General features: G+C 33.8%; 1 protein-coding gene across 1 annotated transcript; it reads left to right on the top strand.

The window, feature by feature from the left end:
* Positions 1–18,896: 18,896 nt before the first annotated feature.
* LOC129232398 (calmodulin-like protein 4) lies at positions 18,897–44,059 on the top strand. The gene is made up of 5 exons (XM_054866543.1): positions 18,897–18,961; positions 19,267–19,297; positions 31,213–31,344; positions 34,336–34,518; positions 43,790–44,059. Exons 1-5 carry the CDS (start codon positions 18,959–18,961, stop codon positions 43,888–43,890), a joined length of 450 nt encoding a protein of 149 aa, XP_054722518.1. The 5' UTR covers positions 18,897–18,958; the 3' UTR covers positions 43,891–44,059.
* The last annotated feature ends 28,030 nt before the right edge of the window (positions 44,060–72,089 follow it).

The raw sequence follows: 72,089 nt of genomic DNA, 5'->3' as shown, positions 1-72,089 counted from the left end.
GTTTTGCATATCCAAGCACTGGTACACACTTTGAATTATCTTTTTTTAACATTAAAGTGGTGCATCTTATGGCCCTGAAACAGATATTAATATTTTCAAAAGACTTTTAAATACCTCAATTTGTCGCCTTTAAAATTAAACTGAATTTCTTGTTAAATTCCGAACTACGTTTTGCATACCCAAGCACTGGTACACACTAGGGCTGGGCAATATACCGATATATCGTCATATATCAGTGGCGGCTTGTGGGAGGGCTATATATATATATATATATATATATATATATATATATATATATATATATATATATATATATATATATATATATATATATATATATATATATATATATATATATATATATATATATATATATATATATATATATATATATATATATATGAAAATCTTCTGTGCGGACGTTTGTCACCATAAGGCTTTTAAACGGCTGGACCAATTTTGATCAAATTTTTTGTGTGTAATTAAGTTGTGGCAAGCATGGTTTTGAAGCGCGATGGATCGAATCGGAACGTTTTTGTTAATTAATTAATTAATTTGAACATTGGATAGCTATATCTCCCAAATGGTTAATATTTATTTTAATCAATTGTTGAGCGAGAACTGAAATAAATATTTAACCCTTTGCCAAAGGACAATAAAAAAGCCAGCTCTGCTTTTTGTAATGAAATTTCCTACTGTTGATATGTCAATTGAGAATAGATAAAACGTAGAGAGAGTGAAGCTTGCATTTCTCTTGAAAACAACGATTTTAGGTCCTGTGATACAATTTAAAGTAAAGTAGTGGAAGGTTTACGCAAAACGTGTGTTCTGTCGTCGTAGTTGAACCATGTGACCGGATTGGTGCTTCAGGTTTTCCTAACCAAATGATCAAAAAGTACCGTACCTAGCAACATTTGTTTCTTGGCTGAAATCCATCTGAGTTTTGGCACCAATGTCAAGAATGCTTTAAGGATTATCTAACTAATCAATACATTATTAAAGAAAAATATGATGGAATTTAAAGACGAAACAAAATTTATTTTCGTCCAGATAAATTACAAAAGGGTAGTTCTGTACACAAAAGATCAGTGCAGTGGAAGATCTTTATCTTTGGTGGAAAGAACAAATTTGGCAATATATGAAGTTTTAAAAGTTTTCTTTCAAAAGATCGGACCGCTAATCGATCGGAAGTTGCTTCGCTCACTGATCGGCTGGATCACAGTAACGTGGTGGCTTGGCGACTTTGGCTCTAAACAATAGAGTTGCGTGATTATTTGTTTACATTTTAAAGCTATTGTTAATGTAATTTATTGTATTTTTTGTTTATTTATCGAATTATTTCAAATTGAAAAGAATCCTTTTCGTTTTTAAAGAGTTTTTAGTCATTTTAGTTGAAGAATGTGCTTATTTTACATCGGGAGAACGGGGGGGGGGAGGAATGAGTGATTTTTGCTTATTCAGAGAATTGTTCTAACCTTTATCATTTTTTTTAAACGACATCCTTTTGATTGTTTTATTCTTTTTCATATGGGAGATGTTGCAGCGGGATTTCCCGTTTGTTCTAGATGGGTAGTTAGCTTTTTACACTTAATCTCTGAGGACGCTTTTTATCCTTTGCGTATACAGAACAACGTATATATATATATATATATATATATATATATATATATATATATATATATATATATAATATTTGAATGAAAATTTCAAAAAATTCTAACATACTTAAAAAAAAAACATATTTTTTGAAGTAAACAATTTTTTTTTTTAATTTGCCGAATAAAAATTCAAGTAAGCTGTTTGAATAACATATGCTTAAAATTTCATTACTTTATCTTTATCAGTTCTTGACTTATAAGAGTTTGAATGCAAAAAAATCGGCAAAAATTGCATCAAGGAAAAAAACGCATTTGAAGTTTTTAAGTTGAAATGAATATAAGTTAAATGCAAGCAACAACAATAATTAAATCTTCCGTTTTAGTTAAGATAGAAACAAGATTCAAACGGCATTTTAAGCAGAAAAAAACGTAACATTTTTTTAAATGATAAAAAAAAAAAAAAAAGACGATTTTTGTATCCCGGACCCCTTAATGAGTGTTTTAAGAGGTCAAAATCAGAGTTCGCCGATATGTATCAGTCGTTATATACCACGATATATATATCCTATATTTATTTTGAAAATATCACGATATTTTGATATTTTCGATATTTATTTTTTCAACTACTGTATTTTCAATATAAAAAGTAGATTAATCATAGTAAAATTTTTCATTCAATATTAAAAATAACCAAAAAGTTATGTACTATGTATATTTGTATGATGTATCAATACATTATTAATGTAATAAAGTAATATAATACTCCTATTTTACTTGTATTTTATATTCATAAAATTATTATGTAATGCAACAATTTTAATTCATATTAAAAAAACCTAGTTAAATTTTAAACATTGCTCAGAAAAAAAAGAAAATGTCTCATGACTTTGCACCGACTAATGTATATATTGTTACAAATTCTGTAACTAGTAATAATTTTTGTGATTAATTTGTCGTAATTTCACTAAATTTGGCGTTTATTAAATTATCTTTCACCTAAAATTATTGTAGTAACGTAACCTGTAAATAGTTTCTTGTCATGAATATACGGCCCCCGTACATTCGGCTGAAATATAAGATCCCCTCATTTCTGAATGATAAAATTTGTGAATGAAAAGAAAATAAGAGAAGCATTTGGAATAGCGTGGAAACTTTTCGATGTCTATAAATAGCCGTGCCGCATGATAAAAAGTTTGGTTTCGATTGAGAATTTGTGCTGAGAGTGTATTAGCTCTGTTTATTGCGGGGCATTTCGCTGTGTTGTTTTACGTATTGGGATGTAAATACGTGTGTAACCGTTGAGTTCACGGTGTGGATTGATATTTGCTTAATTGCTGATGATTAATTTAGCAGTTGTTGACGATCTTTCCTGTACATAGTGTAAATAAATCTCCTGTGTTTTTCTCAAGAAGTGTGTCGTCCTTTCAAGAAAGTTGGAAGTCGCAAAGGATCCGTAACAATATTTTATTTCTGAATCATATAACTGTAAAAGTAGCTAACAGAAGAAAAATGAATAAAACAGCTAATGCTAAATAACTCCATTAAAATTGATACAAATTTAAAATGAAATATTAGACATAAATAATGAAAGAAGCCTTAATTTTAAGTATACATACTGTAAATATAATGTAAGAAAATAAAAAGTGATTTGAGGATGTGTATTTACTATTTGGAAGTGTTTAGTTTGTGCTAATTGAAAATATCAGGTAGATATCAAAATATCCGATATATATCAAAGTATCGAATATTTTCGAAAATATCCGATACATTGATATATATATATATCGATCATGATGATTTCGATATTTTCGAAAATATCATGATATTTTTGAACCCTGGTCAAAATACAATCACAGAATTGGTTGAAACTCCCCTTTTTACTGCAATACGCTTCTCTCTGTAAATGATGCTTCCTTCTCGAAACATAACTTTTACAGTGAAGCTTCCTTTACACATTTCATCTCAAAGCATGGATTCCTCTGAAAGTTTTTGAACATTGATACAATTTTTGGGGAATATTTTAATTCGAACTGCTCATTTCATTCAAGGACGGATGCAAGGGAGGGACCACATGGGGGGGGGGGGGTAGCGCCCCCTTTGAGGTACCCTAAGCTATTTTTCCCCATTATTGAACAGTATTTGAAGTACTATTTGACTTTGTCCCTGGCAGTGAAATCCTAGTTGGTACTAACGTTCAAACACTAAACAATAAAATTTAAGCGTCAAACGTTACAAATTAAGGGGTCACAGTACCTTTCAAACATTTTTTTTAAATTTAAGTAAATTTTATATTTTTTTGAAACCATAACATGCATACTTATTTCGTAATCAATAATTTATTTTCAAAAATTAAAAATATTGCCTACTTTTTTTGAAAATTCAAAAAAATGAGGAAAATTTCATTTTTCTGAAATCTTTAAGGCTTTTTTATTTTTGCACTAATTATTTTTTTTTTTTTTTTTTTGCTAAACGATCACTATAATCATCTCTAAAAATCTGCGCATTCATTTGCTTATGAGTTTATTAGAAAAGTTTCTGTGATTAATTATGTAAAAAATCAAAGTTTTTTTTTAAAAAAAATTGGTTTTTAAAGGTTTAACATGCTCTAAACATTTGAGTAATTTATGAAATGCTTATCCAATGCACAGTTTTGTCAAATAGGTTATCCCAATTGCAAAAAGTATTACTTTAAAGCTGTATCTTTGATAGAAAAAAATCCTCAGGGATTCTAATGACATGAAAACACAAAAATACCATCATCGAGAAAAAGCAGTTTCAAGTTTTTCTTTTGCATAAGAACACATAGCGAGCATGGCCTAAAACCACTCATAACTTTATAAATATTTGAACTAAAGCAATGAAACTTTTTCCCTGTGTTCAGAATAGGTTTTAGTTTTGAAATAAGCAATAATTTTTTTTTTTGATCATTTCAACATTTTTGAGATACTGTAACCCCTTAAACATTAAACATTACAGTTTAAACATTAAATATTTCAGTTGAAGCAATAAAATTTAAAGTTGAAACACTATTAAGTTTCCAACAACTAAAATTTAAACATTGGAAAGTTTGCAACAATTGAAGTTGAAACATTATTAAGTTTGCAGCAACAGTTAAAGCTTGCAGCGACGAAAATTTTCAACAATTAATGTTTGAAACAGTTAGATTTCAAAATAATTAACGTTTACCACAATCAAAGTTTGCAACAAACCATTAATCAAACACCAAAGTTAACAGGAAAATTTAAGTGATCATTTCCAATGAAATATTACCTTAAAACTGCGGCCTTTAAAACTAATTCTAAATAAAGAGTAGGGGTGCGACATCGATGTCGATGTTTTGGAAACATCGATGTTTTTGGACCATCGATGTTTTGGTTTCGATGTTGATTTTTTGCATTTTAATTGAAAATTATCATAAAATTTGCTCCAATTTTCTCGGTGGGTAATTAAGTTTACTTATGGAGTTGCCAAAAAAAAAAAAAATTTGCACCCATTTTATAAGATCAATTTTTCTGTGTAGAGGATGATTTTTGGGAAGATCATTACAAGATAGTAGATTAACTAGAGAGTGAGGAAGAGGTCAAAGCTATTGGAAGAACCTGACATTAGTAGTCTGGTGCCAGAACTTGCAGTCTATTTCAAGGCTCCATTTCTTAAACTAAAGGAAAAACCTATACGTTACTACAGTGAAAATTATAACTTTAAAAATTTAGAGCTGGTAAAAGTTGCTTTAAAGTATTTGATAGTGATGGCAACTTCTGTTTCATCAAAAAGAGATGTTGTGGGGTTCCTCAGGGATCAGTTTTAGGGCCTCTTTTATTTATTATATTTATGAATGACATCAATGAAAATATTTCTGGAAGCATGAATTGTTTTGCTGACGATGTAAAAGTTATGGGGATTGTCGAAAATGAAGAACAAGTAAAACAGCTGCAAGAGGATTTAGATCATATTACTGAGTGGGCAGATAAATGGGGTATGGCAGTTAATGTAGGGAAATGTCAAGTGCTACACTTAGGTCATGGAAATAAGCGTATGAGATATCGTTTACAGGGTTCAGTCATAAATCAGGCAGAAAATGTTATGGATCTGGGTGTCTTTATAAATCAGGACTTCAAGTTTAGTCAACAGTGCAGTATTGCTAGTAACAAAATGCTTGGGTTCATCAATAGATCTATTTCAAACAAATCTAAGAAAGTTCTTCTGCCTTTATATAGGAGTTTAGTAAGACCTCATTTGGAGTATGCTGTTCAGTTTTGGTCGCCTTATCTGAAGAAAGATATTTTTGTATTGGAAAGGGTTCAAAGAAGGGTAACTAAATTAGTAAGGGGACTCTCAGATTTAGATTATGATACCAGACTTAATAGGCTTAACATGTATAGCCTGGAGCAAAGGAGAGTCAGAGGGGACATGATTCAGTTATTTAAATTTATCAAAATGAAAGATGTAAATGGATTAAATTTTTGCGGGGAAAGCAGGACAAGGGGTCATTGTTTTAAGCTATTTAAATCTCAGGCTAACTTGGAAATCAGGAAAAACTACTACTTTAGCAGGGTCGTGGGCACTTGGAATAGCTTACCGGAAGAGGCGGTAATGAGCAAGGGAGTGGATAGCTTTAAGAGCGCCATTGATCTTCATTGGGGACTAATTAATTGACTAGGACCAGCCTAGCTGGGCCCAGAGCCTGTTGCTGGTCGTCACATTTGTATTTGTATTTGTATTTGTTTCTCTGACTGGTGGGATGGTCTGCGAAAAGAGAAACGTGCTTCTGGGGGGACAAAGTAAACAAATTTCTTTTTCTCCAAACTGTCAACACCAACAAAGTCGTCCCTCTATTACTTACAATTTGTGTTTAAGTATTAACTAACAGTACAACATATATTTCTTGCTCTTAAAAATAATTGCTAGAACTAATTTTGTATTTTTGAAATAATTAGCACAACTTTTTCTCATCATTCAACTGACGGTAAGTGCTATGATACATTTTTCTTAGATTCTTTTTTGATGCAAATTTACTTTTAGTTTAATTCAGTTTGAAAATTATTCTTTATTGCTATAACTAGTTGTATTAATCGGTGTTTGTCTTATTCACAATTTTTGCCCTACTATAAAACCAAGATATTGCGAAATTGTTCTTAATAAATTATATTCATGATTTGAAGTTCAGTATTTTCAATATATTTGTCGGATACCTATTCTTTTGTATTGGTTAAATTAGTGCAGTATATTCAAAAATGTATGTTATACATTGACAAAAAGATCGATGTTTTAAAACATCGATGTTTTTTGGTCGATGTATCAATACCATCGATGTTTTAATTTCTAACATCGATGTTTTGAAACATCGATGTTTTTCCATCGATGTCGCACCTCTAATACAGAGTGACAAGAAATAACTTAGACACATATGATACATTATAATTTTAATATTAATGAAAATATTACAACCAAACTTCAACATAAATATAAATACATTTTCTTCGCCTAATATATTTACAAATTTTCAAAGTAGCTACCATTAGCCTTAATACAGAGATTTAAACGTGTCACAAAATCTTCGGCTTTGGACCGCAATTCACGTACTGATATTTTATCCCATTCCTTGCATAAGGATTTGGGGATGCCAACGTTTAATGAGGTTTAGCACACACCCTAGTCTCTAAGATGGACCAAACAGAATGAAAATAAAAAAGAAAAAGGGGGGGGGGACTCTGAATAAGAGAAAGCGTAAAGATTAAGTAAAATATACTCTTTCGGTATATACTGTTGTAGTACGCAAAATAGACTTATTTGTTTTCTAGTTCGCAGTTTTGATTTTTTCTCTCCCCCTCCCCTTTTTTTTTCCTTTTCTTTTCTTTCCCCCGTTTTTTTCTTCTTTTCCTCCTTTTCTTTTCTTCTTTTTTTTCTTTTTTGGGGGCGGGAAGGGCCCGGTGACAAGGGGCCAGCCTTGGCTCTCTGCGGCCCTGAAGGTGCCCTACGCTTAGTGCGCAGAAATCGCCTGCGATTGGCTAGACAGGCTTTGTTGTTACACATCGGTTTACGTTTCAGCATGAACGAATTTCCACCTTGAATGGCTCTGTTTCGAAAGTACAAATGGAGTTTTCAGCAGGAAGCGTTAGGATTGACATATAGCACAAGAGAGGTTGTGCCCTTCTTTCCCATACCATCCTCGCCTAAATAAAAGATTGCAGCCCGAAACACTGATCACCTGGCTCAGGCGCTCAGGACAATATACAGTGCAGAACCTTTTATCCGGGAACCAAAAAAACAGGGAAACCAGGAAACCGGCAACCTTTTGCCGATTTTCCCGCCATTTCTTAAAAATACGCATTTTCGGCAATTTTTGAAAAACTAAGCATTTTTTTTTTTTTTTTGAAATACCTAAAAGAAAGTAAGCGGTTTCTTTATAAATACCATATTACTCATCTATAACTCGGGAAAACGTTTATAAAAATGAACTTCAAAAGGTTATCTTTAACGCAGGGGAAAAATTTCCGGAATATTTTCTTGAACTAAAAAGTACACACGTAAGTCTGAAAATTTTCTGTTTAGTTCCAACTGAAAACTAAAGAAATGAATATTGTCACATTATGATGCAATATTTTATTGAATGGCCTGTAATTAAAACTAAGGCCCCTATATATACGAGCCGACGCATCAGTTAATTAAAACGAACACAAAACACACAGAGCATTTTTTAAATAAAAGCAGTTTTGTTTGCTAAAGAAGTACTAATACTGGAGTCAAAAGCCCAGAGTGGCAGAATACATTTAACTCGCTTGTTTCGAATTCAAGGGAACGCAATATCGCGATTCGTTCATTAATTCTTCTTTGATGGAATCAATAATTAACATTATTCAAAAAATGTGTAGGCGTACCTAAAAAGAGTTATTTTGATTCAGGAAGCTATTTGCTAAATAATCGATTTAATTTTCAGCTTATAAAAAATGCAAAATGAAAGAAATCATATAGTAGTTTCTTGGGAAAACCATGATATTAATGGGGACGGCATGTAATATCACACTATGTTATCTCAACTGCATCATGGCTTCAAGAACAAATCAGCAACTGCTCAGAAATTCACACAGAAATAGTCCTGAATGCTGCAATAAAATCTATACGTTTAACAGCTATGACTTTCTTAATTAAATCATATTTTATAGCTACAATATATAATAATTTATAAAAACTCAAATGAAATATGGGTATGTGGATTTATTGAATAACCTTGCTTTCGTGTTGTTATCATTATGACAATGTTCCTAATTAAAACCACTCACTGTATAGCATATCGGTGACATTATATTGGTTTAGTACTTAATTGACTAGAAACGTTAAAAATATTTTACGTCCACATTCAAAGTATAGATCACTAGCCTTAAGGGATCCTGAAAAAAAAGAAAGAGAAAAAAAAATTTTTTAAAATAAAGTACCGAAAACTTCGTTATGAAACATCAAATGTGGCGGGGGGGGGGGGTATTCAATTTCCCGGGCTCCCTTCAAAAGATCCGCCCCTGGTTGTGCCCTTCATTTCCATACTATCCTCGCCTAAATGAAAGATTGCAGCCCTAACCACTGATCACCTGCGGCTCAGGCGTTCAGGACACTTCAATTAGGAAATTTTTTGAAATTGAAATTCCAAAGATGCAGTTTTAAACAATATTTGTTCTTTGAAAATGTTAGGAGAAGGAGGGCTCGACAAGGTTTGCTCGGAAGGTTTCCGAAATTGAAGTTCTAAAACTGTAAAGGAAAGGATTAGAGGGGAATCCCTTTCTATCTTCTCCTTGGTTACCGACCAAGAAAAGGCTCCTAATTGGCCACAAAACGTTGCTCATTAATTTCATGAGCAATGAAAAGAAATTGTTTTTTCAAATACTTACTTTTGAAAATAATTACTGAATTGAAAATATTGCTGAAAATGTTCACATTTTATTCATGAAGTGCTTAACACAATGTGGACGCATAATACTTTCGAAGGTTGAGGCTTTAGGGGGGAGTCATGACCCCCCCTTGTATCCGCCACTAGTTTAGATCCTAGGTAGGCTTTCATTGAAAAGTTTTCTAAATCATGCTATACAGCAGCACCCACTACAGCTACTTGTACCATCGCTTGTCCTAAAACAGAGAAGAGGTTGATCTACTATTTGTACTGGTTATCTCCAAATTTTTAATTTTGCCACTTACCATCCCTTGTTTCTCACTGCTTCATATGATGTCATTTGACCAGTAGTGTCGCTATGGGCTGTCTACCCCAGGTGACATACCCATCTGAGGGGGGGGGGGCACCCAAAATGGATTAAGATTTTGCATTACATTTAACCTATCAATCATTACATATTTTATTTTTAGTAAGTTGACCATGCAAAAAGTCTAGAATTTATATGTTTTTTAATGCATATTAGATACTAAAATTTTCAATACACCACACATAAATAAAATGAGTTGTTTTCAGGGCCTGGGCCCCCATCTTCCTAAGGAACCCCAAATTACTTAAAGAATTATGCATAGCATTATAACCAGGGCTGTGGAGTCGGAGTCGAAGTCGGACTGATTTTGGGGTAAAGGAGTTGGAGTCGGAGTCGTTAGAAAACATGCCGACTCCGACTCCGGGCTTCTTTTTTTCTTTCCTTTTCATTGACTCTCCTTGCATTTTTTAAAAACTGACTACCAATTGGTTCGATTACATGTACTAATGAGAAAATAACTGCCATTATGGCAATCAGCTAGCTTGAGTGCTTACCGAACTTTCTGCAGCCGTCCCCTAGTTTGCTTGCTTTTGAACTTAACTAATAGCAACTGTCAGCAAACGGTTTTGTTGCCTAACATTTTCAAGTAATCACTTTCAAATAAAAATAGAAATATAGTCTTTTGTTCGATCTCAGTTATAAAATAGTAAAAGAAGCGTAACAAAATAGTAAGTCGAAGCCCGTAGCTAAGGTTGAAACTTTAAGAGTGATCGGCAAATTCAAAAAAGTTCTGGCGCGAAAGCAGGAATCCAAAAGATTCGATGAAATAATCTAATGTTTTTTTCTTTATTAAGACTATTTCTATAAGCTTGGTTCTCATTAAAAAGTATGGAACAAAATAAGTGTAAATGATTTCTTGAATACAACACACAATAACTGCAGTTAATCATAAAATCTTCATATTAAGGTTAATCCTAAAGTAGCCAATAAAATTTAAATTAAAAATGTAGCGAAGAAGAAATATAGGTATAGTAAAAGCAATTCGTACAAATTTGTATACCGCCGCATTTTGTGTAAAATTAGCTCCTGATGTATATGTGCCCTATTTTCGTTGAACTTTGATTGATGAAATATAATTTAAAATATATTTGAGAAAATTTTCAGAATTAAAGTATTTATATTTTTTATAAACTCTGAAATTAACTTTGGGTGTCATCTACCAGATGGGTGTCACCCGGGGCAAACCACCCCCTCTCAAGAACTTGTATTTAGAAAAAAAGCTTTTTTTCTCTCAAGTTACAGCTTTCAAAAATTGAAAGCACACGATTTCATCAATATCTATTTGTTAAACATTAAAGGGGGGCAAGTTACAGATAATCCTTTTTAAATTTTTTAAGAGGGATTTTTAAGTCATCTCACTATTTAACTCGTAACTATTGGAAAATTTGATTTTCAAATTGAATTTCTAACGTTGTATGCGTCTTGGGTTTACAATAAAAAACAAAATGCGAAATTTTCAAAAGGAATTAATATTTCAATCTCTGTTTAGAGGTTTTCCCCCTTCCCCTGAAGGGAGAGATGGAGTTGAAAAAATACAATTATTAAAAAAAAAAAAAAAAAAATCCGGAGTAGGAGTCGGGCGTTTCAAAATCCAGGAGTCGGAGTCGGGGTCGGAGTCGGCCATTTTCCTTCCGACTCCGCAGCCCTGATTATAACTATACGAAACAAATATGTATTTTTAAAATAATAAAAAAGTAATGACTTGTCAAAAGGAAAAAAACTTCCTTAAAGGAGAATTTTTATTCATTCTGCCATTAGCGAATTCACCATGTCAAAAGTATAAGGGGTCCTAAAGGGGATTCATAAATGCTCATGATAAAAGATTTACATAGTTCTGCGAATCTGTGATCTACAAAAATACAGTTCAACGAGTCTCAAACCTGTAAATCAGTCACTGCATTCCGCTGTAGAGTCTTCAGGGGCCTCCAAATTATTGTGGGCCTAGGGCATCAATTTTAGTTAGTCAGGCCCTGGTTGTTTTTGAAAATTGCATTAACTTCATATTTATATACAACACAAAAAGTTTTTGTGAGTATGTGTGCTACAAAATACCATCCTCAAATGACACTTGTGTTACAGCGTGCCACTGTATACAGCCACGGATATAAGAGGAGGGTCATGGGGGTCATGATCCCCCCCCCCCCAAAAAAAAACCATCATCAGTTATATCCGTCCACATTGTGTTCCAACACTGTATGAATAAAATGTAAACTATTTCAGCAGTTTTTTCAATCAATTAATTATTTTTAACACTTTCAAATATGAGCTATTTCATCCGCATATCTCCCTCCAGACTGGGTTTTTTTGTCACTTTGCATGATTTTTAAAAAAATACTTGGAAAATGTGTATTTTAGTGCCTTTTATTGTATTACATGCTTTCCAAGATGTTTTCTTTTGTTATGAAGGAACAATCTGACTGAAATAAAAATCAATTTTTAGTAAGAAATTGTCCAAAAAAGCATGTTTAAAAAGAGAAAAAAAAAAAAGTTGCACATGGAAAAACATCATTTTTAACCATAAAAGTTTACCCAGACTTAATTAAAAACTTACCTAAATCTTAAATAAGTATCTGAAAATAGGTTTAATTTGAAAATAAAATTTATTCAATAAAATTTGCTTTTGTATGGTACATTTCAAAGCACAAACTCGAATTTAAACCCCTATTCTATCTCGATTCATGTACTTATTTCTGCCTGATGCTGCCATCTATACACATATTTTTTGAAAGTAAAAGGTTCGTAGATAGTATCTAAAAAGGTTAGAAACGTATAGTTATCGTACTTTTATAGCTAAGAGAGTAAAAATTTGACTCCAAGAGAATTTGGTGAAGGGTTTAGTTTCCTTCACCAAAAACGGCAACCCGAGTGACGCTCGGGCATAGACCTCAAAGTGTTAAAAGTAAGCATTTGAAATACTACTTTTTTTCAAAACTTATGAAATTAATTTGTAATGTTTATGACTATTAGAGGTCTTATTTCTAACCAATTTGATATTTTTTATTGACACTCAAGCAGTTTCAGACATTTTCCGTACCCAAAAACGCTGTTTAGCTCATGGAGGGCGGGGAGGGGGGGGGGGGTCACTTTGTAGCATAATCATCCCTAACCTGGTAGTCTAAATCCGCCGTTGACTGTATATAGTTACAGCAAAGTATAAACACAAACTGTATTACCCCACATTATCCGGCATGCCGCAAAATTTGGGGGTCACCAGATTTTCAAAAACATTTGCCTGGTCCTTTCTGGCATGCCGGAAAAATCGAGGTTATGAAAAAAAAAATTAATACTATTAAAATATGTGTTCAGCTTAGAAATGAATATAAGTTCTATACTTATCTTATTACTATTAATATACAGTTTAATTTTGTAAAAATATTTACTAACAATGTCATTTGTTGTTTTAAAAAGAATAAAATAATAGTTTAAAAAACTAAAAAAACACGCTTTCGTAGCAAAATGAACTAAAAAGTGAAAAATAATCTTTGGATGATAGTAGTTGACCAATCACTTAATTTTAATGTCATACAAAAAAGCGTGGGGTGCTGTCTATTTACATTTTTGCTTGGACAACAAATGGAAGAAATTCAAGACAACTGATAAGAAGCCCCCCACGATTTTTTGTATTACATTAAAATTAAGTAATTGGTCAACTACTATCATCCAAAGATTATTTTTCATTTTTTAGCTCATTTTGCCACGGAAGCGTGTTTTTTTTTAGTTTTTTAAACTATTATTTTATTTTTCTGCTTTTTAGTCTTATGTTGGAGAATTATCAAGCGACGAAATTATTTATAATACGAGTGCGAGGTAATATCTTAAAGTTAAGACAAGGGCACCCCGAAGGGAAGCTAACTGTGAGTCATCGATGTATGTTTGCGGAAATGATATTTATATTACTTTGAAAATTTGAGATGCATTTGAATAAAAGTTTTGTTCAACAATGGTCTGATCAGCAGTGAATTTCCAATTGAAGGCTCACCTAAATTTTGGCATGAAATTAGTTAAAAACAATTATATTTCATGTTCTAATTGCCTTGGAATATTGGAACAAATTTTGTCTGATGCAGAAAAATTAAAGGTTTTTTTAGATATTTTTAAATAATTTTTGCAAGCATTTTTTGATGTATTTTTTAAAATTTTTCCTTTTTTACATTGTTGGATTTATGGCAAAATATTGATTAAAATTGGAGGAAACTAACAATTAAAAGGGTTAATTAATTAATTTGATTATAGAATATTGCATTGTCATCGGTTCTGAGATCGCGTGCCAAATTTCAAAAGAATCCGATCGCAGGAAGTTGGCGAAATTTGAGCTGCAAGATTCCATTACAAGATACATACATACATACATACATACAGGTGAAGCTAATAAAAGCGTGTTAAAAATATTGTTTAATGACGAATAATTTTCTAAAAATTAAATTAAAACTAAGTAAGCAAACAATTAAGCAGTAAGTTACCACACCTAAACCAGTGCTAAAGAATTTACCACAGCTATTCAATAAATAAAAATAAACTTACCTCTCTAAAAGAACCTAAACTAATATATTTAAAAAAATTAAGAACAAATCACAGCAACGATGATTGTTTCTGAATTGATTACTTTATTGGCAAATAATTAAGTCTGTTAATAATGATCTACCATAAATAAGAAGCACATATTATGTGCACACACAATTTTTTTGAAAGAGGGTTACTTTCGGATTCATTAATATTTTCCTTACAGTGGTTTGCTTTCTGATCGGAACTAAATAGGGAAATTTAGTTTTGTTTTGTTGCGAAATAAACCCTGCATTATCCGGCATGCCAGAAAATTTGAACTTCCCAGCATGTTGGTCAACCTCGCTTTTTTCCGGCATGCCGGATAATGCCGGGTAAAACGGTATTTATAATAGACTGTTAATTCAACATGCATAGTAGAGCAATGCCCATCGAAAGAGGGGGCATTGTTTATGTACAACATTAAAAGTTTTCGTGTGGTATTACATACTACAAAATACCGCCCCATGTGACATCCATGCTAGGCAGTGGCGCACACAGATATTTTGCATGGGGAGGGTCCAAGGTTAAAAGTCTCAGTCTCATATCATACCCCAATACGTCGTCAAATATATTGACTTGATTTTATAGATTAACGAGAAAGAAAAACAGTAAAAAATAAACTATTAAATAAATAATTCGCATTCTTTGATGAAATATACTTAAATAACTACAAAGCAAAATAATTTACCTTTTTACTTTTCTCATAATTAAAAAATGGATTCAAGTTCATAGAATCTCATTTTGATCTGCAATTGTAAAACTAAAAACATGGTTATTGCAGTGCATTCATTTATGATCACTATTCTGCGTTTAATCTCAGGAATTTATTTTTTCACTTATAAGAACTGAAACTATTGTTACCTTTGTTCGAAATTATTCTATGAACAAAATACATAGAATCGTAATCAATAGGGGGAAAAAACAACACTTATGGGAGGGGTCCGGACCCCCTGGACCCCTCCCTTGTGTGCGCTACTGGTGCTAGGAATATCACTAAATATAATTACGATAGACATTTAACTGAACATGCAGGGGTGCTCACCTAGGGGGGGGGGGGGTGTCATGGTGCAGCCTGCGCCATTGAAATTTTTAAAAGGCGTGTTTTGAGGGGTATTTTTTACTTTTTTGGGGGGGGGGGCTCTTGCTTTTTTGGGGGGGGGGTGTCTTTGCAATATTTAGGGGGTGCGTCCTTACGCTCAGGGGGGAGCACTCCTGCAACATGCATTTTACAGCAGTGCTCACCAAGAGGAGGGGGGGGGGCACAGACTGGCATCCAAATTTTTAGGGGAGGTTGTTTTTACAGGTATTTTTTTTTATAGGGAGGACTCCCAATTTTTGTGGGGTCATCATGGTATTTGAAGAGGGTGCACCTCTTGGCTGGAAGGGGGGGGGGATGTGCTTATTATGAATTTTAAAATATAAACTAATTCCTTTAGCATTCATGATGTTGTTTCTATCTTAAGTTCTTTCTCAAGACTTAATTGTTAATTTCATTGTTCACAACTTAAATTTTTTTCTGGTTTTAGATCAATATGGACTTACGGATGATGAATTTGAGAAAGTTGACTGCAGATGAAATGATAAAAATATGTATAAAAAAGCATATTTACCTCAACTTTTTTTAGAAAATCTTACATACAACAGAATCCTATTTCTCGGGCTTTATAAGCTAAGATAGGAAGAAACAAATAATTAATACAAAATAAAAAGTTTGTATTCATGTTTCAGGAAGAAATATCAAAAATTTCATTCGTATCATAATACTTTGATTAAATTTGAGAACATGCTCAGAAAACACCTGAATTGGGACATAATAGTAGTATATGAAAGTATTACTGGACAATTAGTTTTGATAAGAAGTGAAAGTCTGACCTTGAGAGCATTTATTTCTCCTCAATGGAATTCACTGAAAAGAGGATGCGTTACTGACACTGAGTTTAGTTGGGTTACTTTCTCAGTAGTATTGAAAAGATTATAAGTGTCTCAACTCAGCAAAAATAACATTCATGCAGGGGGGGGGGGGTCATGAAGATTGAAGTCAGAGTGAAATTTTTAGGTGGAGTTGTTTAGAGGGGTTTTTCCCCCCTTTTTTGGGGGGTTGGGAGGTCTTTTGTAGTATTTCATGATTTTTGTGTGATGAAAGTATATACTAAATGAATTAAAGCTGTAATTAAGGCAAGCAATTTCTCCTGATATTTTTTTCTCTCCATAAAATATGGTTAACTGCATAGACATAAAAAGGGAAAAATAAAACGAAAATTTTTACATTTATTTTTTAAGCCAAAATTGCCTGTTTATTTGAAACCCATGTAGCAGTTTTTATATTACAGGGTGCCCACCTAGGGGAGTCATGGCGCAGACTACATCATTGAAATTTTTATGGGGGTTGTAATATTTAGGGAGGTGCGCTCTTGCTTTTGAGGGGGTAGGCACCCCTGTATGTTATTACCTTAAATTTTTTGAAAGATTATACAAATACAAAAGTGACGACCAGCAACAGGCTCTGGGCCCAGCTAGACTGGTCCTAGTCAATTTACAATCCCCAGTGAAGATCAATGGCCCTCTTAAAACTGTCTACTCCTTTGCTCATTATTACCTCTTCCGGTAAGCTGTTCCACTACCCTGCTAAAATAATAATTTTTCCTAATATCCATGTTAGCCTGAGATTTAAATAGCTTAAAACAATGACCCCTTGTCCTATTTTCAGTGCTAAACTTTAGCCCCGTAACATCTTTCATTTTAATAAATTTAAACAGCTGAATCATGTCCCCTCGGTCTCTTCTTTGCTTAAGACTGTACATTTTTAGCCTTATAAGCCTGGAATCATAATCTAAGTGGGAAAGTCCACTTATTAGCCTTGTAGCCCACCTTTGAACCCTTTCCAATACATTAATGTCTTTCTTAAGATAAGGAGACCAAAACTGAACAGCATACTCCAAATGGGGTCTTACCAAACTTCTATATAAGGGCAGAAGAACTTCTTTAGATTTGTTTGAAATAGATCTATTGATAAACCCAAGCATCTTATTGGCTTTGTTGCTAGCAATTCTGCACTGTTAGCTAAACTTTAAATCCTGACTTATTAAGACCTGCCTGTAATCAGTAACTTTGTCTGCCTGACTAATGGGGACCTTATGGGGAGGAGGGGGAAATTGATCCTCTAAAATAATCAGCCTCAATGCATAACTGGAAATATAGAAGTTTGGAGAAATAATCATTCTTGAATAACAGGGACCAAACCGCACCAATATTTCCTCAGAAATTCAACAAAATTATACAGTGTTTTAACACAAGAACTATGGAAGGACCCTTACCAAATTTTTTTGCTAACTGCTTTTCTGTATCTTCAGGAAAAGCTGAATTCTGCCTTGACTTTTCCTAAATCATTGAGCTGTGTCATAATATAAAGTTTTCAGTGCTAAACTGCATTTTGAAATTTAAAACTGGTCTGATTTTTTTTTAAAAAATTGAAAAATGTGAATAAATGAAAAAAAAAAATCAGGCCCATCATTTAGAGGGGTGGTATTGCTCCCCTGACTTTGAAAAATTGATGTACATGAAAGCGGTCCTGTTTCTTTTGTTTACTGATAAAATTTGCATTGTTTTTTTGTTTTCTGATAAAATTTGCATTGAGTACACATGCTGTGCCCCCTCCCCCCAACCTGGAAAAATTTGAAATGATGTGCAAAAGAAGAATATGGATGTGTTACATATCTTATAACAAAACCAAAGCTGTAAGATTTTTTTTTTTTTCTTTTTTCAACTACAAAATAGATTTTTTTTTAAAAAAGGAAGCTTAAAGTTAATTTCAATTTAATTGAAAATCTGAACTTGAAGTTTGGGGAACAAAACATCACAAACTAAACGCATTAAGGAAGATTTTTTTTACATAAAAAGTTAAAAGTAAGATTTCAGAAATATTTTCCCACTGCCTCCATGTTGACCCATTCAAAGAAAATCAATCTAGAGATGAAGAATTGAAAAAGTTGTCCTTTTATCGAAATCGGTAATTTTTGGGTTGGATTATTATATTCTTTCTCAAGCTGAAATTTTATTCAATTTCTCATTAATGAACAGATCAAAACGGTACAGAGGAAGGGAATATGAAATAAATTTTGAGAATATTTGGATTTGAAGAACAAACACAAGGAATCTAATGCTAATAAATAAAAGCAAAGAAATATTTACATAGGCTTATATCTATTAAAAGGTTCCGATCGAAAACGCACTGGTCACCATGGCAAAGAAAAGAAGTTGCCAAATTGAATTATTTCATTATTGACAAACGCAGGGAATTAAAAAAAAATAGACTTAAAAACGTTTCCAATGTTTTTTTAGAAAGAGAAGCATTTCTTTAAAAGATTTGACGTAGATTGTCTGGGAAAATGCATTTAAACTATTAAATGATTGAAAGCGCCATATTATTGTTTCGGTTTCCAAATAAGTGGCTCATCTGCTAGCAGTGGAGTTAAACCCGATGGCCGGTAACTGTAACTTCACCTATTGTACTTAATTTTCGTTTTTGGTTACAAGTCAGCGGGTTTAAGATCCTATTAATTTAAGTGTCCAAAAATGGTAAGACGTCTGCACTTTGTCAATTGTTTTATCAATTTATTCTTTATTGCATTTTAATTTGATTTTGTAGTTTTTGTTTCACACATGTCATCTAACTCTAAATGACAGACAGTATCCTCATGTGGAAGCCAAATTAAGCCCTCACACATCTGTAGCCATTACTAGTTATCACGAATATAAAATCAATTTGATCTTATTTTTTCAGTATGTGATGAATAATTTATGCTAACACTAATCTTGTGTTGCAAATAATTCAAATGAGTATTTAACATTTAAAAACTGATCTTTTGATCAATCTTTTACAGGCCCGTTTTTTTAGAGAACAAGACATCGATGGTGAGTACTTTAAAACTTTTTTTCTGTCAAATTTTGAATGATGCACTTAAATTTGCTATCTCTAAAAAATGTTATTGAAGCTTGAAAAGGCATTTGCAGGTTTGAAAGTGTACAAACTTGTCAGAGGTATTTTAATTGCAAAAATGTAATACAAGTACTTGTAATTGATTATTTATTTACTTAAAAGTAAATGTGGTTGTGTAATCCACAATGATGGCTGAAAATGAAACATGGTTTCTTGATAATTCCGTTATTTTCTTTTCTGATATGGTCGGCTCAGCCAAAATTTCTTCCAGTGGCAATAGGAAAAGGGATCCGTCCGTAAATGATGTTTATTATTAACGTGCTCGGTTTAGCATTATATCTCAAAGCCAATTGTTCTGTGGGATGTTTTTGATAACTTACGATAGGTAAACGAAAAGGCCAAGTTCCGTAAGTCAGTCAACAATATTATGTGCTTATACAAGCAGAGATAATACCACCAGTGGAAGATGCAGAATTAATGTCAATGTGAAGAAATGAACATTAAAAACTTGTTTAAAAGCTTACCAAAAAGTTATTGGTCCATAGAAACTAAAATAAATAAACTAACAAAATAAGTTAATAAAAATAAACCCTGGCCGTAAGCGGAGGCGGAGTTTACAACTCCCCAACACCTACCAGACCTAACACCAAAGAGGCTGACAAATGGACCTAACAACAAAGAGACTGACAAACGCAAAAGTAAGAGAACGATTGGAATCGTTCACTATTTATACTAGAGCATGCCTCATTTGCATATGATTGGGCATCAATAGATTCCAACCTAAAACTTAAACTTTACAAGTTTCTTAAGAGTTAAAGTCGATTTTACATCACATTACATTAGGAATGAGAACGCGTTTGAATATCGTTTACCGATGTCTATCAGTTTTAGCTCCTCCCCTGTGTGCGCCCTTGTTTTATGAGTGATGGTATACAAGGGTCTGGGTAGAGGAATTGTAGGTCCTTTTAAAGATGCTTCACTAAAATCTAATTCGTTAAAAAGGGCCCTTCAGAAAATTATAAATAGTTAAAAGGACCTTTCACAAAATTCTGGTTAACCAAAAGGATTCCTTACAAAATCTCGATTGGCCAAATTGAACATTTCATGGACTCATTTTTTGATAAATGGCTATGCAAATCAGAAATCTAATCTATATTGATGGATACATTTTTGTTTACATTTTGGAATTTCACATAAAGATTTTATTTTCACAATATTTTTTTTTTAAATTCACAAAAATAGGACCCTGTGAAAGATCCTGGACAGACACCTGGTATATTTAGGTGACCCTTTATTCCTCTGGAAATGGGACATTTGCATATGTGGTAAAAAAAGAAAATAAACAAGTAGTTGCATATTTTTAAAGTTTGCATTTACCTCAAAATGGGTCATTTTAGCATCCTTCGACAGGCTTGTGTCCAGATTTTCATAAAGGGAGGGGTTTTAAAAATGATAGATCTTTATCTGAGGGGGGTGGGTTAAATTCGTCACAAACTTAATTTTAACTTAAAATTTCCGACCCCAATATGGCATTTCTAAACCTGTAAGCACTGCTGTGCCCCCTCCCTACCTCCAAAGGATAACTTTTGCTGCACAAGTGACCATAGTATACCGCTTCCTTTTAATAAAACCTAATTAGTTTCTTTAGAAAACCTTGTGCGTTTCTTTTTAATAAAATCTGTTTACTATGCCGTATATTAAAATTAATATTAAAAAACTGTCCACAGAATCTTTTATAATGCAGCTTGTATTGTATATCAGGTTTTACATTCTGAAAAATTATGTTTAATAAACTGAACAAGAAAGAACTTACTGCAGATGCAAGTTACATTACCAAACACAATCAATGATGCATAAGCAATATTAATGCAGTTAGGTAAGACTTTGTATTGACAAATCAATGAGATGTTATTCTACAGTAGTTTTTTCCAAAATATTATTCCTGCCAGAAAAGCCCTAACATTTGTACATTCTAAAAAACTTCAGGGAAAGAGTTTTCTTTTTACTTCCTTTTTCAAAAAACGAAGTATTGTATTTGCAAAAAAATTTTCACTCAAAAATCGACCTTAATTTACATTTTACTCACCCCTGAATGAATGATAAGGTTTTCTTTGGACTCAACCACATGTGGATAAGTGCCTAAGAACGTATAGACACGCGAAATTTCCATTTTGACGATTCCCGAGTTAAGCATTACTCAAGAACGGTATGTGCTAGAAAGTTGAAATTTGGTACGTAGACTCCTAGTGGGGTCTAGTTGTGCACCTCCCATTTAGGTTGCATTCGGGTGTTTCTAAAGGGGTCTTTTGCCCCTTTTTGGGGGAAAATCATTGTTAATTTCGATGTAAACTTAAGTGATGTTATAATTTGGCGGACACTTGGCGATATATCAGGGTTTGGGTTGGGTTCAAAAGTTCTTTAGCATAAAAGCTAAAATTGAGGGGAAAATGTTAGCAAAATGGTAAAATGTTACACATTCTCATATATTTATATATGCCTCAGTGTGTTTCATCTCCAGTTGAAAATACAATTCATATTTCATCTGTGACATCTTTGAAGAAATAAGTACAACAGCTATTTTTTTTAAAACATAAAATAAAAAAAGAAAACACAATTGGTGTTTAGAACGTTGCAGTCCCCTCCTCCTAATAAAGCAGTTATTGGGGGGACATAATGCTGGATAAGACTAACAGTTATTGAACTTAATTGTAGTTTAAACATCTTAGCTAAGATTTAAAAAATAATAAGTTGATTATTGCTATGCCTGCTTCCTGTCTAGGATCATACATTAATTCTTTTTTTTTTTAAATTTATTTATTTTTTATTTGAGCAAAAAAGCGAAAATGCATTGCTTTATTTTCGTAATTCAGGTAGTGTTTTCGCATTATGCGAAAAATGCGACCGTAGCAGAAACCCTGCGATATACAGCCAGTCTTTTTGTCGCCAAGTTTTGGCAATGATTTTTTTTTTAAATCTGATTTCAATTTGGCCACTGTTGGTGATATTTAGAGAGTAAACTATTGAATCACATTAAAATTGCCAGTAATGGGGAAATGACATTGAATTGGGGGTAAAAGAAAGTCATGTGATACACACATTAGCTCGTTTATTTTTTATTTATTTTTTATTTTTAAAGTAGCGCTGCACACAAATTTTGACATTAAAATTAATAAAAGTGAAACATACATTTGTTCTTTGCTTATTATTTGTGCCCCCATTGGAGGGGGCCCCCCAAAAACCTCCCCTTGGACACGGTTCTGTCATTCGACTATTCAGAGACGGACTTACCTGTGACGGAATTGTTTGGTCCAAAATCGGATGTATAGTGACTTCATGTATTAATATATAGAATGATGTGGTGGACTGTAGATAAGAATGTTCTGAGTAATAAATTTTCTGCGGTCTTTTCTCGCATTATCGCTAAAATTTTGTTGGCACAATAACAAAAGCGATGTTATTAGGTACTTCTTCATAAAATAAGTATATGCTACTTGGTTTGGCTACTTGTTTGCTTTCTACCCTAGCAATAAAAAAAAATTGTTCAAAGCAATTGGGGATATATATAGTTATCTGGCAACCCTGTGATATAAAAATTAAAGCTGTTGAATATCGTCAGCTACAAAATTTTTTAATTTGCTATAGCAATAAATAAATTAAAATCCTAACAAATTAAAAATGCACCGAGTCACATACCATTTAATAGAAAAGTGCGTTTTTTTTTAACGCATAGTGCCTAATAGTTCTAGCCGTTAGTTCAATCAGTTTAATAAGATACTGACTATAATTCTCACCTGAACAACTGTTCAGATTTGTAAATTAATTTTCTGTGCTTCTAATGATCAATGCATTTTAGTATTCTTTTGTGCACCTAGTATTTAATAGCAAAGCTAAAGAGAACCAAAATCCATCATTAACTAAATTGGAAAATCTCTTGACGTGCACTATTATTCTAACGGGCTTATATTTGAATATATATATATACAGGTAGTTATCAAAATAATGGAAACACTCTGTGACAAGTGTGTTGGGAATCGCTACTTTGCCATAAATGTTCTGTTGATAAAGGTGCCTTCTGACTCGAATCACTCACACTGGTGAATCCAGATAGTGATTGAGTTCACTGGTCATTTTTGCTGATATTGTTCGCTTTTTAGACATTATGTACAATCGTCTTCAATACCGCAGTTTTCTTTCACTAAGCTTCTCTTTGAGTCCACTATTTTGCTTTGCGGAGCTTGTCTTACCGCGCTGCGTGTATGCTGTCATGACTTTAGATACTGTACCTCTAGAAACACCAAGAAATTGAGATGTTTCAGTTACACTTGCTTTCAGCTAGATGCGCTCCAACAATTTGGCTTCTTTTAAAATGTGAGAGATCTGCATTTCACGCGCTTGAAAAAAGTCTAAGACGTCCAGTTATTAAGCCTCTCTGTCTTAAATCGAAATGAAATTTCAATTAGTGTGGATGAAAATAAGGTTTGGCATTTATTAAAGAAACTGGCACCCGCACGGCTTTGCCCGTAGTAGAAAATTAAGCGGTCTTTTGGTTCGCCTGTATATTTACAAATAATGTATGATGAATTTCTCGCCAATTGGCTCGCCCATGTTACAGTTCCACATTGTGATAACTTTGTAATTTACTCGTCCATCTTATGATAATTTTGCTTGGGAAAATGTTTTTAAATTGGAATAGAAAAAGAACAAAATCGAATTTTTGAAAAATCGCTTCGAAGTGCACACCCCCGTGCTACAAACTGACTTTGTGCCAAATGTCATGAAAATTGGCCGAACGGTCTAGGCGTTATGCGCGTCACAGAAATCCTGACAGACAGAGAGACTTTCAGCTTTATTATTAGCAAAGATATGTCCATTCCTTGTCAGCATTGTAGCCAATCTCCAAACAAGAAATGGCCCATTTTAAAAATCAGCATTGATCAATAAAAATAATAGACACAATGACAGATTATGACTGGTGGGGTTCATTTTATACAATGGAAAGTAGAGAGCATCACAGAACCAGAAATCCAGTTTATATACTATAAATAACAACAGCCGTAGCTTCAGCTGCTGGAATAGAAAGACAATTTTTATCTTTTGGTTTTGTTCAATCTAGCCTTCGTAACAATTTTGGAGTAAACAAAGCATCACAACTAATGTTTTTATACGAACAATTCAGGGTTGGCAGGTTTCTGCCGAGGCGGTAAAAACCGCTGGTAGAAACCGGTTAAAACCGGCATGGCAAAAACCCCTTTCTGCCACATTTATGGCAGAAACTCAAAAAATGACAGAAATGCAATTCCTGACATACAATAGAAAATGTATAAGAAAAATAATTAAATATTAATCCAAATACAATTTATTTACAACACTATCACCATTCAAAATCAAATTTTACATTGTTTTCACACTGCAGCAGCCTGTAACAAAATACAAGTTTTGACGCTGTTTCTAAACCTAAACAATTTCTCAATTTGTTGTGCACAAAGGAGAAATTTGAGAAGATTCTTTCAATCCCAGCAGAGCTAGCTTGCATTATCATCAAAGAACAAGCAAGATTCACAAAACTTTCATCTATAGCACATTTTTTCAAACTGAACCACCATGCGGTAGCTGGAGTAGTTGTTATAACTTGATTGGAAAAATTGGTTTCGGGAAAAGGGGCCAATTTGTTTTGTAAAGCTATGGTATAAGGTACATAATCAGGGTTAATATTTGTGAGTGAAGTTCGGGCATTTTCTTCTTGATTACATGATAAATTTACTCCAAAATACTTTGGATGGAGCATATAGGCTAGTTAATGGTTATCAGTAACTGCTTGATTAAATCTGTGCATCACTTCCTTTTCAAAAGCACACATAAGAGCGTCTTTTGTTAAACGAATCCAAACATCGCAATCATCTGCAATTGAGCAGTTCTCTTTTTGAACTGAATCCAGAGCAATAGTAACAGGTTTTATCTGCAGCAGTAAGTGTTTAACTTCTTTGTGAATCATCTGATTATTTATAATCTGAACAATACCTTTGTCATGAATATCATCTTCATATTCTTCTAGTATTTGTAAATAATATGGGCGATTCTTTATAAACGACTCTAAGCAGTCCACCTGGCTATTCCACCGTGTATTACAAGGTGTGTGTGGTTTCGCAGCTTTTGGGTACTCCTTTAGCCAAGCTTCTTGCCTGTGATGGTTTCTGAAATATTTCTGGACTGAAACCACATGTTTAATAAGAGAATCTGGTGTGATATCCAGTCCACAAGAAGATTTAAGTAATGAGCTGAACACCTATAAGTTGTAACAGATGGCATTTCTTCTTCAATAATTTTCCTCATTAACTCCATCTTGTGTTCATTATCAGTTACTAGAGATAATACTTTGCAGTCATATTTCGTTTCAAACTCGATTATTGCATTTTTCGCTAAATCAGCACAGTAAGTTGCAGCAGCAGGAGCTCTTTGAAAATAGCTTTATTCAGTTATATTAAGTGTAAAATGACAAGTTCCTGAATTTTAGAGTTTAATGAAATAAAAAAAATCTGTATTTATTTAAGTATTTGATGTATTACACTTTATACTGAATGCAAACAAAATAATTATAAACAAACTGAAAAATTTGTTACTTACAACATTACAAGGCTAAAATTTCAAACACATAGCAATTTCAACTGTGATACATTTTACTTTGCTTTGGAAATGTCAGTCTTGTTATTTAACATATTTTTACACTAATTATTAAATTACTATTATATTAAGTTTTTGCAATGACGAAATGGAGTTATATTTTTTATTTTACTTAATTGCCTGTCATTAAGTAATTACTAGAGCTATTAAAAATGTTTTCTAGTTTTTGCCAGTTTCTGCCGGTTTTTACTGGTTATAACCAGTTTCTGCCACTGACAGGGCAAAAACCAGTTTCTGCCGGCAAAAAGCCAACCCTGGAACAATTAAATCCTCATTAAAATTAAATTGAAATTAAATTTATTTTCTTGAAAAACTTTGTATGAATTATGATTTTTTTTCCTTTTAATAAAAAGTTCACATTAAATATTGTTACGAGTTCAGTTGAAACTTCAAACTTTCTTTAAATTACGACACAGTTCTTGAGAAAACACAGGAGCTTTATTTCCAATTATATACAAGAAATATCCTTAGCAACTGCTAAATTAACCATAGCAATTAGGCAAATATCAATTAACTCCATAAACTCAACGATCACACACATATTCACATCAAAATACGCAATAACACAGCGCAAAAGCTAATACACACTTCCAGCTGAAAGCGAGAATCCACAGTTAGAAAACAAACAGACTCCTCCATTCGCAAGACGCCTGGCGTTTTGTACCAGGCGAAGAAATATTTAGAAAATCCTACAAATGTCTCATAGTTTCTTTTAATTCCATTCACAAATCTTATTGTTCAAAATTAGGGGGAACGTATACTTCAGTCGAATGTTAGGGGGTTGTATGTACATTACAAGAAACTATTTACAGGTTACGTTACTCAGATAATTTTAAATGAAAGATAATAGAATAAATGCCAAATTTAGCTGAATTACAGTAAATTAATCACAAAAATAATTACTATTTAGAGAATTTGTAACAATATTTAATTTGTTCCTTCCTTTAACTAAAACTTCCTTTTACTTAGTTTGGATTATCCAATAACAAAAAAAAGTGCCTTTAAGTTAAAATATAGAAATAAATATTGAAATTTAAATAGAATATTTTGTGTAGATTTTAACTATTTAAGTAAAATATTCCATACATTGAAGTTTATTTTTTTATAACAAACTGTTCCACACATTTTCCAAAAAATATGTAAACATAATAAAAGAAAATCAAATAAATCTGATTAAAATAAAAACAATCCGGTTTATTTGATTTTAAAAAAAAAGATTTTTTTTTCCGACCTGTTATTTAGTGTCATGAGCATATTTACTTTCTAGCAAAGTGTTTTAATTTTAATCTTAACTGCTTGCTTGTTGCAAAAAAGCAGTAAAAAGTTTGCCACAGCACAGAATTTTGCACTGAATAGTTTTTTACGAAATGAAATGAGAGAAAGATAAGCTCAACTGAACCAAGGGCTGCAACAAGAAATCCATTGTGCTAATCAACTAATCCCCAAGCAAGAGTCTTTAAAAGAGATCAGCAGCTGAATTTAATGAGGATTTCTATTGTTTGATTGTATCAAGGCCGAAGGTGTCCAAACCTATCACTTTACGATTGCATAAGGTGTGAACATTTTCATGATGTAAGCAGCAACTCTCACAGGTTGGTTCAGTACTGACCGAATTATTAAATCGCTGAAAAAAGGATTAGGGTATTGCTTCCTGATTTCAAAAAGGAATTAATAGGTTAACATATGGTTTTCAGCTACTTGCTCTTCCACCAGTATTTTATTACCTTTAAAAAGAGTAGAATGTTGAAAAAAAGTGGGGGGGGGGATATATTACCACTAATTTACACTTATATTATTATCGATCAAGTTGAACTAGTTTCATAGGTCAGTGTGTAAGAGTTGTGTGTGTGTGCAGATTATTACCCAATAATAACAGATGTTATATTTATTACATCCTACATGCCTATTTTTCATGTCTTTTTTTTGTAATATTGAATAATACAGTGTAATGGTGACTGAAAGGTTTTATTTTATGTCTAGAGAGTACTTACCGCTAAAAAAAAGTGTTTAAACCGTCATAAATAAGTTTAATACACTCTAACTAGGAAAACTTTTGATTGTTTAGTAAAGAATCCTATTTTGCGGAAGTTCAAATATTAGGGTCATGTGTTTAACAGATTAACCGCAATGAACAAGGGTTGACTAATGTTTAGGTCTTTGCCATATTTTAGTAAAACAAAATCCACGTCAACACGGCTGTAGTACCAAGAAAAAAAAATCCTTTGACTAATATATCCTCAGTAGTATAATCGGTGTGGCAGAAAAAAGAAAGGTTTCTTCTGTAAGAGTATTTTTTTTTTGTAGCAAAAGCAGGCATCACCAGCAACTTCCTGCCTGAAATATTGTTTCAACTCTAATGTTGTATTATTTTATAAAATATTGAAAGTAACTTGTTATAATAAAATTAAACAATTGTATTATAAGAAGTTCAATAAACAAATTACAAATTTGGTTTGTTGTGACAGGAATTTCATTGTAATGGAAATCAAACGATGCAATTTCAATCAAAATGTGTTTGAACTTAAATTTTGTTGAAAGACTAAGTATTTAGTTTCATTGATCTTTGCTGTAATGAGATTTTACTGTATTATATTTTTTTAGATGTCATTTTGTGTAGGTACTTTTTGTTAAATACAATGTGGGCTGAATACAGCCCATCCATTCTTTTTTGTTTGCTTGCTGGAAAAATAGTCTAGTTCTTATAATACAAATACAAATACAAATGTGACGACCAGCAACAGGCTCTGGGCCCAGCTAGGCTGGTCCTAGTCAATTTATTAGTCCCCAATGAAGATCAATGGCCCTCTTAAAGCTATCCACCCCCTTGCTCATTACCGCCTCTTCCGGTAAGCTATTCCAAGTGCCCACGACCCTGCCAAAGTAGTAGTTTTTCCTGATTTCCAAGTCAGCCTGAGATTTAAATAGCTTAAAACAATGACCCCTTTCCCCGCAAAAATTTAATCCATTTACATCTTTCATTTTGATAAATTTAAATAACTGAATCATGTCCCCTCTGACTCTCCTTTGCTCCAGGCTATACATGTTAAGCCTATTAAGTCTGGTATCATAATCTAAATCTGAGAGTCCCTTTACTAATTTAGTTACCCTTCTTTGAACCCTTTCCAATACAAAAATATCTTTCTTCAGATAAGGCGGCCAAAACTGAACAGCATACTCCAAATGAGGTCTTACTAAACTCCTATATAAAGGCAGAAGAACTTTCTTAGATTTGTTTGAAATAGATAATTGTTTACCTTCTTAGTGCTTTTAAAACAATGCTACTTAAGTTTTTTTTTTCTCCTCAAGTTTGCTTCAGCAGCACCTTACAACCTTTAATTCATTAACTTATATTGGAAACGATAAACTTTTATCAGGAAGGCAGTGCCAAAATAATGAAGTAATAATGTAAAATAAAGTGGTGTTGAACTAGTATATCGTCGCCTCCGAGCAACAGTAAGATATCTTAGTGTTATTCCTGGGGTTAAATGTCTTACTGTTGCTCTTAGGCGAGGATATATTAAACCCCTTTTAAATGTGAACTTCAATAAAAGTTCCTGAACAAAATATTTGAAGAAATTTGTTTTCTTGGAAAATCTCTGGCCTTCACCTTCTGAACCAAGATTTCCTTAATCCATTAATAGTAAATTAAATATATGTCATGCTTAATTATCCTTGGTCTTATAAAATATTGAGAAGTAATTGTTACCTACTTTTTGATTTTTTACTGGAGTGCTACGAAAAGGAGCTACTCCTTTGCTACTCCTTTCAAGAATGTCATATCTCAAAAATAAACTATTTAAAGTTATGCTTGTTTTTAGAATGCCATGAATGAGTAGCGTATTTTTGCGAAAACCGCGAATTAATCGACAAATTTTTCTGTTTTTTATGATCACTTGAAATTTTGTACCCCAAACTTTAATAGCGCCTATCTCCTTTGGAAAATGTTTGGGATCCTCAGTTTTTGCTTCATATTATTCGACTTGATGTATACTATCACCCCTTAAAGTTTTTCCCTAGAATTCAGAAATACCCTGTATGTCTTTAAGAGATGTTGTCTTATTTTTTTTTTCAATAGGGCTGTGCAAGAGGTCATTTGGCCATAACCAGACCTAGTGCCCTCCCCAACAAGGTATCAGTCTTTCATGTGCCACCTTTAAAGCACTGATGCATGACAAGTAGTTTTTGATGCCCAGTGTACACCAGATGGAGGCACCTGGGCTCTCTTCGATGCGAAATTGCACAAGGAATTTTAATTTTGCTGATGGAATTCTAAGCCAAACAAATGCCCAAGGAATCTTTTACATGCCGCGTAATCATACGACATAGACGCTGACGTGTTGTCTTAGCTTAACACTTTAAAATTGCTCTCCTGAAAAGTCACAGTTTTTGAGATATGAAGTTGTTGAAAGAAGTGAGCGAAATGTAGAGTTCATAACATGACTCTTTTTTGCCATAAACTACTTTATTTACTGTTTGAGTAGCAATCTATTTTGTTTTGAGTTTGTCCTACCTACATACAAAGTCAAGTTAAAACAATGTGCTAATAAAGGAGTAAATTAATTATGCCAAAAAATGTGTCTCATGTTATAGACTACATTTATTCTAAAATATGTACTATGAAATGACCTTTCATTAAATTTGGTGGTAAGATTTGAAAAGGTGGCACTAAGAAAGAGTATAAAATATATGCAACAAAGAGCTGTTAACAATGCAACAAACCACCCTAACAAAGAGTATAAAATATATGCAACAAAGAGCTGTTAACAATGCAACAAACCACCCTAACAAAGAGCTACAGTAAAATATGTGTGTATATCACAATATCTAGAAGAATGTTAATTATTGTATAATATTCCTGTTTTGTATGCTATTAATTGTTAGAACAACATAATTATATTTCATCTGTCAATTTTTCTGCTATTTATTATTCCCGTTTTTTTTCAATATCCAGCTTTTATAACCAGCTACTAAGTATTTGCTGGCTTGGATTGTTATTTTTTTTAATCGTAATTTTTAACATGTTTACGTCGTTACACCAGCCCGATTTAATTTGTTAAAATATGAAACATATATTTTTCTGTAAAATTGTACTTTGTAGATGTGGCAATAGCTCACTTAGGCATGCAATAAATAGAAAAGGATTTTGGATGAGGGGAGTGGTGTTATTTTGTTCATAAAATATAAGGATGAACAACCTTTTGCAATTTTTCAGAGTTTCGTGATTGCTTTTATTTGAATGCCCGAAGTGGCCAAATTCGAAGTTTGGACGAATTAACCATCATCATGAGATCTTTAGGAATGAGCCCCACTATCACAGAACTGAAAAAGTATTTCAAAGAGAAAAGTGAGTTTGGGATGACTGGCAAGTTTTTCATTTTACAAATTCAAACTGTGAAAAGAATAGCATTAATACTTTATAGAAACCACAGCATCAGGTATTGAAGTCCAAACTATGCTTTCAGTCGTAATTAAGTATAAATAGCTTTTGTTACTTTAAAACCCTTCAAAAATTGTTTATTCTGTAGTTACATTTTCCTACTTAAATATTGGCAAAAATTATTGGTTGTTTCTTTAAACAGTTCTTTTTTCAAAGTATGAAAAGAACTTAATTGCTTAAAAAATATTTTTTGTTTATAGATTCTATTTCTGCTCATTTTCTTAAAAGTGCCATTTACTTTTTAGCAACAATGCTTTCTATCCATGCATTGAAACATTTTGTAATAATTGTGTACTTTCTTAAAATGAAAACTATCAACCAAGGATTTTATTAAACAAAGTAAATGATTTGAATTCCTTTAAATATTTGTAAATTTTTATAAATAAATAGTTGAAAATTTGCATTTATAGTTTTCATCAGATAAATACAAAATGGTTGATTAAATGGCAATTTTATGTGGAATAAGAGTTATGCACATCTCTAATATCATGAATTTGAAAACTAGATTCCTTTGCGTTTTTACCAGGGTTCGTTGATTTAAATCAGCTTGATTTAAATCGTGATTAAAATAATGATTTAAATCAAGTGATTTTTTTAAAAAAAAAATCATTGATTTAAATCAATTGATTTGAATTTAGTTATTTTTTACCAAAATCATTAATTAAAATCAGTTGATTTTACTTGTATAAAATAAGTTTGCATTTTTAGAATGTATTACCCTTAATTTAACCACACTGCATTATAATATCTTAACTTCATAAAAAAAAATCACTTCTTATCAAATCATTATAATGTATTTATAAATCTTAAAATATTATTGAATAGTTAGAAAACTTATCTTAATTTTAAAAGTAAGTTGAGTGGATTCATTTATTGTATGAAATATCTTTTGTTTATAAATGTAAAATAATGTACAGTTGGCTCTCTGTTTAACGACTTTCAAGGGACCACAAAAAATCGTCCTTAAGTAGAATGCTTTGAACACTATAGTGGACCATCTCGAACCGTGAAAAGGGACCGTCGTTAAATAGGGAAAGTCGTTAAACAGAGAGCCAACTGTAATTACAAATTTTTGAACAAGTTAAAAAAGTTTTAAAAAAAAATCTGATTTTAATCAAAAAAATCACGAACCCTGGTTTTTACATACCTGTGCATATTAATGGTAGCTTTTGAAATTTATTTCTAAATCCAACTTCCCAACAACCAAATAGAAACACTGCAGTTCATAATTATTATAAATTCTCACTTGGACTTTTCTAATTGGTTGTTGGAACATGTGGCCCTGTTAATAATGCCAATTTTAGAAATTGTAACGTTCTGTCCTGTTAATTGACTAGTTTTTTCCCCAATACCTGATGATGCTTACTTTCTATAAAGTTTTAGGAACTTTTTATGGCAAAAGTGGACTTATCTTCTTTCTGGCTATAAGATATCTTTTTCTCTTAATTAAAGTCTTTAAATGTATTTGCTCCACTAAGAATTAATATTAGTGGTAATTATTTTTTAAAGAGGAGTCATAATTTTAAATTTTTGAAGCTTTTTTATGTAATATATCAACTTTTTGCTTTAACGATCAGTAAACTTAAATTTGGTCTGGATGAAAAATTATGTTTTATGATTTTGCTTTAAAAAATTTCCAGTTAAGAGTCTGTTAAAGTTTATTTTGCTTATGAGTTTTCTAAATTAAGGTATATTTTTGTTAAAAATTAGGGAGCATTGTTAAGTAAATTTCTTTTGAATCGCTAATTGTCTGGGAAATCGTACTTAAGTCAAGGCTGCCGAGATTCAGATTTATTTTAACTGTTCATTTTTTTCCCTATGTTAAAAAAAAAAAAAATCATGTATGAATATTACTGATCATGGATCAAAGAAATATTAAGATATGATTAGTGATGCCATTTGTTTATTGCTGAGTATCAAATTATAAAAAATACAAAATTCTTGAAACCTTGTTTTGTTATAGTTGCAAGAGAATGACTAAGTACTAGAGAAAAATTTAGATTCCTGTTTAGTATTTAAGATGAGCTCCCGATTTTTGAAAGGAAAATTAGTTTTCGGGAAAAAATAAGTGCTATTTAATCTACTTTGATGAAGCACAGTTTTTCTAATAAAATTCAAATTTTCAAATCGCCAGAATGCAGGAAATTTCTCTTTCCTGTACATTCGGGTGGTTCAAAAATACATGTAAACAAAAGTTTCTCCTAGATAACAGGGCCCCCCTCAACCTTTTTATACTTGTGTATAGTAATGTACTGGAAGTATTTTATTTCAACTGAAAGAGGGTGCTCAACCCCTTCCCTTCCTCAAACTTCATAAGTATGTGGAGGGGGGTTAAATAAATACATTGAACTGAAAAAACAATGCTACATATAATAAACAGCGGGGGGAAATTGAATAATTCTCAATTTTTGGCATTTTCTATGATACTACTAATGTTAAATGAAGCTGTCATTGCACATCGTCTTAAAATTTGAGTAAAAAGCTAAAACTTTTACAGCATAATACTATTAGTGAGTGTAAAAAAACGGGGTGTCCTGGACTCTAGCTGAAAAAAAAGTTTTTTTGAACCACCCTAATATATATTGCAATTAAATAATAATTTACAAAAAAGCAGCTGAGGAAATTAAATGTTTCTAAATTTGTCGCATTTTCTATGCTACGGCTAATGTTAAATGGAGGGGGCTTTGAGCACTCTCTTAAAATTTGAGTAAGAAGCCCAAACTTTTACAGCATTATATTATTAGTTAGTCTAGAAAAAATAGGGCTTGTCCTGGACTGTAACTGAAAAAGTTTTTTTTTGAACCACCCTAAACTAAATCCCGTCTTGGCGGCCTTGCTTGAGGTCTTGCACAGTGTAATTGGTGATTTCGGCACTGACATATGTGCTCTCAATTGCAGATGGAAAGATATCTTTTGCCGACATGCTCGAGATAATGCACAATCATAGCCAGAGAGAAAATATTCCACAAGAAATCCTGCGGGCATTCCGTGCTAGCGACAAAAGCAAAACTGGGCGCATTCCTGCCCGAGAGTTGCGCCACATACTTCTGTTGTGGGGAGAAAAGCTGAGTCCCAAAGAGGGTAATTCAATTCATTTTGTTCAGTGATCTATGTTGACATTATTCTTGAAAATGCTTCACAGCTCCTTTCCCGCTTCTTGCTGACTGGAACAAATACGTAGGGGTTCCAGATAGTAAGGTAACGAGCTCTGGCAGGTGTGCAGATTCTATATATGAATAAAAATTAGGCAGAAAATAATACTAGACGTTAAATCCTGGTTATCACAAATTTGCCATTTCAACTGCGCTTGCGCGCGGACTTCGCTTTTTGCGCTTTCTGTTTTAGATTTCGTTTTGCTTGTATATATTTAGGCTGACCAAATTAATGAATGCGATTAGAATATTTTCACAGCGATTTCGTGACATATTATATGAAACTACGGATATGAATAACTGATCATCTTAAGACAAAAATGACACTTCAATATTTATTAGTTTGGAAATATTTATTTAACATGAATGTAAAACACGTTGTATACTTCAAAAATGATTGGAATATTAGTACAGAAATCCGTCTTTTGCGGATATTTTACGTCAGGCGTAAATAACTTAGTATTATACATTTTTATTTAGGTTGAGGGTTCGGCTTTGTATTAGAAGTGATGCTGAAATTCTAATACGCTCTTCTGAGGTTAAAAATTTAGCCCTGAAAAGGGCCTTTGTTTGATAGAAAAATCAGAAACCGAATCCATTAGTAATAAAGACGCAAAACTCGATCTTTACCGAGGCCTAAAAACTAAAGCAGAGAAAGCTTTGTGATTTCTAATTTTTATCTGTTACCATCTCATATTTATTAATAAATTTAAAATGTTTGTAATTTTAGCGAGATTTTTTAAATCAGCTAAGTCCGCGAGCAAGCGCAGTTGAAATGGCAAATTTGTGATAACCGGGATTTAACGTCGAGTGAAAATAATGGAGATGATCATTGCTTTTAAATGGATGGATCTGGGTATCCATTAACGGGGAGAAATGGCTGAGTTGACGGAAACATGCCAATGAAACACAATAAGGTGTTTGCCTTGGGAGCTATTGTACCAACCTGCTAACAATCCTGACCTAGCACCAAGTGATTTCCATTTCTTAAAAGACACCCAGGAAGTCAGCAGTTCAGAAGCATTGCTGTGGTTCGGCAAGTCATCTTGATGTGGTTTCACACTCTTGGATGATTATTTCTTCCATGCACCTCCAAGTGTTTCTTTGTAAGTTCAAAGAGATTTAAGTCACTTGGTGTGAGGTTGAGACTGTAAGGAGGGTTTGGTGCAATACCTCCTAAACCTTATCACATTTCTTGCTTCATTGATGGGACATGTTTCTGTCGATGCAGCCAACTTCTAACTGACGTTTTGCCCTGTTAGTGGACATCAGCATCATTTAAAAACTCGAAGCATCTCCGTTATCCTCAGCATCTGTGTGAGAAATAAGTGTTGCATTTTGAGGAGCAGTTCTGCTTCTCAAATTCTGATATTAAGGAGCGGTTCTGTGAAACTGAGGAACAGTTTTACAATATTTGCTAAATTGCATTTTAAAAAAGAAAACAAAGTCTTAAGAAATGTAATGTTTAATGTGTGCATGTAGGAAGTTTTGAACAATGACTTAAGCTGCAAATTTTTATTGCTTATCTTTTACAAAATAGAAGAGCTGGTGCGAATGGGTCTCTACAAATACAGGAATATTTAGGGTATGAAAATTTAAAAAAATTAAATTTATACTATTAGAAATATTAAAACCATTTGTACCCAGTTTATTAACAAAAACAGTCATCTAAAATCGTTAATGCATGGACATCTAGTTTTGTCATTCACATTTCTTTTTTTTTTTTTTTTTTTTGCGCCACAAAGTTTTTGAGGCAATTTATATTGTATTGTATTTTTTATGTTTTGAATCGCAAACTGCGACGGCTTATTTCCTACCCTGTTCAGCATGATTTTTATTCAAACAGGGAGTCTGCCCACCTACCAGACTTCTAGTTAACTTTCTTTTTGAAACCTCCCCATACAAATTTTTCTGATAACTTAGAAGCATACTACACATCAAGATGAAAATCATTTACTGTGGATATTGGGGTCTCATTTCTCTGCCAGTAATAGTTAAGAGAGTGACTTTGTAATAAATACGAGGGACGTTTTTAAAGTAAGGTCCGTTTTGAAATAAAAAAAGAATGAGAACAGATAAAGCGAAGACATTTATTGCAAAAAAAATCTACCACCCTTACACTACATTTCAACATTGCTCCCGTGATTTTTCAAGCATTTGTCATAGCGTGGTACAAGTTTTTGTATACCTATTCGTAGAAAATTGCCGCCTGTGTAGTGAACCATGGGATAACATGTTCTCTGAGCTCATTATTGCTGTTGCGCCACAGACCACCTAAGAAAGACTTTAGATGCCCAAACAAATGAAAGTTGCTGCGAGCGAGGTAGGGGCAGACTAGAAGATGTTCAAAAATGTCCCAGCCAAAGCCCTGTAGGAGTTCTCATGGTCGTCTACACAGGCGGCAAATTTGTACGAATAGGTATACAAAAACCTGTACCACGCTATAAAAAATGCTTGGAAAATTACTGGAGCAATGTCAAAGTATAGCGTAAGGGTGGTAGATTTTTGTGAAATAACTGTCTTTGCTCTATCTATACTCGTTCCGTTTTTATTTCTAAACGGATCTTACTTTAAAAACAAGCCTTGTATATCCCGTTGGCTTAGGTCTGATTTGAAGACTTAAATAGCATATCTCTTAGTGGAGGTTCCATGAATTCCGGAATAAAAGCACCGACTCATCTGGTCAAAATGTGGTCATCTTGTCAAATTTTTGGTCAAAATGTTATGTGAATCCACAAGAATAGTGTGTTAGTTTTCTAATTTAATTGTCAGTCTGCTCAAACTCATTGACTAGCATCATCAGTTGATGCTGATGGTCTTCTATTCTGTCTATTCGCTTCAATTTAATCTTGATCTTATTCAAAATGCGTACACTCCTCAAAACATAGATTTCTATTTGTCAAATCTGCATCAGAACCAGCTTTTCACATTTCAAAAACTTTTGCTTGTGCTTCTAATGTTTGCAATATAATTTCATACAACTTCTCCGCTGTTTGAGATTTGAGATCATTCCTCTCTGAGGCTCTAACGAACTAAAAAAATTGCTTTGACAAAACCATCTAGCTTGTAAATAACAAAACAAGCAGAATTGGAGATTTCTTCGCAACTTTTAAGTTTCAAACTTTATCTTTGAGTTATTGTAATTTAAACAGCCCTTTATTGTTTTCAACAGACTTGGTATGTATCTTGTAGCACATTTTTAACAGGACAGGTTTTTTTTACAGTTACTGACCAAAAGTGTCTGAAAGTGTCTTAAACTGTTGAAAAGAAAGCTAAAGCTGAAGGGGTCTAATCTAATCAATTCGTATTTACTGCAACATTTGTAATGCATAAGTATAAGTATTAATAAGTTTTAATTAATGAGTATTTGGTAATATTTTTCTCTGAATTGTTCATTTTAAAAAATACTTTACTTTAAAAAAATTGCCAATAACTTTGTTACATCAAAACTTCCTTATGCAAGAGTTGTGTCTTCAGTGTCATAAAAAAAATTCACAGCACTCCCAAGAAAACTAATTTTAGTTCCATTTATAACTCAAAGGAGTGCTATTAATCGTAATATTTGGATGCAAAAAAAGCTTTTTTTTTTTAATGGTTTCTGCACAAGTTGTAAATAACAGTTTAACAAAAAATAATTTGTCTATCATGATATTAGTCTTCAATCATTGATTGAAGAACAATAAATTGAGGATAAAATGTATGCACTTATATTTTAAATGTATGTTACTTCTTTTTTTATTTCATATTTTTAATATAATACTTTCAACTGCAAGACACAAAAACTAGAGTAGGCTGATAATTTTTAGAAACAAATTATTCGCATTTTTCTAAAGTAGATTGGTGGTAATTTAGTTTTAGATCATGAAATGGCACCAGAAGAAAATCTGCACAAAGCTATAAAAGAATCAAACATACCTATATATTTTTTTCCTTCAGTTGAAAATTCATGTCAATTATTGCACTATAATTTGAACAATTTCATTTTCACACATGGATAAGTAAAAGAAAATTTGGTTACTCTTATTTAAAAAATAAACTAATAAATGAATTAACTCATGCACTTAAATTGAAATTTTTAATCAAGACTTCAACTTCTATGTAGCTAGATTAAAATCGGCTGCATAAATAAGTTATAAATATATCTACTTGAATGTTCACATTGAATAAATGTTCAATACAATACACTACTTTGATACATTTTATTCCGTTTTTGATATTTTCTCACAAAATAAAATACTATTGCTTTAAAAATACAGTTTCGGATGCTTTCTGACATTTTTGGACACAGAGGCTTTGGACAGGACGGTGAAAACCATGGTTTTCATTGTAGTGTCCAAAACTTTCCCAACCCTGGTTTTCAATTAGCTAGAACTTCTATTTAGAACAATATCAAATATTCTGCTGTTGAGCTTGTCATTTTGAATATTAGTTTTAAGTCTATGTATGATTATGGAATCATGGAGCTTATGATTTTACGTTTTGCTTTCATGTTTTAAGTAGTGCATTCCACTCTTTCAGTCTGGAGGAGCTATGTCTTTAAGTTGCATAATAAACATTGCTCGTCTTGCTGTGCGTTATCATAACTTACTTTGTCAAAGGAGTTCCTAAGTACGTGTCATGTTTAATTTGTTAAAAATAATTGTAAAGAATTATTTTTTTTTCACAATTAATGTCACATTTCAAAGGCAGTAATGAAAGTTTTCGGTCTTTTAGCGAATTTCAGTCTTTTTGAGAAAGTTTGAGATGGAAAGGGATGAAAGTAAAAAAATAATCTGAATGAGCTAAATATGGAGAAAATTCAGACAAATAAGTTTTTTTTTTCTTTGATTTGCATGATTACAACAAAGAACCACTCTCTGTTACCTAATGATAAAAAATAAATTATTCTTGGTTAGTGATGTAAAATACCCGGGTATATATTTATAACTTATTACCCGGGTAGGGGTAAATACCCAGGGTATATACCCGGGTAAATACCCAAAATGGGTAAATACCCGGGTATTTATTTCAAAAATTTATATTCGACTAAAATACTTTTCTGTATACAACCAACAATATACAAAACAATAAATTTTTGCCCAAAAATTGTATTTTGATCACATATTTAAAGAATTATTGTGTGAAACAGCTTAGCAATCTAGTATGATATTCACATTAAATGTGTTGGATATGCCTGATCAATGTCGATAGCCAAATTTCAGATATAAAAAGCCATTCTACAAAAAGTAAAAAGATTAACTGGTTACAAAAAAAGCAAACATCAATTTTTTAAGGTCCTAGTCTTTTATAACCCAGTAATATGTCCCTGCATGACATCAAAATGTAACGAAATGTCGCTCAATTTATTATTACTATTTATTTACCTATATCTTATGCAGAAATTTCCTCCAAACTTAGTTCAATTGTTCAGGTGTATTCTGTATCACACACACACATATATACACACACACACACGTAATATACATAAACATTTAAAATTTTTAATCTTTTTTTTTAGGATTTATGTTTAAAAAAGAAAATAGTCACCTTTTAATACCACCTAAAAATTTTTTGCAAAATGCGCAATTATTAGGGGATTTACCCTGCCTTCGGAAAAATACCCCAAATAATATTTACCTTCCCACCCTACAGGGGAGCAAATGCAAATGAGCAAGGCAACAGAAAAGAATATTTTGCTTTTTTTTGCTTATTAATGTGAAAACTGTTTCTATATTTTCCATGTTATCACTTAAATATCAATAAAATAAATAACACGATAGTCTTAATAACTTCTCAGTTTATTCTTCCAAACATCCCTCATGCTTCCTTTTTTTTCATTTTGGATATGACTAACCTAGATTGTGATTTTGAAATCCTGAAGTTCATAATGAATTGCTTATACTTCTCCAATTATGACATTGAAAAGAAAGATTCTTTGGTTCACCATATGTTTCTTTCATGATTTCATCAAGTCTTTCAATAAAAAAATATTATAAACTGTGTAATACATATATGTATCTATCAGTTTTACCAATTATTTCACATTTAGATTAAAAAAAAAATCCCATTCACTTTTTTGCAATTTTTGTAAAATACCCAGTTTTTGGGTATTTACCCAGGCCTTAGGTAAATACCCGGGTAAATACTTAAAAAGTATTTACCTACCCGCTGGGTATTTACCCGATCCACATCACTATTCTTGGTTGAAATGAGACAACTGGTGAAACTACTTTTATTTCTTAAGCAAGCTCCATAATTCTTCTGTGTGTTTATTTTGGAACACTTTTCTTTTTGTTCTGTGTTCAAACTTTTTATTTATTATTTGAAAATGAAATTTGGGACTTACTCCCCTTTCTATTTTGACAATTTTTGTCTTGGGGGAATTTTTGCAAATTTCACCTTTGTGTTTACCATTTTCGATATGAAAAAAAAACTTCTTGTTTCATTTCAGTTACAAAATTTATGGGCTTTGAATTGTTTATTAATAAAAATGTCTTCGCTTACAAAGCTGCCGTTGTCGTAATAAGAAATAAAGAAATACCTTTATGCAGAAAAGAGAAAGAAAATAATACAATATTAAGCACCCTCCAAATTTGTCCAGCTTAATGTTGTAATATTTATTTTTCTTTTAATTGCCTTAATGCTTAATAAGCACTGGGGAAGATTAAAAAAGAAAGGAAAAAGAAAATGTTAATATTGCTGTGCTAAGCATAAAAGTCATATCTGCAGCCGAGTTCAAAATAAGAAATTGCCATTTAAAATTTTGCGCCTCCATGTATTTGATTCAGAGGCAACTTTTTCAGATTTTTTAAAAAAGTATTTCTCATTGCCAAATGACCAAAAACATTGTATTTAGGTGAAATAGGTGACAAAGAACGGCAGGGCCTGATTACCGCACAGGCTAACTAGGCCTGGCCCCCTATCTTTCTAAGGGGCCCCAAATTACTTGAAGATTTATGTATAGCATTACAACTTTAAAAATAAGACACATATTTTTAAAATAATAGTAGAAAAGTAATGACTTGTTAATAGGAAAAAACTTCTTTAGAGGAGAGGTTTTATTCATTCTGCCAGCAGGGAATTTACTCTGTCAAAATTATGAGAGGCCCCGAAGGAGATTCATAAATGCACACAAATAAATGATTTACTTAGTTCTGTGATGTGCAAAAAGGAGCCAAAAATGCATTCCTCCGAGCCTCAAACTTATAAATCAGCCACTGTATTTCGCTATAGATTCTTCAGAGGGCCTCCAAATTATTGTGGGCCTAGGGCCTCAAATTTAGTTTGTCGGGCCCTGAAGAACAGCCTGGTGACCTTAACATAATTTTGATAAAAAGTCCAGATACGACTTTTGTGCTTAGCATAGCAGAATAGTAATAAAATGAATTGAATGATTTTTAAAGTGGAAGAAAAGTAATTAGCAATGGGGTGGAAAAATGGACTCCTTTGCACTTTGTTTAAAAACAAAAAAATGAACTTTGTAAACTTGAAAAAAAAACTAATGTGTTCTATTACTTCTTTTTTCATTAATGGCCAATTTTTTAAAAAACTTAACAAAAGCATTTAATACATATCTTAATTACGTAATTAATTCTTCCACTAAGAATTTTTATGACTTGAACCGTATTACCCCGCATTAGCCGGCATGTCGCAAATTTCGGGGGTCACCAGATTTTCAATAACGCTTGCCTGGTCCTTTCCAGTTTGCTGAAAAAAATCGAGGTTAGGAAAAAAAATAATACTATAAAAATACTTCAGCTTAAGTTCTATACATATCTTATTAGTATTAATAAACAATTTAATTTTATGAAAAAATATTAACTCATAATGTCATTTGTTATTTTAATAAGAAAAATATTAAATAACAAATATCTTTATAAAAATTTAATTAAAACTAAACAAACATTAAAGAAGTTACTGCCCCTAAGGCAGTGCTAAAAGAATTTATCATAGCTATTCAATAATTAAAAATTAAACTCGCCTCTCTAAAAGGAACCTAAAGTAATTTATTTAAAACTAGTGGTACCCGCACGGCTTTGCCCGTAATAGAAAAATTAAAAGGTCTTTTGGTTTGCCTGTATATTTACAAATAATGTATGGTGAATTTTCTCGCCAATTGGCTTATTCCCATGTTACAGTTCCACATTATGATAATTTCGTATCTCGCCAATTGGCTTGTGTCAATGTTACGGTTCCACGTTATGATAATTTCGTAATTTACTCGTCCATCTTATGATAGTTTTGTTCTTAAAATTGGAATAGAAAAAGAACCACATAGAATTTTCGAAAAAATCGCTTCGAGGTGCACACCTCCATGCTACAGACTAACTTTGTGCCAAATTTCATGAAAATCGGCCGAACGGTCTAGGCGCTATGCACGTCACAGATATCCTGACAGACAGATATCCAGACAGACAGAGATCCTGACAGACAGAGAGACTTTCAGCTTTATTATTAGTAAAGAAAGAAAATGAACAATTCACAGTAACAGTGATTGTTTCTCAATTTATTACTTTATTGGCGTATAATTAAATCCATTAATAATGACTTACCATAAATAACTAGCACTTCTTTACTAATAATAAAGCTGAAAGTCTCTCTGTCCAGAGGATGTCTGGATGTCTGTAGGATATCTGTAGGATGTCTGTAGGATGTCTGTGACGCGCATAGCGCCTAGACCGTTCGGCCGATTTTCATGAAATTTGGCACAAAGTTAGTTTGCAGCATGGGGGTGTGCACCTCGAAGCGATTTTTCGAAAATTCGATTTTGTTCTTTTTCTATTCCAATTTTAAGAAAAAAAAATATCATAAGATGGACGAATAAATTACGAAATTATCATAACGTGGAACCGTAACATGGGTACAAGCCAATTGGCGAGAAAATTCACCATACATTATTTGTAAATATAGAGGCACACCAAAAGACCTTTTAATTTTTCTATTACGGGCAAAGTCGTGCGGGTGCCACTAGTATTACATATATGCAATACACAATTGGAACTGAATGGTGGAATCTGCTTTTGTCTGGTTGCAAAATAAACCTTGACCTATCCGACTTGCCGGAGAATTCAAATTTCCCGGCATGCTGGTCAACCTCTCTTTTTTCCGGCATGCCGGCTAATGTGGGATAATACACTAATTTAATCCTACACTAAGAATTACCATAAAAAGCAGGATTTTTGATTCCAATTCCTAAACTAATGCAGGTGTTTTGTTTACAGTGGATCGTATATTCAGAGAAGCCAATGTTTCTCCTAACGGATATGTAAACTATGACGACTTTGTGAGGGTGGTTTGTGCTCCCGTCCCAGACTATTATTGATTGCATATATACTTATTTTTGTGATATTTTATAACTATTTTTGTATTATTTTAGCTGAATATATTCCACTAAGCCGGTTTTAGATATTGGATTATATATGTACATTTATATGACACAGGTGTTGGATATTTTATTTTATATCAATTAAAATATGTTTATACATAAAGTTTCTGTTTTTCTTCTCCACTTTTTGAAGTTGGATTTTTATTATGAACTGCAGTACAACTTCGTTTATCCAGGCCGACGGGGACCAAAGGCAATCGGGGTAATTGAAAATCCAGATAGTATGTGTAAATAATAGTGATGGACATAATCGAGATCTTGGGAATCGATTACTTCTCATAAATCGAGTGATTAACAATCGAGATCTCGAGTGAATCTTTGAGTGATCGACTTCTGGATTATTTTGAATTGGGATTTCCGGATGTGATAATCGAGAATTCAATCTGTGATAATCGAGAACTTGAGGCAACTGTCGAAAACTCAAGGTGACTATCGAGAACTCGAGATGTGGCAATCTAGAACTGGTGATAATTGAGAACTTGAGATCTGATAATCGAGAACTCGTGATAATCAAGTTCTCGAATGATCTTGAATAATCGAGTGATTCGATTATGAGAACTCGATTATGCCCAACACTAGTAAATACATAGGGATGCACCTATTACCATATTTTGCGAATAACGGAATACCAAATATTTGGTCGAAATTCCCAAATGTGACCAGATAATCGGCCAAATGCTGAATATCTGGTTGAAATGTTTTAATTGTAATACTTGGAATTCTTATGTTATGCCAATTTAAAATAGTGTATGTATTTTGTGTCTTTTGTGAAAAGTAAATTTATTTCCATTTAAAATCCTAAATTTATCTACATTAAAAGTATAATTATTAAGTTAAAATAAATAAATTAAATCATTCCAAAAGCAAGTAAATTAATATAGTTAACGACTAGATTGATATTTGTTTATCTGAAATTCTTTTTCAACTAATAAGCAGTTTCCCCCCTAACATATGATTTGATAACTGATAATCATGATTACATAATATGTGATAAATAAAAGATCTTGTAAAACCCTAATGTTCCAGCACTATAACTTACCTTCATTAAACTTCAATTACAGTATTTATATTTAAAAGTATTTAAAAATAATGTTTAATATTTCATACAATGTAAAACTTCAGAAATTAAAATACTGCAAAGTTTAACGGCCAAGTGCTTTCTTTATATCATTATTATTCACCATTTTAATAAATTGTGAAATGGTTATAATTTGTTTTTTTTATCTGCATAACTCTTTAAAAAAAAACAGCAATTAATTTACTTTTCATATTAATGAACATTTGATATTATAAGTTTTTTTCTGGCACTGTATTCAAATGAACTTATAGGTAAGGTTTTCATAAGCTTTAAGAAAAATTGAAAATCATCAAATATAACATCTGAGTGCTTTATATCGCATTAAAATTACTTTGAATATGATAGTTGGTTGTACTATGGTACCTATTCCATTGCTTTCATTTATAGTCAAAAAAAAAAAAAAACATGAACTTGTAAACCAATTGTCCAGTATCAAAATTTGTTTACTGTTTGGTTGCCGAGTATTACAAATACAAATGTGACGACCAGCAACAGGCTCTGGGCCCAGCTAGACTGGTCCTAGTCAATTTACAATCCCCAGTGAAGATCAATGGCCCTCTTAAAACTGTCTACTCTTTTGCTCATTACCACCTCTTTCGGTAAGCTGTTCCAAGGTTCCACTACCCTGCTAAAATAATAATTTTTCCTAACATCCATGTTGGCCTGAGATTTAAATAGCTTAAAGTAATGACCCCTCGTCCTGTTTTCAGTGCTAAACTTCAGCCCCGTAACATCTTTCATTTTAATAAATTTAAACAACTGAATCATGTCCCCTCGGTCCCTTTTTTGCTCAAGACTGTACATTTTTAGCCTTCTAAGCCTGGAATCATAATCTAAGTGGGAAAGTCCATTTATTAGTCTTGTAGCCCGCCTTTGAACCCTTTCCAATACATTAATGTCTTTCTTAAGATAAGGAGACCAAAACTGAACAGCATACTCCAAATGGGGTCTTACCAAACTTCTATATAAGGGCAGAAGAACTTCTTTAGATTTGTTTGAAATAGATCTATTGATAAACCCAAGCATCTTATTGGCTTTGTTGCTAGCAATGCTGCACTGTTGACTAAACTTTAAATCCTGACTTATTAGGACCCCCAGATCAGTAACTTTGTCTGCCTGACTAATGACTGAACCTTGCAAATAATAACTTGTACACTTATTTCCATGCCCTGAATGTAGCACTTGACATTTCCCAACATTAACAGCCATACCCCATTTATCAGCCCACTCCGTAATATGATCTAGATCCTCTTGCAGCTGATTTGCTTGTTCTTCATTTTCTACAGTCCCCATAACTTTGACATCATCAGCAAAACAATTCATGTTCCCAGAAATATTTTTGTGAATATCGTTCATAAAGACATTAAAGTATTCGACCAAACCGAATGTTCGGTGCATCTCTTGTTTTACACAAAACAAATCTTTAAGCTCATACTGGTCCTTGTGATAAACAAAACGAGTTGTAACAAAATTGCATCAAATTGTCTAAAATACAAATTTAAAAAGTTTTTTGCATCATTTCTTAACTAAGTTTTTTTTCAGACACGAGTGACATTGGTATGGATCATGGTTACGCATACACTTTATCTTTAATAGATAAAAATAAAAAGAGTGTTTAGTGCACATACTTATAGTTATGTTCTTAGTATCATGAGTTACAAATGTGAACATGAACGTACATTTTTTAAAAGCTACAAGTTTTATCTGGATAAGCGAGGTTATGCTGTACAGTGAAACCCTCTTACCACGAATATCAATGCAACAAAATATCAGTTTAAATGCTATAAATTTTCAGTCCTGATTTAATTTCCATTACATTACTTAAATTCTATCACCATGAAATTTTCCTTACAACGAACATAAGTTTGTTGTAGCGAGATTTCACCATAGTACAGTATAACTTTGATTTAACGATACCCAAAATAATGATTACCGCTGTTCGACGATACATTTCACTGGTCCGTATTTGACTGCATTGAATGTCTGTACTCCTCAATTTAACAATAACTTTTCTCTGTCTCTTGACAGTTGTTAAACCAAGGTTATACCGTACTATAAATGGTAAGAGGATACAAAATTGTTGTAAAATTGCTTACCCTCAACATTTTAATCTTCTGAAATGAATTTCTATCGTTTTGAAATCACATCCCAAATAGGGAAGTGACACAATTCAAAAAAGTAGTATTTGGGAAAATCAAGGTTTTGCGCAATAGTAGTTTTAAGGGATTTATCTGAAATGTTACAAAACGGCAAAAAAATAAATAAAAAGTTGATGCTCTGTTTAATAATTAACTTTTGTTGTCTAAATCAATAATATTCAGTTTAAAAAAAATTCTTCTAAATTTTGAAACTTTAAAGATATTCCACTTTTGATTGTATTGTTTTTGCAAAATTTTTCTTCTAAATTTTGAAATTTTAATGATGTATCACTACCGGTTGTGTTGTTTTTGCACCACCAGGCACCAGTCATGTAAGCTAACTTTGTACGTTTTGTGGCATGAAAGAGCATTAAGTGTAAATTTTAAATTTTGAGTTGTGTCACTTTTCTGCTGGGGAACTTTATTTTACCTTTTTGATGCCATTTTGGAGTTTTCATGCCAGTCAAAATTTATTTTCATGATAGGGTATTATTTTAAAACCTTATACAGAAGTGTTGTGATAATCTTGTAAAAATTTGTGTCAGCGAGAGTGAGAATGGTGCTGACTTCTTACGTTCAATGCTGTGGTTGTGCTTGGCTTTACTGTTATATATTCATTTATATCTGTGTGTTTTGTATCTTATTTTTTAAAACAGAATCTGCCAATGTAGTTGACATCGCAGGGAAAAATCCTATGTTATAAATAATACTTAACAATCGGTGTGTTATCAAAAAGAGGGAAAAAACCCTGGTACTACAGCAGTGTGTCTGCACGATATTCGAGGAAAGGTTTAAAGAAATTAAGTACAGTAGAAAGTCGAAAATCTGAAATAGTTGGGACTATGGGTAGTTAAAAAAGATTCAAGAAAATATCGCTTAGGACCTGGATTAATTTCAAAACAGTCTGCAAACTCAAATAATTTCTCAAAAAAATTTCTGCAAAAAAAGATTGTGCACCTTCCAGGGCTTATAGCGGCCAACAGCAAAAATTTAAAGTTGAAAAAGAGTCGAGTACTGCCGGAGGAAGGTAAAACGCAGTATTTGCAAATTTTTCTTTTTCGAGCAATCACAATTGCTTATTGCTTTCACTTGACTGTTTTTGGCGTGCTATCATTTTATTTTCCCACCGCCCCCCTCCGCACCATCACCGACGACCGGCTCTTCACGATGCTGCTCCTATAGCGAAAGCCGTCTCCAGGTTGCATCCATGTCCTACACACACGCGCACACATACACACACGCATACATACAGACACCTACACATACACACACACAAAAAACTACCCACACATTCATGCCTGCACACAGACACAAATACATATCCCTACACACACATACACATACCCCCCCCCCCCACATTCATACACACAACTACCCACACACTTATGCCAGCACACAGACACAAACACACATGCCTACACACAAACACACATACCCCCCACACACAAACACACACGCCTACATACACACACTCGTGATTGCGAAAAACATAATTTGAATTCAAGATGTCAAAATTCAAATTATTTTTTTTTTTTTTTTTGCATTTTCATCATCTGCCATTGCCTTGAGAAATTGGACTTCTTTATTTATAGATAATACAACACAAGAAAGATTTGCAACACAATAGAAAGGAAATAACACCCATGGCCAGGAATTGAACCTGCGACCTCTGGCATATGAAGCGAAGCTTCCACTATAGAGCCACCCCATGGCATCTAATGAAAGCATGTATTTTAGATACCAATCAACTTGGAAAAATTGAGGGAAACATTTTGCTGACTATGTCCGTTGATACCGAAAAACAATTGTATGTAATACTAGCAGTATTTAAAAGGCGATGCCCGTGCAAAGAATCTAAAGGAAGTTGAAAAAAAAAAAAAAAAATGAACACTCAATTCTGATGTGAATTGATCATTTTTCTTCAACTAAAACGAGTACACACTTTGTCAAAAAAAACCTATTAAAGTCTCTTTGGAAATTAAAACTATTCGCCAAAACACATAAAAAGGTTGACAGTAGCTTTAAAACTAAAAATAATCTTTCCACTGTATAGTTCATCGCTTAATGCGCCAAGTAACCATGCTACCATAACCCTGTATATTAGGGTTTGAAGTGGTTTTTTTTTTCTGCAATTTAAAATGTTTTGCCGAATAAACAGTGCTGTAGTAAAAATGTTATAAAGAACAAACAAAATTGAAAATATGTCAAATCAAATTATTTACTTAGATAAGTAACTATCTTCATCTATATGAACAAAAACAGGCGTTGAAGAAATAAGGAAAACAAAACCCAATTGAAAGATCCTACAAAATCTAACTATGCATAACTGAATATTGAAAAAAATTGCATTCAAAAATAAGTTCGCTAGCCGTGCCCCATGGTTCCTTGCAGCTATCACGATGGGGCCTTCTGCTAGCGCCCTCTAGATGAGTTAACTTACTTCGCCATCTATAAGGAATTCATAAAACTAAACTTACCCCGCTATCTATTAGGAATTCATAGAACTAAACAATTTCAATTAGACATTGAATTTGCAATTATTTTGGTCAATCCAATTAGTTAAAAAAAATAGCCTATAGCTTTCTTTATCTTTACTAATAATAAAGCTGAATGTCCTCTGTCAAGATCTCTGTGACGCGCATAGCGCCTAGACCGTTCGGCCGATTTTCATGAAATTTGGCACAAAGTTAATTTGTAGCATGGGGGTCTGCACCTCGAAGCGATTTTTTGAAAATTCAATGTGGTTCTGTCTGTCTGGATCTCTGTGATGCGCATAGCGCCTAGACCGTTAGGCCGATTTTCATGAAATTTGGCACAAAGTTGCATGGGGGTGTGCACCTTAAAGCAATTTTTCAAAAATTCGATTTTGTTCTTTTTTTATTTCAATTTTAAGAACATTTTCCGGAGCATAATTATCATAAGATGGACATGTAAATTACGAAATTATCATGACGTGGAATGTGAGAGCGAATGAACATAGCCAATTGGCGAGAAATTCGTCATCCATTATTTGTAAATATAGAGGCAAACCGAATGACCTTTTAATTTTCAACTACGGGCAAAGCCGTGCGGGTACCACTAGTCCTCAATAAATGCACTATTCAACGCAATAAGAGTTATTTCAATTCGAACCAGTAGTTCCTGAGATTAGCGCCTTCGAATAAACTCTTCAGCTTTATATTATTAATATAGATACTAAACACGAGATCATAGGTCTGCGCAAATTATCTATTCCATTCCGATAGTCATCAGTGTCCTCTCTCTTTGCTTTTCAGATGTTATGCTATTGGGAAGTACTTTGTCTCCACTAGTACTTTTGCTAGACTACTTCTGTGGCATATTTTTGCACTACTTTCTGCAACAAATCATTATTTTTTGAAAATATCCTTTTAATAAACAAAAAATGCTCATGACACTAATGGTTATAATCAATCTTTACTGATAATTTTTTGTTAACCCGTCAAAATATGCATTTTTAACAAGTAGATTTGACTAACATTTTGACCTGTGAAATGAAAAAAAAAAGGGGGGGGGGGTCTGTTGCCTACCTATTGAATTCAACAAGAAATTGTTTCCTTATTGAAAGTCAGTTTCTCTCATTAGGGGGCTGTCCTAAAATGATATCATGCTTTGAAGAGGAGGGGAGGGGGGCAGTTTATTGAAATTGATGCAGTTTGTGACAAGGGGGAGAGAGGGGATAACAAGAAATGTGACATCACCCATTTTTCATAAGGGGAGGGGGGAGGTGAAGTAGGGCACTTTGTGACAAAAAGAAGGGGGGGGGGGGTCAAAAAGGTCTGGAAAACGTGTTATTGTTTGTGGACAGCTCCCAAGTGCCTGTTTTTTGATGTCTTTTCTTTTTGACAGTGGGAAATCGGTCTGACTCAAATTCTTACCCCACAGCCAGGGTTGGCAAAAACCCGGGTTTTTTTTAAAAAAGCTCATGGACCCAGGGTTTTTTTGGGTTTTTTTTTAAATAAAACCCAAAAAAACCCAACTAAAGTTGGGTTTTTTAAAAGAAATGTGGGTTTTTTTTTGTCTTTTTTAGGGAAAATATGGGGTACTTGTAGCATATTGTAGCGTAAGTATATGGACAAAGTGCAAAAATTTTCTTCTGGTAAAAAGCTGGAAAACTAGTTAAAATTCAGAGTTTTCTGAAGAAAAGTATAAAAGACGGAAAAACCCAAGAATGATAAAGTTTCAGATTTTTTAATTTTCATTATTACCAACAGTTAAGGCAAAGTTACTTCTCGAGTGATAAAATCTATTGTTTGTTTTTAATTACTACAATTTTTTTTTTTTTTTTGTATTTTACTTTATAGTATTTCATTTTGTCATGCAAAACTACTGTAGAACCTCAATTAGTTTTTAAATCCCCTTTTACTGAATTCCAGCTTAATCAAGACATTTCTTTGAATTTTATGTTGTCTGTTTTTCTATTTCTGTGTACAGGGTAAGAAATATTAACCTTTTTTGTAAAATAATGAAAATATTGTACCTGTTCTGTTTTTTGTCGACCATTTGAAAAATCTGTTTATTTCTAAAAAATTTACCTTGTGTTTATTTGAGATTTGTGACGTGTTGGTTAGCAGAAAATAATTTACATGAAAGCCTTTTAACTAGATTAGTTTCCTCTGTACAATCTACAAATATTGAGAAAATCAGACGTGACAGGACTTGGTCAAGATAATTTGAGTTATTTATTGACCAATTAAAGAAAAAAGTTAAATACATTTATTTAAAATCTTTGAAGTATATTTTTAATGCCGTTAAGAGTTAAGAAATACTATTAAAGCTCAAAATTCATTTTTTATGTTCATTGTCTGTGGTGAAGAACAAATAAAAAAGAAGTTTTAATTGTGAAAGTATTTAAATTAATTAATTTTTTTAAAAACTTCTCACAAAATTTTAAAAAACCCGAAATTGGGCTAAATAATGGGTTTTTTCAAAAAAACCCATTGGGTCCAATTCGGCCAACCCTGCCCACAGCCTGGCAGAGTTAAAGGCTCAAGTGGAAATGTCCGACTCGAGAGTCTTGAAATCTTAAAGTTTTCACCTCTCGACTCCAAATCCTTTACACAAAAAATCAGTGAGACTCCAACTCTGCAGCCTTTTATTTTCCATTTTGCCATCCAAAGAAAAATTTGTCATTACCAGTGGCACAGCAAAGGGGGTTTTGGGGGTAAAATCACCCCCCAGAGGTATTGGTTTTAACATAAATGCAAATTCTAATACAGTAGTTTATGCATGAAAAGTATTATTCAGAAGATATTTTTGATCAAAAAACTTCTCCAGAAGGTTTTTTTTTTTGACTCCCCCCCAGAAGGCATTTCTGGCTGTGCTAGTGGTCATTAAAAATAATATGCATCACATAGATAACAAAGCTTTTTTGCTTTACAAAATTCCAAATTTGTGTTTAAAAATATACAGCGTAAATGAAAAATCCCCCTTAAAAATTTCAATGGCGCAATCTGCGCCATGACCCCCCCCCCCCCCCAGGTGGGCACTTCTGAATTATATGTAATTTGGCAGACCAAGTTAAGACGATTCCATGGCACCCCTGAATTATTTGTAATTTGGCAATCGGCCAAGTTTAGACAATTCCATCTGAATGGATCGAGCAGGGGTGAAAGCAAAATAGCAATGGGATTTTAATGCACGTGTTTTGTAAAATGTCACTCGCACCTTATTCATTTATTGCTTTTTTTACAATAAAATGAGGGGAAACAAAAAGATTCCATTGAAACAACAAAAATAAACTGCTTTCATTTCGTCCAGAAATGTTAAAAGCAAAATGGTAAGATCAATAAATGTTCTAAAATTCCATTAATTTTTGTAGTGAGTATGCTGATCGAATATAGTTTAGATTGAATTTTTTTTTTTTTTTTTTTTTTTTTGAACCGAGAACGGACCGTCATTTGCGCTAAACTGCGTATGAATATTCAAGAGTCAAAAGCGCACATCTGTAACGAACTGACTACCACCCCTGTAAAGTAATAGCTGCGTCCATTTCCGCCAATAAACCGGATGTTTGCCTTTCCATGTTATCAGTGGTTACAATGTTTTTTGTTAAACATATAACTTAACTGTAGTAGGTTATTAAAAATGTCAGTTTATTTTGAGTCACCTTTTATAGGTTAGAATTAGGAGCCTTTTTTCATCAAATTGCTTTACATTTTCAACATTTTCTAAAACTTCTATATCTGATGTTTAGCAGAAAGTAGAATTCGTAAAATTTTTAGAACTTCAATGGAGTTGCACGTTTTGAATCAAATTTGACCATTTTTTGATTTGTAAAAGATTGTTTGTGACACCTCTAGCTCAAAACGTATTTCACGGAATCGAACGAAATGGGATAAAGACCCCCTTCCCCCATTCCATGTAAATTGGTACTGATTAGTGTTTGGCGCCAATCGCTCCATGGGGATTGAACAATTTGAGATTTTTCTCGATAAGCAGGACTTTTATACCTCCAGAAGTAATGCAGGGATTCAGTCGAAAATTAGCCCATAGGACCTCTAAGGGCGAACAGGGGCTAATTCCATTTTGGCGGCAATCGATTCGAAGGGGGGGGGGGGGGGCAATTGAGCATTTTGTCTCGTTAATTGAGTGTATTGTGTCCCAAGTACAGATTTGAAGATTTTTAAAAAATGAATATGCATATTATACCGAAGAAGATTTGATTTAGTTCCGACCTCAATCTATGCTAAGGAAGTTGTTGCTATCGAACATTTTCGCCTCTTATGCGTTACTGCTTTACTTCAAAAAGTAATGCAAGGGTACAATCTAAAATTTATTTCCTGATGGACTCTGAGAAGAGAAAAGTGCTCTTCTATTAAAAATTTTGATATCAGTTGAAAGAGCAGGCTTGTCTGCACAAGATGGAATTTGTTGCTTCTCAGTTAATTTAAACTAGAGAGTGTTTAACTTGACAACAAAATGTTTTATCTTGAAACTTGAATTTTTTTTTTCATTCGTAAGCTCTTTTTATAAGTAATAAATAGAACAGGTAAAGTTGTGATATAAAGTGTAGTGAATGAATTTACATTAAAAAAATTGAGAAAATGAGCTTTTACTTAACTTAGTCATTGAGATTTTTATGAGAATGTACTCTTTTTCCTCTTTGGAAAAAATACTTCATTTCAGTCGAAACAATAAACATTTGAATTGTTAGAACAATCGGTATTCGGCTGGGTGTATGTTGTCTAGGGATTCAACATATGGCGCCACTTCTTTCATATAGTTTAAGTGGCGCTATCTGTTGAGTAACTAGCTAACTAGAAGGATAGACTGCCTGCCCCACTAAAACCGAAATCTTCTAAATCAGAGGTCTGCAATCGTAGCCTCTCGGGGTGCAAATGCAGTATTTATAGTATGTCTATTCGCCCCCACCCCCTGACGGAAAAAATAGAAAAAAAAAACATGCTCAATAAAAATTTACAAGATATGGACACTTAAAAAAATGGAACATGTTTTTAATTTTTTAAATAAATTAACTGTTTTAAATTGTTGTGGATTCAATTAACTTTTTGATGATTTCATTTTTGAAATAAATCTGTTGCGTATCTCGGTAATAACATAGATTGAAGAACGCACTCCCGTCAATTTATATTCGTATAAATTAGAAAACAAAAGCGTGTGTTTCTATCGATAAACGTTAGGTGTTATAATAAGATGCGTAATTTTGAAGCTCCTTTTATGTTTTATAGCACATCCCAAGGACTAATCTGTCTTATTATTAAGTTGATAATTACAATTTGTCACACATTCTAATTCTTTTCATACCCCTTCCGCCATTTTCCAACTGAACTCCTGTTAATTCTGCGTTCGAAAATATTAATGATTGTCTGCAGGTTTGTTTCTTCTTTTTTTCTAGTAGGAATACCATTTTTGAGTACATCGTAGTGAATAGACTTAAATAATTGCTCAGTGGTGAAAATTGAGCTGCTCTTTTTTGCTTGCATTGATAGATTAATCGATTGTAATAAAACGTTGCCTAATGGATTCTAAAAGAAAAGAAAAGCGTAGATGGAGTTTTACTCGCATCAGATAGTCAGTTAATTTCTTTGCAAGAGGTAAGAATCTTTATTCTTACGCGTTTTTAAATGCGTTTTTTCGCGCGTGTCTCGGTGGGTGCTTGGTGCAGTCTTCTTTATTTTTATTATTATCTTTATTAAAAAAAAGCTGAAAGTCTCTGTCTGGATCTCTCTCTGTCCGGATCTCTGTGACGCGCATAGCGCCTGGACCGTTCGGCCGATTTTCATGAAATTTGGCACAGACTTAGTTTGTAGCATGGCGGTTTGCACCTGGCGGTTTACCAACGTAGAACCGTAAGCATTTAAGCATACGGTACTCGAATTTGGACATGTGAATAACACTCGCTCTTCATTGGTCGAATCGTCTGTCAATCAATCGCCTTTCGCTGGAAGTGAACTGAGAACGTTATGTTCGAATGTAAACATCGTGTTATAAGCTGTTTATTGAGCTGTATATTTGATAAATAAATTGTTTTGTTGAGATATAAATTGTTTTGCTATCTTTTTATGTTTCTCGAAAGCATAGTGGCCGCAATTTTGCTCTGATTTCAAAAAAGAAGGTTATGCTTGAGCGGCTACTATTTTGTTGTTTACATTGTGGATTTCTGTTGCTTGCGATTCGAGTATGCTTCCTTATTACCTTTTTCTTTAATGAATTTTATGCATAAGTGGCATTTTGTTTTACGCATGGATTGGAACATTAAGAATATTCACTTTTATCTTATTGTTCGATCATTACTAAGGTGAAGTTTGCTAGAAAATAATCTTATAATAAATTTTTCCAAAGTTACTATGAATCGTAATACCAACTGAAACTCGAGTGATGCAATAACTAGAAGCAAACTTAAAAGAGACATTAAAAAGACGATGATTTAAAGGCCTGCAAAATAGCTCAGAAAAGTTATGTGGAATAGTTTGCTAGACATATCCTTTATAGTATATTTAATTTCTGTTCCACGCTGTCACATACTTTAACGCTGATTTAAAGCTAGAAAAAGCTTTAAGGTTTTGTTTTGTTCAACTATTTCAAGTACTACCAAGTATGGTTTTGTGACTGTCTTTTCACTGACATCAAAAACAATGTGAACATAGTACTTTGAATCAATTAACTAATCAGAAACTTCATCTTAAAACGGCTCTTCATCATTAGCATTCATTTCATAAAATGCATGTAATCATTACGTAAGGAAGCAACTTCAAACAGTACTTTATAGAAATGAGCAAAATGTACAAGAATCTAAAAAACATATAAAACTTCATAAAATTCATTCGAAAAGTTATTAGGTGCCTTATTGCTAGCTGATTTGGTGCTTTTTATTGACACCTAAGCAGTTTTTAAAAACTTTTGTATTCAAAACTCTAAAAATTTCTCAGCAACATCCTTCACTCTCCCCCCCCCCCCCCCAAAAAAAAGGTAGTTAGTAGCCGCCCTTGGGTATGTGTTTTCTGAAATCGTGTGATTTGACACAAATGAACCCGTTTTTTAAAGTAAATTCTGGTTTAGTTAAGCTTTGAAAAAAAAAAAAAGGTACGCAACCACAGATAACTTACAACCAAAGGCTTTAAAACATCAAGTTACTGTTATCATAGTAATTATTTTCATAGGAACATTTTTTTTTTCAGTCAATCATAAGCAAAAAATAACCATAATTGCTTAAATATAAAAAATAACTTCTTTTTCTGTTTTAATTGCATTTTATAAGAAATTTTATACATAATTTTGATGTTTAGCTGTATTTCCCTTTGTCAATTAAAACATTTTGCAATTGATTGATTCAACAATAATTTAAAATATTTTAACATCAATGGCAAGTTTTGTACTAATAAATCCTGGAGTACATCACTCTGTAGTTCAACAGTTCAATTAATCAAAATTTACTTTGAAATATAAATATATATATAAATTAGCCATAAATAATTGTTTTTTAATCATTTATTAACACTACAAATCTATAGAAAACATAGCTGCACAATTTAATTTACACGTTCATAACATGTTTAAAAAAATCGTTGAAAAAAATCAAGGTATTCAAAGTTTAATTAAGTATTTTAAAAAAAGGACGAAGGAAAAAAATAAACTTACCAGCAAACGAACTTTTGACCTGATGGGCATGAATTTCTCGTGTTTCACTTAGTATTTGTTTTCTTTCCAAATTCTTGGACCCAAGTATCTATGTCCACCGTGGACGTGACGTTACTTCCTATTTAAGATATTTTCATCATTTTCTACAATAATATTGTGAATACAATAATATTGCGTGGCTGCTACAGTCCTTTTCAGGACTTTCCCTCGTAGCTACCCCTATTGAGAGCTTACTTTCTTTCTTACGACTTCACCGATTGATTTTTACGGAAACGACATGGCATCGACATCGACAACGGAATCTGGATCTGGATTTGATAATATTAGAGAACGGCACTCCCTTCAGGAAATTGTGGGAACTCCACAAATCACAGTCGCCTACTCCTCATACATCAGACGCTCCACAACCTCGTGCCCTGACACGAGAGCAATGATTGAGGCCTACCTTGCTCACGCCGAGCAGATGGAGCTCCATATGACGTCCAAGACTCATCTAGATGACTGGACGTTGGCTAGAAACCGGATGCTCCTTCATCTCCTCGCCCGTGGTAAGCATGGCTTTCTTGTTCCCGTGGCAGAGCACGAGTTAATTCATACGCGCTCCCAAAGAGACCACATTAAACAATCAATTTGATGCCTTGAGCCAACCTGATAATGATGAAAATAACATGGAGCTTGAGCAAGCAGAGGCGACACCTGCTGCCCCCCCTGCTGCAAGAAAGCCCCCCCCCCATTAGAGTTATGCTACCCATTTCAGACTATAAATCTTGGATTCAAAAACTTAAGGAAGCTTCTCAAGTTGAATTTAGAGTCAAAATTTCCAATGAATTCGCTAATTTCTATGTTGATTCTAGTGATCAACATAGACAACTTAGCAAATTCCTCTTGGATCAAAAAATCCCGCATTACGTTACTCCGTATCGGGCCGAGGTTCCACTCAAAGTGGTGATAAAAGGCCTCCCCATTTTCACGGAGCGGGCGGACATTTCTACAGATATTGAAGCCCTTGGCTTTCAGGTGGTGCGAGTCTCGCAACTCACCAAACGAGGAAATATCCCCATACCCATCTTCCAACTCCTTCTTAAGAAGACTGAAGGAGTGGAAGGTATTTACAAAATTGAGAGACTCTTGCACACAATCGTAAAGATTGAGGCATACAAGAGGAGGAAGGGGCCCCCTCAGTGCCACACCTGCCAACGGCTGCACCACTCGTCCTACAATTGTAGGCTTCCCCCAAGGTGCGTTAAATGCGCCGGGGAACATCTCTCTTCTGAGTGTCCCCAAGGGAAGGAGAAGCTTCCAACCCCCCTTTGTTGTAACTGTGGAGGAAAGCACCCGGCTAATTATCGAGGATGCAAAATATTCCAAAATAAGCCAACACAAAAACCAGTCGAAAATCCTGGTGGCATTAAAAGGGATCCGAAATCCCAACCTAAATTCAACAAGGCCAAGCCGGGCCTTAGCTACGCCAATGCGGCCACGGGCAAACAGCCCGAAGCCGTCGCCTCTACTAGCTCAACCAATGAGGGAGCTCCAGTGGCTCCTAAAGCCACACCCCCACCGGTGTCGGATAATGCCTTCTCCTTCTTTGATCTCATAAAAGAGGTCAAAGAAATTTTCGCAAATCCTGACATCATGAAATATATTAATATAATCAGGAACATTATTCCTGAAATTAAGAAGGCACCCACCGGGTGGGATAAGATATTTATTATTTTTGAGGCCCTAACTCAGGCCAATAATGCTAGTTTTTCTGCCTGATGGGTTTTCGCCTTTTTTGCTGGAACTCAAATGGTCTCCGTACCAGGGTCCCTGACCTCAATTACTTCCTTGTAGATCAATATCCTGACGTTTTAGCCATTTCCGAAACCAAATTTGGCCAGGGGATGGCTGACCCCGTCTTTGACGGTTACGACTTCTATCGTAACGATAGGCAGGTGTTGCGCCCACGCACTGTTAGGGGAAACCCTTATGCTGCAGGTGGAACAGCTATTTTAATTAAAAATAATATCCCCCATCACTACATTAATACACCGACTCTGAGAGCAGTCGAAGCCACAATTATTAAAATAAACTCAGATGTCATTTGCCCAGTCACAATTGTCTCCATTTACATACCCCCCAATAGGCGAAACAGCGAAACAGCCGTTGGAAGAAGAAACATTGAGAGGGATCTACGGACTCTCCTCTCACTCGATTCCAACGTTATCATATGTGGAGACTTTAACGCTAAACATACACTTTGGAACTGCTACGTTAACAACTCCATTGGCAACATAATACACAGATTGGCGAATCGCCTGGATATAACGATAGCAGCTCCCCCTACACCTACACGATCAGGCATCTATGGGACTAGTGTAATTGATTTCGGACTAATTAAGGGTTTCCCTTATAGGTTCGAGGTAACATCGCTTGCGATGTTAAACTCGGACCACAATCCGGTAAAATTCATTTTTCTCGTAGATCGCCTGGTTTCACCACAGACACGCAGACTCATCCCTGATTGGAGGAAATTCACCTCCGATCTAATCTCCACACACCTTGACTACGCAGACATTACCTCGGGGATGCAACTTGATAATGCTGTTTCCCACCTCAATAATACTATAACTGCTGCCCTTGAAAAAAACTCAAGGCATGTTGCAACCGAAAATTGTCGTCATCGATTACCTGAAAATATTGTTAAACTTATTAAAACTCGCAACCATGCGAGAAAATTTTTTCAAAGGACAAGAGATCCTGCTGACAAAAATATCTACAATAATGCTTGCAGCCAACTCCGAACTCAATTTCGCAAACATAAAAACGAATCTTGGAACACTTATCTATCCTCTCTATCCCCAGACAACTGCTCCATCTGGAAAGCTGTCGAAAGGCTAAGAGAGAATAGAACTTACATTCCGCCCATTGAAGGCCGGGCAGGGATTGCATACTCAGATGCTGAAAAAGCTGAGATCTTTGCAGATCATTTTCAGCGTCAATTCACCAATAATGACATACATCACAGATCAACAGAACAAGCAGTTGACTCTACGATACATAACCTCCTTACAAGCCCATTCGCAAACACACACAAGGTATACCCCTCTGATATCTTAGAATATGTCAAAAAAGCCAAAGTCAAAAAAAGCCCGGGCATTGACGGCATTACAAACACGATTCTCAAGAAACTACCCATACGCACAATCTTCTCACTCACAACTTTAATAAATCACTCACTCAATTTAGGATATTTCCCAGCTCCTTGGAAAATCGCAGTGGTTACAACTATACACAAACCAAAGAAACCGGTCGAAAAAGCTGAAAGCTACCGACCGATCAGTCTTTTGCCTGTGTTTTCCAAGGTTGCTGAGTATTGCATCTCTATGCAACTACACAAGTGGATTAGCCACCACAACATAATTCCACCAGAACAATTTGGTTTCCGAGCCAAACACTCCACCACCCATCAACTACTACGGCTCGTAGAATCCATTAAAACAGCACAAAACAATCACAAACGCTCAATAGCCCTCTTTCTAGACATTGCTAAGGCTTTTGACAGTGTGGATACCTGGACTAATACACAAACTTGTACACCTTGGGGCCCCCCCAGCACTCGTACAAATTATAACGTCCTATCTCACGAATAGGTTTTTTGTCGTTCGTATCAAAAACACTATTTCCACAAGGAGACCCATATGCAGTGGAGTCCCGCAAGGGAGCATATTGGGTCCCCTACTTTACAATATTTATACGAGCGACATCCCACGACTCTCTAACACAGAACTCTACACTTTTGCTGATGACACGGCAATCCTAGCCCACAACGACGATTTGGCCGAGGCCCTAAATACACTACAAAACCACCTACATTCACTGGAGCTCTGGCTACGCAAGTGGAAAATTCAAACCAGCCCTGAAAAATGCCTAGCTATGCATTTTTTCGACCCAGCACCTGCATGTAACCTCGTCTTAGACGGCAAAGCCGTCTCTTGGGGGGAAAATTATAAATACTTGGGGGTAAATATTGATTATAGACTCCTCTTCAAAACTCATATCATTAATATCCAACAGGAATTCACCCAAAAAAAAATGATCCTCCAACCATTGATTGGTAGGAGATCTATACTCTCAATAGACAACAAACTATTGATCTACAAGGCGTACTTGAGGCCAAAACTCACCTATGCTTGCCCCGTCTGGGGAAGCACAACTTCAGTAAGCAATCTCCAAAAAATTACGGTTCAACAAAATAAAACTCTTCGCGATATTGTTAATGCACCCTGGTACATTCGTAACGAAGCTATTCACAGAGAGCTGGGTATACACCGGCTACCATTCTACATTTCGAAACTCAGTCGAAATTTCTATTCCAAATTACACACCGTCAATAATGATTTATTGGACGCAATTGAGTCCTATGACCACAGCGACCCAGCTAACAGGCGAAGACCGAGGGCAATTCTTGCCATCAATACCCCTTTTTAATATCTTTTTTTGTTTTTGCCATTTTTCCATAGTCACCCATAATAGTTACCCAATTTTTCTGTATGAAAAGGAAATTTTCCTCCCCCTTTTATACTAGCACGCCAACCACCTTAGGACCGGTTCGCCGTTCCTATGCTAGTATTGGCAGTCCTCTACTATCTTAGGACTGGCAGTCTCCCTCCCCTGCCCGGAAATTGGCAATTTAATATTTTTTTATTAATATACCGATAGATGTGTAGGGGTGCTCTGCCATTCGGGAAACACGGGCGAGTCATATACTACGATGTTTTCCTCTAACGCCACCTGACCCGACCTTTTTTGATGCAATTCCACAGGACCGAGGCGAACGCGGAGAAAAGTGCTCTCTGTTGACGCCTCGGCTTCTCATCTTCGACTGACCCCCATTCTTACGCGGGATTTCGCCACCAGGGTGGGAGGAGCCATCCTCTCCTCTGATTGGCCTATCCACTCACTTCCTTTTATTTTTCACTTTTTAAATTTTTTAGTCGTTTTTAATTTTAAACTTCCTATTAGACATTTTTATACAGGGAATTTAGGAGCTCTAAGCTCCAGGCGTTCCAGAATAAGACATATGTTCATGTTCATCTCAGAACAACATGGCGCGCGTTTCAGCGGCGGCGGCGCGAAAGGCAATTGATTGACAGACGATTCGACCAATGAAGAGCGCGTGTTATTCACATGTCCAAACTCCAGTACCGTATGCTTAAATGCGAACCGCATCATGGGCAAGCCAATTGGCGAGAAATTGATCATATATTATTTGTAAATGTACAGACGAACCAAAAGACTTTTAATTTTCTACTGCGAGGAAGCCGTGCGGGTACCACTAGTTACTAATAATAAAGCTGAAAGTCTCTCTGTCTGGATCCCTGTGACGCGCACAGCGCCTAGACCGTTCGGCCGATTTTCATGAAATTTGGCACAGACTTAGTTTATAGCATGGGGGTGTGCACCTCGAAGCGATTTTTCGAAAATTCGATTTTGTTCTTTTTCTATTCCAATTTTAAGAACATTTTACCCAGCAAATTATCATAACGTGGAAGAGAAAATTACGAAATTATCATACAGTGGAACCGTAACATGGGCGAGCCATTTAACATAGCAAATTGGAGTGAAATTCATTATCCATTATTTGTAAATATACATGCGAACCAAATGACTTTTTAATTTTTCTACTACGGGCAAAGCCGTGCGGGTACCACTGGTAGTGACATGAAACGAATTGCTTGCCGCTCAAGCGTTGATTTTTGATTTCGAAATAATAGTTTCGCCAATGGTAAATGCGATCTAGCAAGGAATAGTGTTGCCTTAGGGAGCATCTTTTTTCGTGTAATGAATATTACTGCTAGCATAAGCTGTTTCTTATTATGTTACTTAATGAATGTACTGTCGTTTATTATAATACTGTTGGTTTTTATCTCTATAGTACAAGAAAGTCGCCCGTCAAGGTATGACGGGTGAAAGTTGCTTCTACGTTTGAACGAAGCAATTGCATGTTTGGTGATAGTTTGATACTTGAAATGGTAACCCTAACTCCAGTGGATGAGTAGGTAGCGTTCATAGTTGACAGCTTTTTCGTTTCTTCATTCCCCTGAAATGACACAGTCTTACCTAAAACAGTTAAGCGACCGGATCAAGTTCAGCCTTGTCACAATAAAGCCTTTCCCTGCATGTTAAACATTACCAAAACATATTCGCAGCTCCAACAAACTATAGGGGGCACTGCAGCCACTGTCTAGTGTCTAATTGCGGATGAAAAGTATAAAACAAATGCATGCCGTAGCGTAGAAAGACTCATAAGCCTAGTAAATTTTGTTCGTATGCATGATTTTTTCGCTTCATTCTTTTAAAATTAATTTTCGAAGTCTTGTGGATATTCTGGCCCACGTAGAAAGAAATGAGAATGCAAGAAGCATTACTAAACGTCAAAGATTAATGCAAACTACGTAGTTCGTAGTTCTAAGCAGCCATTTCCACGATGCTGAATTTGATATTTATTAATTCTTGATAAAACTAAAAAATAATTGTGGCCTGACAAGAATAACAATTAATGCTGGATAATTAAATTATATGACATTACGAATTATTATCGGAAGAAGATGATACTTCTTTGCCTTGCTTGGCTAGCGCTAATTGTTTTGCATTTGTAGCTGAGTTATTTCTCTCGAATTCCCGAATCGGTTCATTTTAAATTTTTGTGAAGGTATAGGATGACTTACTAATGACTTAGACGTGTGCTAACAGCTTATAGTTCATAAAGTGTTTATTTCATCAAGCTCCTATTTTTCTGTTTTCACTGTAAACACGTAATCTTCTTTTTTCACTGATACATTTTTCAGTAAACCATTGAAATCTATTGTTAAGGAATGATATTTATGTTTTATCTACCAGTTAAAACTAAAACTCTGTTTTATATATATATATATATATATATCTTACTACTATTATATATGCGAAAGTTTGTCTGTTTGGATGTATGGATGTATGTATGGATGTTTGTTACTCTTTCACGCAAAAACTACTGAATGGATTTTGATGAAACTTTACAATAGTATAGCTTATGCATCAGAATAACACATAGGGTAGTTTTCGTCGCGTTATGGGGGGCAAAACCCCCTTAGGGGGGCAATAAAACACAATTTTTGTATAAATTCTCTAATATTGGGATGAAAAAATACTTGCACATATTTACATTATATGTCCATCGAAAGCTCTGATTTTTCTGCTGAAGATGGCACCTGTTCGAAATTTCTAAGTAGAATAAAAAACGAGTTATGAGCTTTTTAGTTCCAAGTTCGAAGGCTTTCTTCAACTTAATACAGTATTTAGTGTATCATCTCAACTTCCTGTCGATAGCGACAATTGTTGTATTGTTGACTATCTTTGCTTTTCGTGACTGTTCAAGGCTTTTCTCAAGTCAAATCTTGAAGTAAGATTTTTGCACAAGATTGGCAAATAATACATGATTTGGCTGATCATTTTCCACTTAAACGGAACTTTAATGTAATTAATGGTTTTTATTAATATTTATGCTGATTGAACACTTACTCATTATCCAATCAACCAGCAGATCGCCAAAATTTTTGCAGAAAGATTTCCGTAGCTGATGCATTTGGCAGATTTTTCAACGTCGCTGTTTTTGAAGCCGAAGACTACGTCATAATGTTTCTCAGCTTTCACCATGTAAACAAAATATCGCCAATCAAAGAATTTTCAAAAGACTTTTTTTTACTGTGTTAAATAATCCAGCAACTAAATTAGGCAAATCCATAAACAGCACAAAAACTTCCATTAATTTTCCTTTTTGCCCAATTTCAAACAATCACCAGATTTTACTACTTATTTTGGAAACATTTCGGATGAAACTGTTTAGCGCCATTTTATGGTGACCAAAAGTATCTCAGCATCTGGTGACGATATCTCTGTAATGAAAGTTAATATCATATCGTTTTACAAAGTAAAAAAAAAAGGGGGGAGTATCATCGAAGGTACCCCAAAACGACTCTCGCAAATTCGGTAAAATCGCACCAAGAGCCCACAATGATTGAAATTTCCCAAAACAACTAAAGCAAGTACAAGGGGATTATGAGCGCGGCTACATTTTTTAAAAAAAACTTCGTACTTCAATAGCCATGCAGAGAAGGTTTTAGACTCCATGTTAAAAAAAAAAGTATCAACAGATTAATCTTTTTAAACATGAGAAGATTAATTTCATGTTTTGGAAATTTGTGTATGCTTAAATATAGTGCTTTCGTTTCTAAATCAATACTATTTTGTTCTTTATACCTTATGGCTATTTTAGTTTTATGGGTAAGGAAAAAACTCGATTTTTAATCACGTCAAAAAGATGTGTTTTAAATTCTTTCACTTAAAACAGAAAACAAAAGCAAATAACGATTTTTTCTCATATTTATTACTGACCCAGGCAACGCCGGGTATTTTTGCTAGTATATATATAATCAGATAAGTTTGTATGAAATTCTGTTCCCTCAAGTTGAAATTTCTCCTAATTGAATAATTCGATATCGATACATTTTCGGAGTCGATTGTTGCTAGAAGAGTTGAGGTTGGAGTGTTTAGCGCTTCAGTGTTATTCAGTCTCAATTTCTAAACTAGTGAGGCACTGGAAATTTGTTTGGCGGCGAACAAATGCTATGTTTTATGCTTCCGAAATAAAAGGTTTTACTGCAGTGGACGCCGATTAATTGAATCGATGGTTTGTTAAATCAACCGCTTTAATGAATAAAATGGGGTCGTTTCCAAAATTTTTAAAGTATTTTTTTTTCTGAAAAAGCATGCTTAAAAACATAGGCTCTGACCATCTTTTAAATCATTTGTTTAAGTTTAATATTTTTAAAAAATTACTTAAATCGGTGCGCTTTTATTGTTTATGCTTCTGCCGATGACATCACAAATGATGAAATGCCATTCAGTGTTGCCATTCACAGAACAAAATATTTAATTCGCATTTTTACTCACAAGTATTGGCAACGATAGGGTTGATAGCAAGCGTAGAGCGCAATGTTTAATTCGCTTCTTGATTATTATAACGTGGAAAGGTGTTAGAAAGATTCGCCAAAGTGCATCATTTTTGAGGTCATCAAGACCTCGCCTTGTTTTCAAAATCGGACATTTTAAAAAATGAATTAAAAAATAACTGTTGGGAAAATGAAAGTATTTTCTGGGTCCATATTATTATTATTATTATTATTATTTTTTTTTTTTTTTTGTTATCAATTTCAGTGACAAAAAGTTCTACATCTGACTGAAGGAAACAACCCCATTGTTAAAAACAATAAAATCTAGCTTTATTGAATTAGCCGCTTTATGGAATCAAAACGGTTAAGAGCAAACGTGATTCATTTTAGCGGCGGCCACTATTACCATCTGATTGCTACTCATTTTGATTTTTTAAATTATTTGTATACTATCGCTCGGTATCCTGGTTAAAAGGTCTAATACGGGGTTTACTCCTAACCGCAGCAAATTTGAAACAGAAACGTCACAAAAAAATGCTTCACATCAGAGGTTCCGAAACTTCAGAACTCCGCGGACCCACTCCGAAAAAATTACAAACTTCAAGGACCCCCCCCCCCCCCACAGGGGCGCGCAAATAAAATGATTTGACACAGTAAAATCTATTTTTTTCCCTAACATATTTTTACGCTTTTTTCCTTTAAACTTATTTTTTCATTGTTCTGTTTATTTTTTATTAATGTGCTGTGTGTTTATTTCCGAGAGTTTTAAGGAGGTGGGGGGGGGGGGGGCTGCTGCGTGCTGCATGTACTTAAGCAAGAACTTTTTAATTTTTCATATGTCTTTTTGAAATAAAATATCGTTACTCGTCCTTTAATCTCAATTATATTTAATGTTTTAGCTGCATAGCACCGCGGACCCCCTGGCATGGACTCGCGGACCCCCAGGGGTCCTCGAACCACAGTTTGGGAAACTCTGTTTTACATAAAAACGCAGTTGCAAACTAATTTTCCTTTCATCAATTAAATTTTTTACTATACTAATATTGCGTAGAGAATAACTGCATTTGCAATGGTTTCACTGAAAATAATGGTCTGAACTTTTCTATCAATGTATGAGTACGAACCTTAAGTCGAAAAGTGAAAGGAAACGGCCACGCTAATGACAAAAAATATTATTAATTACTAAACTTTTGTGCTGTAAATTGTTGAGAAACGAATAAAAGAATGTTTAGTGTCTCGCTTGAATAAAACTCGTTCCAACTCGTTTGACATGCGCATGCAGACGACGCAATTCTGTTCATATTCCAGCGTTCGAGGAATAAAGGTAAAGTGGTTTTTCTTCTTAAAAAAAATCTCCCCTCCCCCCTTTTGAGCCAATATATATAATGCTTGGATCTCCACATGTATCGTTTCATTTACGTATTAGTTTATTAAAGATAACTAAGTTTTTTTTTTTTTTTTTTTTTTGCGAAATGTTTTTACTTACATAATGATGTGACACTTAATTTCTTGAAATATCTTTCATGCAGAGCTAGACTTGGAATTTTCCATAAGCGTTCGAAAGTATTGAAATCTAGGTCTTTTGTCAGGGCTTCTTTTAAAAACATTAATGTATAGCATTGTGAACTTGTAGGAGTTTACGAGTCAAATGGTAACAAAAATTTAAAAAGTGTTTGTTTGCCCATTTTCCCCCCTGATATTTTTCTTGTTCCAACTATCCTTTATAAAGGCTCAACATGCAGAACTTCATATCTGTTTTTCAAAACATTTTTAGGGAAAAACTCACCCCTTAAAATTAAGGATGTTTTATACCGCATTTAAAAGGGGGGGGGGCTTTAATCGCTGCCTTGATATCCCCCTCCCTTTCCAAGGTCAAAACAACAAAAAAGAGCGGGCAGGATGGAAAAAAAAGAGGAAAAAACATAACTTCATAACTTTATGTATCAGAGAAAAAGTCGCGTACGTAGTAAAAAAAAAAAAAAAAAACTTTAAAAGTTGGCCTGTTTTTTCACTAACATTAAAATTGTCCCGACAACCCCCCTCCCCCCACATACCTGAGATAGCTTTGGGACCTCCTTATGTTAGAGCCCCTTGAAAGGACAGGCCGACTTATCCGACATTTTGGTTCCAAGACAGATTTGGATCCAGCCTTGTGTCTAGTATTTATAAATACAGTATAATATATGTTGGTTGCTATGTCGTAAAATATTTAATGACAAGTTGAGTGAAATGTCACTTAAGGTAAATCTATAAAGATAACTTAGATCGCAAATTCAACAAAAATGTATCCGAAAATGTTTACTGCAATGAACCTCATTTTCACACCTTGTTTATTTTTAATCATCTTTATATATAAAAATGAATGTTTGTCTGTATGTCATCCATGAACTCAGAAACTACCCGGCAGATTTGGCTGAAACTTTCACCGTTTGTTATTTTTGGTACTGGGAATGTTTATAGACCAGTTCGAAAAAATCCGATCCATAGTTCCTTTTTTATTCCAATTTAAGTCACAATCCATTACATAAATACGAATAAAATTATCGGCTGCAGAAATTAATTCGCGTGAAAGATCTCATTGATAAGAAGTGAGCTGTTGCCATTTTTCTTGAGTTTGAACAAATAAATTCTTTCTTTATTGTTTTATGGCTTTTCATGCAACGGGGGATTTAAAACTTTTTCTATTTGATATTTTTAGCGATTGATTGATCTTGCAAACTGCGTGAGTACAAAATTCGAGTATAGTCACGGCTTCACTTGATACCTGGACCGATTATTATGAAAATTGCTATATATATGTATTTTTCCACGGAGAAGGTGCATAATATGCTCATTGAAGCCACTCGCCACCAGGTGGCACTGCAGAGTAGCAACTTCTGCCCCGTTCAACCGATTGTCATGAAAATCAGTATAATGATGTATTTTTTTGTTGGAGTAGCAACGCGCGTCGGGTACAGCTAGTGTAATATATAAATCTTCTTCATTTACAGAATAAAATAAGCAAACATTAATCAGGGGACGCATCTAAAGCTTGGGCACCAGTTTTCTGCAACGAGGCTTTTATACAAATACTAATTTTTGTCACCCGACAATTTTGGAACCAAAATGTCGGATAAGTCAGCTCCCCTTATATAGTGGCCTTACCTTATGCATACTTGCCAACTCTACTGTTTTTAGCGGGAAACTCCCGTTTTTTGCTTCCATCTCCCGATTTCCCGTTTTTTACGATTTTATCCCGTTTTTGCAGTTTTTTCAGTCAATCATCAAAAAGTTTCACTTTCTTCTTTATAGATGGCGCCCTTTTCTAGTCTACCAATGTCAGGGAATAAGAATTTTTCGAGTTAATAACTCATTTAGTAAAAATTAATTCTTTAGAAGCTTTCCACGTTGCGTGTTCAACGAAGCACGTGCTTTGCCGAAAATTGCTGCAGATTTCAATCTTTTTGCATCTTGAAATTATTTCAATTATTTTTAATATTTGAAGTTATTTTAACATGTGTGTGTGCTACCCTATACCTACTTATTTTATATTGTATTTTCATTATATATTGATTTCCTTTTTTTTTCGGATTTTAGTAATCAAATTTTTGTAGCTACTTTTCTGGTAGAGACTGAAGAATGTACGAAACTTTAAGCAAATTCACTCCTTGTTTTTTAGTTTTTCCTTTGCAGTATGTTTTTCTTGCTACTACCAATTTGCTTACATCTGCAAAAAATCCCCATTTCACTTTAAATTTAGTATTTATGTTATTTAAAAGCATAGTTTATTAATTCTGTAGCGAGAATATGTCGATGGTGAATCACCCATGTACCTCTAGTAAAATCTCCTTTTAAAACTAACGGTTTTTAAATTTCTGTGATACTTCCTGTTTATGTCACATTTTAAAATTTCTACCCACCTTATATAAATATATAATTATTAACTTTCTGCATTGATACATATTTATCCCTAAACGACCAATAAAGGAAATCCGTTGTTTTGACTAGTGCAGGACTTTAGTTGGCTAATAAAATTCCTTGGTCCGCCATTTTCTTCACACGAAATATCATGCTGCATCGCAAGAAGCAGTATGACACCTTGTTTCTCACCTACTTTTATGCCCATCACCCGTCAAAATTTCCAGCCACCTGCATACCAATTCCCTTCTTGTTAAGGGTCGCCTGCTGGGATGATGAAGCATCTGGCAACATAAAAGAGATTTAACGATCTGTAACAAATGCCGGGAATTACCGTTTGTCATCCTATATAGCTGTTGAAAATATGTATTTCGTGGGATGCTTTCTCCCGGAATCTTGCTGAAAATAACCATTGTTGTTTTTTAGCGACACTGGTAGCGGCATATTTCAGGTATTGTTTTATTTTTTACATTGTGTGTTTTGCGAATTAATGTGGTTTTGCTTTAAAAAAAATCACGGTGAAACTTTAGACAAGCGGTTCCCAACCTTTTTAGTTTTGTGGCCCACCAGTTTTGCGTTGTTGTTGCTTGTCCCACTTGGCAGACAGAAACATCATACCAAGTCCATGAAGCCGTGCGAACAAAGTCCCTCCAAAACAGCAGAAGGGTCGGAATACAGCTGATTCAGGTCACAGCCGATGCAAGAGAAAATATGGGCGGGAGCAGCCTGAGTCAAATTGCATTTTGGCCACAACGCTGTGCTCGAGTGTGTCCACTTCTCAGTCGGGCTAGGACGGTTTGTTGTTCCCTACTACTTGCCCGAAGTAAAGCAGCATCAGTGCGGGATGCTTTGTACCATTCACGAATAGGGGGCTGTCTCCAAGAGGAACTGATGTTTTGCTTAACACGGGTTGCAATTTCTGAAAAAGAAAGGCATCCGTTAACCAGTTTTGTACAAAACACCATTGAGGCCCACTAACAACTATATATTATTTGCACAGGCAAAATTTAAATTCTAGGGCAGGAGGGGGGGGGGGATTTGCTCATGTAACTGTCCTTAAGTATAAAAGTCATCTAAGTTAAAGCTGCATTAGATTTTTGGCCCTATTTTTCCCAGGGTTGGCAAAACCCCGGGTTTTTTTAAAAAGCTCATGGACCCAGGGTTTTTTGGGTTTTTTTAAATAAAACACAAAAAAAACCAACTAAAGCTGGGTTTTTTAAAAGAAATGTGGGTTTTTTTTTTTGTTTTTTTTAGGGAAAATGTGGGATGCTTGTAGCATATTGTAGCTAAGTATATGGACAAAGCACAAAAATTGTCTTGGGGTAAAAAAAATAGCTGGAAAATTCAGCGTTTTCTGGAGAAAAGTAAAAAAGACGACGAAACCCAAGAATGGTGAAGTTTCAGATTTTTTAGTTTCCATGATTACCAACAGTTAAGGCAAAATTACTTCTCGAGTGATAAAATCTATTGTTCGTTTGTTCGTTTTTAATTACATTTTTTTTTTTTTTTTTTTTGCATTTTACTTTATTGTATTTCATTTTGTCATGCACAACTACTGTAGAACCTCAAGTAGTTTAAATCCCTTTTTTACTGAATTCCAGCTTGATCAAGACATTTCTTTGAATTTTATGTTGCCTGTTTTTCTATTTCTGTGTATAGAGTGAGAAATATTAAATATTTTCGTTGTAAGATAATGAAAATACTTTACATCCTATTCTGTTTTCTGTCCGACCGTTTGTAAAACCTGTTAATTTCTAAAAAATATACCTTGTTTATTTGAGATTTGTGACGTGTTGGTTTGCAGAAAATATTTCACATGAAAGCCTTTCAGCTAGAGTAGTTTCCTCTGTACAATCTACAAATATTGAGAAAATCAGACATGACAGGACTTAGTCAAGATAATTTGAGTTATTTATTGACCAGTTAAAGAAA

This window comes from Uloborus diversus, unplaced genomic scaffold (genome assembly GCF_026930045.1).
Source record: "Uloborus diversus isolate 005 unplaced genomic scaffold, Udiv.v.3.1 scaffold_12, whole genome shotgun sequence".
Classification (NCBI taxonomy): Eukaryota; Metazoa; Arthropoda; class Arachnida; order Araneae; family Uloboridae; genus Uloborus; species Uloborus diversus.
This window is presented reverse-complemented; position numbering and strand designations above follow the sequence as displayed.

Coding starts and splice junctions, on each gene's coding strand:
- LOC129232398 (XM_054866543.1), top strand. Junction 31,345..34,335: donor AAAGTATTTCAAAGAGAAAA/GTGAGTTTGGGA, acceptor TCTCAATTGCAG/ATGGAAAGATATCTTTTGCC. Junction 34,519..43,789: donor AAAGCTGAGTCCCAAAGAGG/GTAATTCAATTC, acceptor TTTTGTTTACAG/TGGATCGTATATTCAGAGAA.